Raw genomic sequence first — 54972 nt, 5'->3', positions numbered from 1 at the left:
TAAAATATCTTAAAAACTGAGTTGTTTTTCCTTTTACCCGTAGAATACATAGTACGATGCATGAAAGAATTTTGTAAAATATGTTTATTAGAGACATCCAGATTTCGACACATGGTATACCTTCTTTAAGTACTACACCGATCAGGCATACTTATTATGCAGTTATTCATTTTCTCAGTTGACATTTTTCTCTGTATAAAAGGTCGATATTTCAATTTAAATCACGCACACATCGTAAGAAATGCAATCTATATGTGTCCAAAAGCTTCGATATGTAAAAAAAGTATTTTAATGCCGAAATTCTAAACATCTATATTATGTAGTAAGTTGAACACATACAATAACCTGTATTCGAGTGTGTGAAAATCATAAAATAGCAAACCAGTGTAAAATGAAACATGACAATTTTGTCCGAGTCTAGAAAAGAATTTTCATCACAAAATTGAGCATAAAAATAAAAAGATGTGGAATGATTGCCAATGAGATCACTCTCCCCACGAGACCAAATGGTACTGAAATAAACAACTATAGGTCACCGTACGGCCTTCAACAATGGGTAAAACCCATACCGCAACGTCAGCTAAAAATAGCCCAAAATGACAAATGTAAAACAATTCAAACGAGAATATAAACGGCCTGATTTATGTACAACAAAACGAACGAATAAAAGATATGATATACAGCAACAAATGACAACCACTGAATTACAGGCTCCATAATTATATGAGAAAACATAATGCTTAGTTCTAAATGAAAAAGCGGTCTGCCATCCTCTTGCAATCAACTAATGGTAAATGTGGGTGTTTTGTTTTTGCGAGGTCCTCATGCATTCTCATTAAAAATGACTTGAAGATAATAAAGACAAAAATATATTCATCGGTATCATAGATATGCGACATACATTTAAAACACTATTTAATCCTTTCAGAACCGTTAGAGAGTTATAGTTTAAGTTTTAACATAATGAAAATGCATTGTCCCTTTTTTACAAAACCCCCACATTTTCCCTATGCTTGAACTGAATCGTTATCTTATCCAATAGTACATAATCAGTATGCTTTTTTGGCCCTTTACTTATATCAGCTTATTATAAAGTGATTGTAAGGCTACGTTATTTGGAATGTGTTTGTTTGTAGTTTAACCTTATAGTATGTAGTAAAGTAATATGCATAGTAAATTCCATTGGAGTTCAGTATTTTTGTTATTTTTCTTTTTACTGTAAATAGCTGTTAATCGTCTACTAGCAAACTGCTCAAAGAAAGAAATAAGCTAAACAAAACCATAAGGAGCCCTTGTTTGTCTTTGTGTTAAGTGTTATAGCCATAGCCAGAAACGTATTATCTGAATCATGAATTTTACCTTAAGAATTATAATTTGAAGCCGCTCAATTCCCTTGTCGGGCAGAAAAACTGCTTCACTGCAATGAGGATCAATGATGAGTCAATGATAAGCAGTTTTGAATCCGTGTTGACTAAAAGGTAAAATTTGGTTTAAACATTTAAATTTTTTTTAAATTATTAATAGTACTTTGTCTTCCAAACTCCTTGTAATTAAAATCGGTTACAGAGCTGGAAAAAGTATTAAATAAAAGTAACCCATAGTTTTCTTATTTACTTCTTATCAAAGATCTATCTTGCAGCGAATCCGTTTTTGTACCAATATACTTCCCATCGTGATAAATAACTTGTTTTTGATTGAAATTTTAAATCAAGTTTGGGCTTTCAGAAGTGGGTTTTTAAAAAGTCAAATATGCAGTAATACATCAACAAGAAAAGTTGTTAGTCTACAAATGAGGCTAATGATACAAAAGCGACATTTAAATGAATAAAATGACAACGCCATGACAATAACGAAAAACGCCGAAAGGAAAAACAAGTTAACAAACCCAAAACTCCTAAAATGAAATAAGGGATCATCAAATAACAGAATAATCATGTGAAATAATATTTAAATGTTCAAAAACGGAGAGCATCAAGAAAACATTGTAAACAAAATTGAGCTCTTTTATACTCAAATGGTGATTCAGTTAACATACAAAGTTTAAATATACAGGGGTATAAAGAAAACAATGTAACGAGAGTCTGTTTTTCACTGCTTCGTTGTCTTTTCGTTGTCTACCCAAAATCTGGGATATTGGTAAAAAAAGTAAAAACCAATTGATCAGAGAAACTGATTCCAAAAATATATGATCTCTATATACTTTTACTAAAAATAAGGCAGATAAGTAGGTATTTCCGGTTTACAAAATGTTAGTTCCTGTTTCATTTCATCATGGCTTCCCTCTTATTTCGAAAAAAAGTTCTAGTACTTCTTACATGAAAAAAATGCAAAATGGTTACTTCCAGTTAACAAAAGATCACTTTCTTTTGAACTTCTTTGTCTTATGGCTGCAACCCAATGTAAAAGGCCCTATGACTTTATCATTAACCATAAGAAGTTTCAACAAAGGTCAAAATCAAGAACGTCAAATAAAACTTTGACCTCGATTTGACTTTAAAGGTCATAAAGCAAGGACCTCAAACCAAAGACCCTACGTGTTTATTATATATGGTTTATGAGTTATATACGAAATTTAAAATATAAGAGGGTTGACAACTCCCATTAAATGTCAACGTACCCTTTCAACCAAAATTTATGTGTTACGACCTGTCGCACCTAATAATTAAGAAAAAATATTCTGTCGATATCTTATACAGTTTTTGAAAAGAGTGATAATAAGCCAAAATCAAAATTTAGAACATGACCCTGACCTTTGACCTTGATATTATTTTCTTTTTGGTGGTCCAAGGACCTTAAATCAAAAGGCCCCAGGTTTCTATTACTTATGGTTTACCAGTTACAATTGCATATCACTTATATCAAATGCATTAGGGAAAATAACTCTCATATGAGGTCTCCGGATCCCTTCGGTTAAAATTATTCTCCATATCTTGAGGATTTAACGAGCAATTTGGTAAAATACATTTGTCGTAATCTTTAAGGGGTTGCTAAAGAGTAGTGGACACAAGGAAAACAGTGATTGGGGACATACCTCTTACAAAGAAAAGTATTCGGTTAAGCAATGTCAGTTTCAAAAGCGCATAAACTGTTCGATATCATATACCAAACATCTAAGCGACATCTTGTGAAACAACAATACTGCGTAAGAAAAGAAAATTAGGCAGAAAAAAAAAAATAATAATCAGAAAAAAATCAAAGGTCTTTCCACGGAAAAGTGGAAAGACCTAATAACAAGTAATAAACCTTTATAGAAAATTTTCAAATAGTATTTTAAGTTAAAAAAGGGTTTTCTTAAAGATTAACATTTAATACTAAAAATATTATTACCATACAACAAAATGGAAAAGGAGCAGAAAAGAAAAGAACTTATTTGGTTAGATCGTTAAAAACTAATTGCTATCAGAATGTGTATTTTCTAAATTCTGCCTGTAAACAATTATCTATAGATTAATATTACGCTCATATTTAGCAAAAAACATATTACATGTTTATTTAGTCTTTATTATCCCCTCTCACGTTCCTCCATAGTTAGAGAAGCTATAACTAGTTGAGCAATAATGTTTTATATCTCACAACGTAACCTCTTGTATGTAACCTCGGCTATATTGAATAAAGTTAACATATGGTCAGCCGCAATATAATGCTGTTAAAAATTGTCTTGACAAAGGCACATTACAAAAATTTCATATCATCATAATCAACACCAGAAGCTTCGGTTAACTCTAGATAATCTCCAGATGATCTCTCCAAAATCTTGCACAAGTAAAGTTTGGAGGAATGTCTTTCTATATTATATAAATAAATCTGGCTAATCATGTTTTGAATTAAGTTCAATGTCTGCAGTTGTGTTTTATTATTTCTTACATTATGTGTTCTTTTAGAAAATCTCAGTTTAATGCACCTGGTATTTGTTGTCTTATTGAATCGTAATTGAATAAACATTCTTATTGATTTCTGAAAATAAATTAGGATTCCAATTGCAAATATATTGACATAAAATTCAAATCCTGAATGTTTATTGCTAAAGTAAACATCTTTTTTACCAATAATAATTTTAATAAGAAATAATAAGAGGCACAATTTTTTGGTAGAAACAAGAATAAAAATTTTGCACAAAAAAAGCAAGTTTAAAATTGTTGATTTTATTTATAGAGGAGTATAAATCTTTTAGTATACACAATTTTCTATTATTCTAGTCATCAAATACCTATATCAGTTATTCAATCATGAAGTTTTGGGTTTAATCTACTTGTTGAAACAATGTGTATGATATACCTTGTGAAGAGCTATTTTAATTATAGTGGTCTCAATAAAAGATAAAACGTAGTATATTTTTAAATCTGAAGTTTAAAATTTACACTTTAGATAATGGACATCTAATACAATGCTTGAATTAAAAAGAAAAAAAACTAACTTGGAATTTCTCAAAACGGTGTAAGTCTGTTGTCAGAGAATATTGTATTGATACAGACAATATAATGTCAAATCTCGATTGAAATAAATGAAATCCCGTCAATAGTGTTTCTGATCATTGGTGTTTACAGGATTGGCTGAAGCAATACACAAAACAGGATACAAAATATTAAAGATAATTATATATATGTGTCCTATAAGTAAGACGTTAACGCAGACTTATTAATATGGATATCATATATGTTTACAAATACTAATTCGTTGTAACAGATCTTTTAATGACACCAAGGTATTAGATCTTTTGTTAGCAATATAGTATGTATAGTAATATTTAAAAAATTCTGCCAAAAGATGACAATAATTTATTTCAACAAGGTAATTGGGGTGACTTTAATTTATAAACAATTTTTGTATTCATATGTTATTAGGACCTAACTGAAAGAAGAATTAAACAAAACGTAGTAACAATACTAACCAGGAAGTGTCAAGAAATATAAATCAGCCATTGGTAATATGTTTTTGACATGAAATGACTTCTAAATGTAAGTATCTGTTTGTGCTTGCTGTGTCAATGGGTTCCTGTCTAAAAGACCTACATCCAACATTTTCATTAATATATATATGGTTGTATATATATATAAGTGCCTAAGAATGTAACTTTAACACACTAATGAGTGTTATAAAATTAGTTGTTATATTTTATATTATTCACGCAATATTTCGCTAAAAGGTTGTTTAATATATATATATATAATTCAAATATCTAATTTTTTTTTAAATTAATGCTTTACGGGGAAAAAAAACGAAAACAACAATCTATAAATGTCATTCGTTCGAAGCTCTTTTCTCGATTTACATTGATCAGGAACGCTCACGCCAAATATTTGAAAGCCAAGGATATATAAGAACCGAAACAGTTGAAGAGCATTATGACCAAAAAGGAACTAAACTAATAGCCAAATCCATTGATGGTCAACTTTGCATGAGGGAGTTGAAACCATAATTTCTTTATAATTTCGAAATGTATAAACGGACGATTTTAGAAATTGATAACTGGAATTTCTCAACATAATGCAGAGTTAATAGACCACGCAAACCATCAACACCCTACTATCAATAGTTTTAAATATAAACATCAAAAAATTATTTCTATCTTTATCTAAAGTCTAAATTCAAATGAAAATACAATGCTTTGAATCTTAAAAAAAATGTATTCATGTTGGGATCTCTTTAATCGATTTAGATTGTGATTTTCGAGTTTTTGATTCTTGAAAGTTAAGATTGAAACATATGGAAAAAATATAATCGAAGTCACCTCCAAGTCACCAGTTCGGATACAAAAAAAAACGCACTGTCAGAATTTTTAGACAAAGAATAGGAACAGTTGGCAAATGGTAAATAGTGCCGAGATGGAAGACTGAATAGTATGACATAATTTTAATATAATTTCATTGGGGTCTTTGTAAAAATCTTTGAATTCAAATTCTAGAAAACATCATCATGATAATGCCAATAATAAGGGCATTCATATGGATGATGATACTGCAAAACCATCCATCGATAGGATTTCCACCAGATGCCTTAACCGGAAGTGCCTCATATACTAAACACCATGCAGAAATAACACGTGTTGCCATTCGGATTGCTGTTGGTAGATATATAAAGGATAACAACTTGACAGTGATAGATGATACAACCGATGTAATTGACGCAGTGAATACATTCTTCGGAAATGGTTAGTTCGTACGTGTATCATACATGGTTTATCTGTTTCTTCACAAGCGTATTTTGTACTCTGTTAAGGTTCCCCCTTATTTGGTAACATAATTGTATCGGTTGGGATATTTCATCAAAATGCCACACATCATTAAATCTGTTATTGAATATCCTTTTGATAAAGATTTAAACAAAAACAACCCAAAGAGGTTAATAGCTTGTCATATACATTATTTATAACACTGAAGTTTGTTAGATGAACATCTGTAAAGTCTTGGTCACTTCAAGATGACTTTAAATTGCAGTGTAATGTTTTCTCGCGACAAACACACTATACATTCTGCATTTGTTCAATTAGTCGTAAATATAAGATTAAATTAGCTTGCTTATTATATTGGAAAACGAGGACCGATTGTTTTCTGTTTTTTTTTTTTTTTTTTTTTTTTTGGCTTTATAAGATTGCGGGGTTTCATACTCACATGATTTTAAACAGCTCCATTCGCATTTTCTTATATAAAAAGAGACAGAATATACGAAGAGGACAATCAGAAATCACTAGTCGTAGAAAAACAAACAATACCATGGCCAAAGAAACAAAAACGAGGAAAAAACAAGAAACAGTCTACAAAACAAGGCACATACAATAAAAACTGAACAATTCATTTCTGGGGATATCTCTATTCTCTTATCAAATGTTGAACATGCATAACATACGCGGATGTTTTTAATGATTTTTTACATTGCATTTGATTTATACTTCAAACTGCTTTGATGCAGACTCCACTGATATGATGATTCTTATGTAGACAAAATCAAGTATGGCGTCACAAAATATAAGCCTAGTATCTTTGATGATTTTTTTACATACTTCATACAACATTATATCATACCTTATCTAATCTGGTCCTTAACGTTCATTTTCGCATTTCGAAATATTTTTTAAATACAAAATAGTCCAATTGTAGTAATAACTTGAAACTTTGAATTCTTTGATACAATATGATAGTTTTCATTTTTACTTTTTCGTAATCCTTTCATATGTTTATTTTTTGGATAAGTGCGTTTTCTGTAATGATTTTTATTGCATATAAAATAATGCTGTAGTATGATTACCAATCAGACAACTAGTCATCATCATAAAAAAAATGGATGCAGGCAAGTATAGGTAATCGTATGGCACTCAATAATGAGCCGTATTGTATATTTTCTTTTATTTTCGTTTTGTTAATCTGTTGATCAAAAATAAAAAGGAGGAGTGTAGAAATCTTACAAAACACTGTTCTAGCTAATTTATTTACCACATATCCATGTGCCTGTCACAGACAGATATATTGTTCGTGGTTGTCTTCTGTCATATTGTAATGTTTTCTGTTGTTTTTGATCAATTAATGGCAAATGTTTGTTTTGTTCTATCAAATTTGTACAGCTTTGATAGACTAAGATGATTAAGAGCTTGATATATATTGTGGAGACACAAGTCTATTTCAGATGAATGCATGTAGCCTTCAAGATAGCTGTTGGTCATTTTCGTCGTTTTGTTGCTGTTTCATTGAAGTATATCTATCTTTCATTATCATCCCATTACAAATTAAACACATAATTTCAGATTCAGATGGATATGAGAAATTCATTGAAAAGGAAACTGATATAATAGAAAATGTAAAGGATCAGGAAAAGTCGAAAGAAGCTCATATTCACTGCAATTCTGAACAGATTGAATTGGGTAAGACGGTTTATATTAACATGCCTATAGGTATAAAGCTTTTTGAGACATTCACATACAAAATATTTGTTGAATGTATCAAAGTATTAGACGAAATTACTCAATCAACTTCTGACCAAACCTATGTCCTATGATATTACATTGTGTAATTATCATGATGAGCTTGTAATGAATGCCCTAATTTAGTATGCGACTACTTTGAAGTCTTAATCAATTTGTTGGGCCAATATATTGATCATCTTTGATTAATTTTAAAACTATTTATATATGAATGCATTTTCCAATTGGTTATATATCGTCTATGGCATATTTAGTGTGAACAAGTATTTGAAATAAACATAATACTGTAGCATATAGTGTTAAAGAAATGTGTTTTCAGAGAGAGTTTCTTTAATACATCTATAAGCATATGGAATTAGTATACCAGTCAATCCTTAATATATTTCAAGGAGATTTATTCTTTAACCTCCAAAACTGATAAAATGCAGCTTAATGACTTTTCATGTTTAATGACAGTAGATAAATATCGTTTAATTATATCATATCATTATATATTATATGTACTTTTCAGCTCACAACCATGTTATAAAACTGAGAAAACAAATTGAGACGTTTGCACAAAGTACGGAACCAGATCTTTCTTTGATACGCAAAATGATTGGAAAGTGTATTTACACAATACAAGCTTTTTACAGCGGAACTAATTGGGTTGAAATGAATGGGGGGAATATTTACAAAGATTTCGGTAAGCTGCAGTATCAATTACAAAGTGCATTATGGACGCAATATTCCAAACGCCCTAAGTGTCTTCATAAAGTTGCTCAAAATATCTCTTTACAGTAACATTTAAAAAACGCCAAATGATTACGTGCATACGTTAACAAACATTTTTTTAAATTGAAAATGTTTGAGCAAATAAAAATCGAAAGGGTGATACACAGAACATGAGCAAAACCTATAGGTTATTGTGTCTGAGAAAACTGCAATTGCACATAACACTTAATAAAATCATGCACTGGAAGCCCTTGTCTGAATTTTCTGTCACATAGGACGCTTAAACCAAAGCATTCGAAAACTAATGATGTATAAATAAGACTAATGCACATGAAGAGCTACATGAACAAAATTGATTTTGAAAACAGCCATGCGCATGCGGTCAACTTTGGCGTAAAGAGTTGAAACCTTATTTTAATATTAAAAAGATGTTTTTAATATTTTATACGATAGGGTCGTGTGTTTTTGGAAAACTGAATTAAACCCACGAAATGTATAAAAATTCATATATGCATATCGTGATACTGCAGGTTTTTTTTTAACAGCGCATAACAGTTATACAAAGAAGCAAATAAAAGTAATCATTATTCATAAAACTTTATATGATGGCTAATACTAATGTCTTGTTAATATTTCTTTCTGTGTCACAGGTGTTCAAAATAAGGCTTTAATGACTGTTGCGGGCACATCGGTGGACACTTGCCAAGATTGTGACAATTCTGGGTAGGTAGAATGTGGAAGTACTTGTATAATATGCAGGTTGGAGTTAATACGCACTTTAATATCAAAATGATAATAATTCAATTATTGAAATGCATAAGCAATCTACCTGTTGTAACTAGATATAACAAGGAACATACTTGATCTCTGATCGACATACACTAACGTGTATATACTATTATATAGCGGGATTTATATGCATCAGAAATAATGCATGTATTGTAGAAATTGTTTTCCTTGTTCAATCACAAGGTAGCACTCAAGTGTGAGTTCATACGAGTTTGATTGTTTCCATTCCTATGATTGGTTGCAATATTTTAAACGTGCAATTTTATTTAAGAAAATTTGTCATAATTGTATAATTGAAATATACAAGGAAAAGAATTAAAAAGATTCTATAACAATACAATTTAAAATTAATAAAAAAATATGTTTTCCCAAATCTAATAGCAATTACAAAAAAATGAAATGAAATGATATCTACAAATGGCAATCATACTACATCATCTTTTAATATATTTGAAAATAGGAAAACCAACTGAAATAGGAGAAATATATGTCTCCAAAATAACAATCTTCCTCACTCAAATATTCATGAAATACAACTAGTATGTTAAAAACTAATTACATTTTATCTCATTATAAGTACCTTTCAACACGCAGCATAAGGTTACACACAGCTGCAAAACAAGGACGAATGATAGTTCCAGCCTCAGCATAATGCATTGTTAAATGTTAATCGCACGTCGTATTTGCATTGAAGATTAAAAGTAATAACAAAACATAAACTTAAAATGGCAAATACTGCCAATCTAAAAACAAAAAGCAACACAAACATATACACAATACTGCTACAAATACAGCTGTTTGTTTATTTATTTAGCTCACCGAGGCCCGAAGGGCCCCATGTAAGCTTATGCCATCACTTGGCGTCACTCGTCGTCCGTCGTCTGTCGTCGTCGTCGTCTGTCGTCGTCGTCGTCGTGTGTTGTCGTCTGTCGTCGTCTGTCGTCGTAAACTATTTCAAAAATCTTCTCCTCTGAAACTACTGGGCCAAATACCTTCAAACTTTAACTAAATGTTCCTTAGGGTATCTAGTTTATAAATTGTATCCGAAGTATTGATCCATCGACAAACATGGCCGCCATGGCTAAAAATAGAACATAAGGGTCAAATGCAGTTTTTGGCTTATATCTCAAAAACTAAATCTTTTAGAGCAAATGTGACATGGTGTAAAATTGTTTAATTGGTCAAGATCTATCGGCCCTGAAATTTTCAGACGAATCGAACAATCCATTGTTGGGTTGCTGCAACCAAATTGGTAGTTTTAACAAAATTTTGCAGTTTTTTGTTATTATTTTGAATATTATTATAGATATGTAAACTGTAAGCAGCAATAATGTTCAGCAAAGTAAGATCTACAAAAAAGTTAATATGACCAAAACTGTCAATTGACCCCTTAAGGAGTTATTGCCCTTTAAAGACAATTTTACACAATGTTTTCATCAAGTTTGCTAACATTTAAAAATCTTCTCCTCTGAAATACAGGTGAGCGATTCAGGCTCTTGAGAGCCTCTTGTTTAATACTCAGGCTTTCCCATCCATAAGTAAAGATGGACCTAGCCAGATTTGGCTGATTTTAAAAATTTGTGTCAATGAATTTGATCTGTTTATTTGGTTAAGCCTTCCTATTGTATTAATAATAGCGAAACTAACGATTCTTGTGTAGACGAAAATTACCTCCTGTTTACAAAAGTATAAGCCTGCTATCCTAGTAAGACATGTGGTGCAAGTAGTGCAAATAGATTTTTGATTAAAATAAAAACACCGATGAAGTTTTACACAGAAGAACATTTTTCAAAGTTACGCGATAACAAAAACAAAACAAATACAGGAGTGCGAACCTCAATATGCTCAAATACGTAGACATGTTGACAACATTTATATGTATTGAACATTAAACTTTGTCAATTAAATGAAAAAGGAAGAGATATATCAAAATCCCTAAACGCACCTCAAAAAAATTGGAATAGGAACAGGGAGCTTTTAATGATTGTTAAAACCCTTATTTTCTTTTTTAAGGACTAATGATAACTCCTGCGAAAACAATTTGTTGGTGACTGATCTGTTAACTAGTGGATACCAGACAGGACAGGATGTTCAACCTCCATATAGTATGTATATACTACAGACAAAATGAACCAACAACTGTTTTTGTTTACTCTATCACCTAATATATGTCAAAATACGAGTGATATACCAACAAGTGCATTGCATAGTTTTTTTTTCTGAATTCCATACTTTTCAATCGGACGGTGATTTAAAATGATGTTTTATGTCCAAACACAATGTTATATACATGAATGCAATTGCTCTGTTGACAACACAACATTAATAAGTCGGAATATTACAACATCACAAACAAATCAGTTGCGTAATTTAATGGTTTCAACATTTAATATAATTATAGAGTTGAATGCTTCGTTATAAGCCAATCTGCGCTTCATTTTAAATATGAATCAAATCTCGTATTTTTAATCCTATGAAACTACAATTAAAGAATTAATAAAATCAAAATTACAATCTATAATAGTGTATCAGATGTCTGGATTTAACTTCATATAGGACATTCACGCAAACCAATTTTTAATCCAAGAATGTATACACTCACCTATTTTTATCGACCGCGAGAGGGCTTACTAACCATTTAAGGACGTAAAATATACACCCACTAGACATATTGTGTATATTTCAATAATTTAATTATACAACGGAGTTATTAAAGCCAATCCCTGTTAAAACACTACTCTTGTCCAAACAAAAATTCATATGTTGCATTTAGTAAGAGCACGTACGAGTTACTATGAGAACGTTTTGTTATTCAACGGATTGCGATAAGCATAATGTAGAATGAAAAAAAGAATCTCTTTAGTTACTTCTCTCTTGTTCCAAACGATCAATGATGTCAAGTCAGAAACTAAATCAGTGGTTATCTTAAGAACTTTATTTTAGGTTGTTTTGTCCTTTAAGGATTTCGTGTTGATGGCATATACTTGCTTTCTGATTTGATTTCCTGAACATAGGATTCACAATCAGAGCGATTCATAGCTTGCCATATGGTAAAACCAGAGGTTTATTATAATAATCAGTAAAAACCTTGGTGTCTAATGTGGTTTGTATGTGTTATTGGGTGATTTACATACAAAACAGCTCGTTTAAACAAAACGAACTGATAAGAATAAAGACAAATTTTTGTATTGCTATTCATTCGATTAGATTCATTTTCAAATACAAGATGAAGACAATATGTATAGAACATATAGTCCATGTTATTGTAGAAACGAATGACAACTTTAATCAGGGAAAGTGTGGATTTGGAGGCAGTACTGACACAGAAAATGGTTATCGAACTGCAAAAGGTGGAATAAACAAAGATAGATTAGACCCTAAGTACTCACCTCATCACCATCTACATTATGAAGCATTTATTGCTGCACGAAAGGCAACAGAACAATTTCTAGTAGATCAAGGTATGATTTGTGTAACTTAAACATTAATTTATTTGACATTGTCATATTTATAGAACAAACATTGAAAATTAACTTATGCTATGGGCCATATTTACATACCAATTGATTAAGCAACATATATTTGAGCAAAGTCTTATTCAGTTTCTGTTTTAGACAATTTTCGACAAAATAGAATGTACATGTATGATGCATTAAATAACATATCTAATGATCTCATACACAAACAATTATTTTGTTACAGATATAGGTATCATAAACGAGTTGAATGTAGACACATTTGCACAGGTATTTGGTTTGGTTAAGCGATACCAGGCGTCATTTGGCTTTGTGATAGACGACACTGGCTCTATGGGGGACGAAATTGAAGAAGTTCGAAAGGCATGCATAGACATTATAACTAATGTTTATGGTACTCCAAATGCGCCATCCAATTACATTTTAGTTACGTTCAACGACCCAGGTAAGTGTTATAACAATTATGAGAAAAGAAACAATAAGAAATGAATACATGAATCCTGATACAACAGTTAAAGGTAACCTGAATAGTACTTCAGTTATTAGAAACCCAATTTCCAAGTGAACATTCAGTCTGCCGTATTTTTTTCACCTTTGTACACATTTGAATATCATACATTGTTGCAGAGTGAAATAATCATTTTGGTGTTGTTTTGGACAAGGTTATGTATATCAAGGTGTTACTAGTCATGATATCTATTTGCAACTCCCGACCACTAGCTTTCATGGAACGTTTCTAATAGGTGACTAATACAATCTCATGGATGAAGGCAATTAAAACATCGCCAGATAAAGCAGAATAAACCCACACAAACACAAAATACAAGAATACATTTCATTTTCTACAAACCATCTCAAGCGTATTCATTATTCTTTCAAAAGCTGAGGCGATTCAAAGGGGCAATGCAAAAATAGTGATCAGTGCAATAACACAAACAACAATTTGACTAGAAATTTAAAGGCAATTTGTGATAAAGAATACTCATCGGTATATAAAACACTTTTTTCTAAAAGCTAGTCTAAACGTATCTTGGATTGTTTTAGAGGTCGTTATGAACATATCATGGAAATAAGAAGATGTGGTATGAGTGCCAAGGAGACAACTCTCCATCCAAGTCACAATGTGTAAAAAGTAAACAATTATAGGTCAATGGGCTGCCTTAGATTTAGTGTGTGATCTAAAAAGACTTTATTGGTTTAAGTACTTTATTTGTGTTGCTAAATTTGAATTATTCGGTGTAATGTTTTGCGGGTTGATTTTTTCTATCCCTCCATCTTTTTAAAAGTCTTGGGGATGTCATCCTTCCTCGACATATGTTGTTGATGGCATCCTGAAAGTCATGTTCCGTCTGTTAAGAATCCTGTTTAGATCCCTCCATTCTTTAAGCATTTTGATTTAAGTATTATATTCTGGTAAACCAACACAGCACTTACAGTTGGCCTTTAATTGAATTCAATTGCAACTGTACCAATTGAACTAAACCAAAATCCCTTTTTGGCAATTTATTGATTCATAAAAGTTATAATGAGGCCAAACTATCTGAGAACCAAATGTGCATAGATATATTGAAGAGTTTATATTACCAAGAAGGACCAAACATGTTGTTTCAGCGCAAGAAGGAATTGCAACTGTTTTGTAAGTTTTACAACAACAAATTGCAATACAAATTATCTGCTTTAACCGATTTATTTGGCTGATGATACCTTAGAATACTGACTGTCCATCGTCAGAGGTTAGTACCAAGTAGAAGTCATCACATCTAATGTATTGTATAAAAGATATACGAAAAATACAAAAGGGATATGTAAACTCATAAGTTGAAAACAAGCTGACAACGCCATGACAAAAAAAAAAAAAAAAAGAAAAAAAGACCAAATGAAAATTAAAAAAAAAACAACACAAAACACAACAAAGAATATTAAAAATTGAGGATCATGAACCCCACCTAAAAATCGTGTGTGATTTCAGGTGCCCCGGAAAGGTAAACTGATCCTCTTCCACCTGCAATAATTTTAATTTAGTCCCTTTGTCCTTTTTTCTGATTAAATTCTAAATTTATTTTTAAACAATATTAGTATTATAAACGTTATTTCGAAAAGCTTGTTGATAATATTATTTGTTTTCAAATTATGGCATTTGCAGTGAAGCATATTCATCGCCTAACGACCAAAAACGGACTAGAAATGATAAGTGCACTTGGTAATCTGAGTGTAGTTGGAGGCGACGACTGTCCAGAGTATGCAATGAGTGGATTAGAGAAAGGTATAACATTTATATATAATATTTGGATATTGTTTCCATTTTAACATACATTTCGCAGCCATTTATTTTAATAGAATGGCACATTTCCCTCAATTGCATGATATAAAAACTGACATGTTCATAACGACCTCTTAAACATAAAAAAATACGTTCAGACAACATGGACAAGCTTCTGGAAAAAGTGTTATTTTAGGAAACGCTTTTGTTTATGTAAACATTGGTACATTTTATTGATTTCAATATACATGTATTCATTATAAGAAGACGCTTATAACAAAAAAAAATGTAGCTGTTTTGATTTTTAAAGCTATTGACTTATGCCAAGAACAATCCACTATATTCTTCTATACTGATGCTCCAGCAAAAGACGAAGCAGAGAATAAGACTGTTATAGATGCTGCAAAAGAGAAAAATGTTGATCTTCGACTTTTCTTGCAGAATGATATGTGTGATGCCCTTCGAAAGAAAAGAGCTACTGGTAAAACGATTTTATACTTATTTCAAAATAAAATTTTGCATAACCTGTAGAGGAAAAACTTTTTAATGGTCGTATTTTTTCCAATTTACTTATCCTAAACAATCTTACTTATGTAAATCTTAAACAAACAGTTTTTTCGATGGTTTCAATTTGATTCAAACAAATCTTTTGCCTTTTATTCACACCCCTTAAAATACTTTAAAAAAAAACCAAAAACACCTTTCTAGAGTTGATATGCTAATGAGGACAAAAAGGGCAAACTCTGCTAGTCAAGCTCATAGTTTATTTGGAAATATAAGTCATGTTTTTCTGGGATATCTAAAATTATTTAATTTGAAATTATTTACTCTATTCACTTAATAAAAAAATACACACCTACATACATCATGAAAGATGCAGCAAACAGTCATACACTCATACAAAAAATATTGAGTAATGTGGTCTCCTACTATGAATGTGGACTATTACGTGTCATTACAATTACATTTATTTCATTCAAGGTCGAACAAAGCGTGATGTGGGATCAGATGTATATTCTCTAGTGGCAGAAGGAACAGGAGGTGCAGTTTACAGATTTGATACAGCGGAACTGGGTGAAATGATGAAACAGATAAGTGAGGTATGAACAGTTGATGAGGGAAAGTGAGATTGTAATAATGTATTTTACATCTGTTTGCTTTCTTAAATAAAATATAAAAAGATGTGACAAGACTGCTAATGAGACAACTATTCATCCGAGACCAACTGACGTAGATGGTAGTAATTATAGGTCAACTTACGAGATAACCGAAACCTCACTGTAAGCTATAAACAATCCTGACATGTCAAAATTTTAAGCAATCCAAACAAGAAAAACAAACGGCCTTATTTTTTTTTATAAAATAACAAACGATATGCAGTAACAGATTACAACTACTGAATGATATGCTCCTGACTTGGAACAGGCACATACATAATTCTGCGAGGTTAAACATACAATGGTGTAACAGCACAACATAATAACAGACTTTAAAAATCAGTTGAAAAGAGCATGACTCATCAGATTGATATCTAAACATTGTTACACTTTATCACATATACCTTTGCAAAATGAAAATCTAGATAAATTACCTTTTGCTTATACATGTATTTATTTATTGTCTTATTGTGAAGTGTATGCCACCCAGGGGAACCAATCAGTTTAAACTAATTTGCAGTAAAGCAAACAAAGTTTGGAACTGTACATTTTTCTTCTTTTTCTGTTGTGAAAAAAATCTTAGTAGAATGAAGGCTAATTTGTCATCAAGATGTTGTACATCAATACACAAATATCATGGCCTGACATGCTGAATGTTTATTCAGAGAAGGCGATCCACATTGTTTGTACGTTTTATTACTTAAAGATGCAAAGGGAATATGAGGACAAGGACATACGACTTAGGGGAACGCTATTGTAATTCAATTTTGGGATGTACAAATTAAAGCATTCCTGTTTAATGCATTACCTTCAGGATGTCCAATCATACATAAAGATAAGAAATATTTAGGTCAATTTAAGCGAGAAAAATAACAAATAATTCATTAATTGATATTTAAAAAAATTATCATCCCACTTTCTGTTAACAATATAATATAAAAAAAACGTTCTTTTGTATTGAAAGTGATGCGTTGCCTTTAAAAGAACAACTTTCCTCATAACGCAAATTAGATATGCTCAATTACACTGTGTATAAGTAAGATGGATATGAGAACTTTTGTGAACACAAGTCCCATATATAGAGGGTAATAATGTTATTTTTATTGTTCCGCAATATGTAGTTTTCTGTGTAATGCAATGTTATTGTTTTTTGTCGCTCGTCGATAGTTTTTCCTTACCCCTTACGCTTATTCTTCTTTTTCAAGTCAATATACTGATTGTGTGACTAAAATTGTTCATACGAAACAAAAGCACAGAATATAGTGAAACATACTGAATGTCCAGGATATGGCGTAATATTGTGGTATACTCATTAGTAATTGTTGGATACAAGTTACTTTTGGATTTCCTGGGTTAAGATGAACCAGGAATTTAGATTTCAACGAAGTTCAAATTACTCGTTGGATTGTATGCAAACTTTTGCAAAACCTTGAAATCAAGTACATGAAGTATCAACACAAAAATAAATTTTCTTCTATCAACAAAATTGGTATCCACAGTATATATCTTTATTACGTTGAACAGTTCCAATGTTGTTACAGCAAATTGCATTTAATACATTAAAGTTAAATGAGTATATGTTTAAATGTGATAACAAAATCGCAAGAGACATCCATAGAAAAAAAAGCGGATATGTGTATATGTTTTAACACAAGCTGAACGTCTTCACTGTAACGTCAAACCGATATAAAAGTAAGAAGATGTGGTATGATTGCCATTGAGAGAATTATCCACATGAGTTCAAATGAAGTGGCTGTAAGCAATAATGGGCAATCCTACGGCCTTCAACAATCAGTAAAACCCATTACATGAAATTCAAACAATAAACTTTACATTCTGTTTTTTTCTTAATTAATTCTATTTTTTCATGTTTTAGGAGCTTTTTCCATCAGCAACTGCAATTGTGGACATGTTCGAGCTCAAGGAAGATGACGATAATTCTATTTCGTTTCCAGTCGATTCAATGTTAAATAATATTAAAATCACAGTGGTTGGTGCTACTTCTGCTGCTGATGTTGATGTTGAATCTCCATTTGGTAACTTTAACTTCAATGTTTAATATCTAAAAGACAATTTCCCTGAAATACAATTAAGATATCGTTAAATTGTCAACAAGGTAAAAGCCCAGAAAAACTTGCAACACAAACAAAAACAAAGTTGATAAAGGAAGTTGGTTCTCTTGTGTTGGTTTATAGTTGAATGCAGATAAACTTATTTAAGAAAGCTCTGAGTTTGGTGTGATTTATGTACATTGTTTGGTTTCAGGTTACTCCTATCATGAACTATAACCAGTACATGTAGTTGGCGGTTGCTGTGGTCGCTGTACTGGTCAATATATTTGGCAATACCCGTTATCTTTATCATGTATTATCAGTTTTCTGCCCAAAAAATAGTAAAATGATATAATGGGTTTTCCTTTTATTATTACATTATATTATTACATTATATTGACATACCAGGTGCCTTTCTGTACTACAGTGTCCGGACTATATTCTTCTGTATTTTTGGCAATGATTAGCATTATTTTGAAAGGCTTGAATACTTTACTTTATACAATCTCAGAGTCCGTAAAACGGTTCTTATCATAATCCCACATTTAAATTCTTAAAAAAAAAAAAAAAAAAAAAAATATTAATCTAAAATTGAAGATTTGTTTTCAACAAATGGAATACATTATTTTCTTTTTCCAGCTTATAGACTTATAGACTTAAACAATTGCATCAACAGATATTTAACCTAGTGTTTTATTTTATATCTTTAATGCTTTGTATGTTATCATGATTTTCTCTGAACAAAATAGTTCTTCGACTAGATAAGATATATCAGTTCATATAGGAGATTATTATGAAGAATGAAAAGAAGCTAGCATTATCCTTTTACTCGACTTTCCGCTATATGGATGATGTCCTTTCACTAAATAATTCAAATTTTGGTGACTATGAATAACGCACCTATCCCGTCGAACTTGAAATAAAGGATACAACAGATACAGTTAAGTCTGCCTTAGATCTTGACAATGAGGGTAGGTTGAAAACAAAACTGTACGACAAAAGAGATGATTTCAGCTTCCCAATTGTGAACTTTCAATTTCTATGTAGCAACATTCCAGTACATATGGAGTATATATCTCCAAGTTGATACGATATGCCCGGCCTTGCGTTTCCTATCATGATTTCCTTGATAGAGGGTTGCCGCTCACAAGGAAGCTATTAAACCAAAAGTTACATGTGCTGAAGTTAAAATCATCTTTTTTTTCGTACGCCATCACACGTTGGTCGACCGTTTTGGAATATCTGTTTCACAGATGACGACGGATATTTTCCAATAGTCGTTACAATAATCCCGTCCTCCTTTTCTCGAATATGACCTACCGAATAATACTTATCACTGGGTTTGTACTTACATGAGGAACAGGGGTTCCACATTGAGCAGGATCTGCTTACCCTTTTGGAACACCAGAGATCACCCCTAGTTTGTGGTGGGGTTCGTGTTTCTCAGTCTTTAGTTTTCTATGATGTGTTTTGTAATACTGTTGTTTGTCTTTTGGTCTATTTCTTTTATTGCCATGGAGTTATCAGTTCATTTTCGACTTATGAGTTGAAATGTCCCTTTGATATCTTTCGCCTCTCTTTGTCTGATAGTTTCAGTCGGTGAATAATAAAAATCAACGACATAACGTCGTTCGAATACTGCTTCCATTGACATTGATGAAATTCGTTATATAGATCTATAAAGGATCTATGATTCGGTCCTACCTACTAACTTTTTCTAGTCATTGTGGTATACTCAACATACATTTATATATTTTGTCAACGGTATAGGGTACAACACTAAACATGCTATATAAAAATGATGATTGATCGAAAAGAGTCGACTATGAGCTTCAGAAATACTTTTTGATTTTTAATATTTCGAGCAAAAGAATTTTTAAAAAAGTCCCTTTATTTTTCAACAATTCAATATACAATGATATATGCTCATCTGTATAGTTCCCTTTACTACTTTTCTAGGATCTGTACTGATAGATGATAGTACCAGTGTGTATTTTGAAAGCCCAGATGAAGTAGTTGTTACTGTTTCGGTAAATACATTATACATTCTATTATTAGCAAGATAGTTCATGTAAATCTAGTTTTTGTGTAAATTTGTACGTATGAATTAGTTTTCTCTTTAATTATCATTTATCATATTGTGATAGAAATTATAGTATTTAACCAAGCCCGGTCGATCCTTTGATGAATCCGAAATACCGTTATCGCAGGTGCCTGATCATTTACACACTATAACGGACCCAAAACATTCAGAAAATTGCTGTTTATTTATTATGGTGCTGATAGTCTGATACTATAAGTTACATAGTGTGCTAGTGACCTAATACGATATATATGGGTTCAGTAAATTCCATATGGGGTGAGGGCGAAGCTCGAATCCCCATATGGATTTACTGACCCCATATATATCGTATTAAGTCACTAGCAAACTGTAACGAATTTATCTTACCGACTATCTAAATACGTGGTATTTAGACTAGTGGCCTGTCTTCAATATTATGAACCTACTTCCATTGGTCTATATAAAAACAAATGCCAACAATAACAATTTGTTAACTTATAATGTGTTTTATGAATTTATTTTAATCGTTCATCATCAATTTCTTCGCCTGTTGAAACCTTTCAGATTTTTCCTCAACACCGTGTTGTTTTTACAAAGGGACGTAACACCACTACTAACCGTGTCTTGAAATATGCCACGCCTACTAACCCCATATGAAATATACACGGTCTCAACGCGGTTGCTTTTAACCAATCATATTCCTAGAAATGTATAGGAAGTAAGATAAACTATAATATGTTACTCGGAGTAAGCGCTCCGAATCATATATGTACTTCATCATCTAACATCGATTATTAGAAATTTCAAAAAATAAACCATAACTTTGGAACATTTGATTAATCCTGCAATCAAGCCAAAAGTTTGAATATACTACACTTGACCTGTTATCATTTGTGAAAAGACAATGCAAATATGACTTTATAAATCAATTTAGAATACAACTGATATACTAGTTCACATCAGTCATAATCTCAACTGATGAACGATTCAAAAATGTCATTTAAAGTAGCGTTGAGGTTATTACGACGTATTTCTTATACTACATTGAAAAGTCAGTCTATAATCTAGTACGCACAGTCAATCGTTTCATTTAAATTAGACTTATCAGAGGTGCTCGAATAAAAATTGTCATGCCGAATCAATAATGAATTTAAGGATAGGCGCAAATTTAGCATAATACATGTGAATATTATGAAAGTTTTATTTAAATCTTGTCATAGATTAAGTCCAATTGATGTAACGAAATGTATAGGTTCGCCACACTTAGCCAAACGAACAAATGAGTTGATCAGACGGTCGGTTTATACCACTAGTATAAGCAAAATACATTATAAATATATGATAGAAATCAAAATATTTAACAATGGTTTTTTTTTCAGAATCCAACTTCTGGTATATACAGGTTAATAAGAACAGGAAACAACTATTGGAGTGTTAATATAACAGCTCAAACTTCTGTAGATTTTCACTATCTTATAACAGAAGAAGCAGAAGATGGCTACTTATATAGAATATCGGGAAATCCAATCGTAGGTATGTATCGAATGATCAATACCAGTAAGAAGGTTTCACTCTTAGGCACTCATTCTTGTGATAAGATGTAACGAGTTTTTATTAATATAATGTATATGTCTGAAAAATTTTCCTCGTGATAATGAACTCAATGAAATATTTGTCACACATTGATTGACAATAAACATTCGTTAAAAATGTATTTCTTATTCAAGTATGGATCTTCAATGTTATCTTAAATGAAGACCCCCTCAGCATGAATTTGTCAATATTTAAAGATTTTAAAGAGCACTTTGGATATTTCTACGCTTTACTCTACACTTTCCAAAGGTTTCTACGATCGAGTACATTTAACTCTGATTAAATATTTTTTTCAAATAGTACATTTAACTGTTAGAATAAATTTTGAGACATCGCCGATATGTTTTATTTGAATTTATTGCAATAACAGAAATGCACTTCATTTTTGAACTGAATTAGTTGTGGTGTCGGGCCTAATATTACCATGTTGCAATGAAAACTACCACTTCATCGCGGGTAATACAGTAGTTGACCCCTGGAGACAGGCACAATGTCGAGAGTGTAGAAATATCGTATTGCAAAGAGAGTCTGTGGTATAATCGGTGTCTGTAATGGATGTAAGGCTTTTTTTTCTTTTTCAAAGCTTTAATCAGATTGTATACTTTCTAAATGATGTCATCAGGTATGGTCGCTTTTAAGTGACGTTACACTAGCATTATCGGTGGACAGCAAACAATTTTACCTCACAATTACATTTGTACCAATGAATAACTGAGATTAAACGATCCAGACGTTGATAAAAAATAAGGGTTCGGGAATGTAGAAATCGGCTAAAAATTAAAGAAATTTTGTTTAACGCATTGGCGGACTGCACATTGCTATGATGTAAAATGTGCACCATAAAGACATTGACCGTTTGTCTCAAGTATCGTTATTTCGTATATTTATTGTATCAGTTAATTTTTGCTAGATATGGATATGCATATCTATATGAAATAACTTGTACCTTTGTATTGTCATTATCATTTTAAACAAAAAAGTACCCTATCGTTTTATAGTCATTTTACAGCTACCTTTATAAACAAAATTTGCATAATTATTACATATCATAGTATCTGTTGTATTTATAATATTATCACACTCACTTTGAACTTTGGTTCTCCGTAAGTGCATAAATATCGTGTCGATGTAAATAGATAAAAGTGAACATATTTATATTCTTCCAAAACACTCGAGATAACCCCTGGTACTTGGTGGGGTTCGTGTTGCTCAGTCTTTAGTTTTTAATGTTTTGTTTTGTAAAATGATGTTTGTCTTTTCGTCGTTGTTTTTACTTTTTTGGGCCATGGTAATGTCTTGTTGTCTTCAACTTGTGAGTTTGAATATCGCTTTGGTATCTTCTGCGTCTCTTTCAAATAAAAAAATAGTTTAAACCTAGTTTTTTGCTTACGTGATATCAGCTTTGACCTTTAAACCGGTGAAATGATTACAAGAAAAAAAAAACATTGATATATATTCTTTTATGTAAAAGGATACATATATAAGAAAAAAGTAAAATCACAAAAATACTGAACTCCGAGGAAAATTAAAAAGAAAATCCCTAATCAAATGGCAAAATCAAAAAAGCTCAAACACATCAAACAAATTGATAACAACTGTTATATTCCTGACTTGGTACAGGCATTTTCTTATGTAGAAAATGGTGGATTGAACCTGGTTTTATAGCTAGCTAAACCTCTCACTTGTATGACAGTCGCATCAAATTCTATTATATTGACAACGATGCGTGAACAAAACAAACAGACACAATAGGTAAAAGTGTCAAAAATAGGGGTACAGCAGTCAACATTGTGTTATCATCTTAATCACTATAAAAACAAACAAATGTAACAAAGAAGCACAAAAAGGCATACATCAAATTTAACATCCTCATTTTGCTTTATTATTAAACAATTTTATTTATCTATGTAAAATCCACCCATAAAGAATGGAAGGTTTTAAGAACTGGCTAAAAATCGATCATTTGAAATTCGCACAGGTAGACATAAAATTATTTTGTCGTTCAAAGTATGACGGGATACATAAGTAGAGAGTCACGTAAAATGGATATCACAAAAACAGACTTAACAGTAAAAGTAATATTAATAAATAAAATAATTTTGTCGTTCAAAGTATGACGGGATACATAAGTATAGAGTCACGTCAAATGGATATCTGAATAAACAGGCTTAACAGTAAAAGTAATATTAATAAAGACAAATAAAAGAATGCTACAACACGTTATTAAGATGATAAACAACGTCAGTACGCAGAATCTATACTTCAAGACCATGGTGTATTATTTTTGAAGTTGGTACGGAATATTTATCAACAAGGTCTTGGTACCTTCCGATGAACTTTTTTAGAAAAAGGACGAGACGTTCTTTGACATACCCCTGGTTCATCAACTTTCTGCTCAGACACTGGTGACGTTTTACAAAGTTTGAGTAGGAGCTGCAAGCTCTTGAATACCGAATAAGTTGCGAGATGTATATCCCATATGCAGGTGAAGTTGGTATATTGCTACTAAGGTGGGGGAAATTGATAATTTCAAAATTAAAATCGTCTCGTTTGTCATAGATTCTGGTACTGAGATGACTGTGTATGTCAAATTCGAGATATAAGTCTAAAAATGAGGTGGAAGAAGCCGTGTCTGTTGTTTCCTTAATTTCTAGTTCTGGTGGATATATTAATGGAACCCAATCAGAAAAGTTCGGATTGATAATAAAGTAGAAGGTTCAAGGTGTGTAGAATATTAATTGGAGACAAATACGGGTTCCTAGGGAGAATGTTATATGCAGGGAGCATGGTTTCACCCTTTTATAATTTTCCTTGAAAATTGTTTTATTTTATGTATACAAACAAAATGAGGGACACTAGGTCAGCTGCCCTAGACTGCTTCTGGTTTATGTATTCCATATGATTTAAATCAAATGATCTTGTTCGTGTAAACCTAAAAATGGAATAAAAAAATAAAATGAACTTTTAAACGTTTTTCAGGCGAAAGATATACATTATATTTTAATGTTTACAACCTACCTGTTGGTATGGACGCATCAGCCGTGCGTTTGACAACGAATGATTTAGCAACAAGCTATTTAAATCTAACACAGATGGCTGGGGATTTTGGAACCACATATTTCGTTTCAACGACTCTGTCTTCAGATGTAATTATGTACTTTTATGTATATAAAATATTAACTTTTAAATCATGTAGTACAATTATCTATACAAAACATATGATAGAGGATAGAACCTCATAGTATATATAACATAATCTACAGGTAGAGGTCTCGAATGTTTTAATAAACAAGATCAGTGTCCTACAATAAATTAATGCAGAGTTTTTTAAAATTAAACTTGTTTGGATTTGGTAAGAAATACTTTTAAGATTGAATTGATACCGGTTTTTTTTCGAAATTAAGGAAAATGAAAAATAAGAAAAAAATACTTTCCGCTATTTGGGATAAGGCAGATAATTGTTGTTTTATTTGTTGTCACAATCATTTTTTTTCGTCTATTGCATCAAAAGAAGATATAAAAAGGAACTATTAAAATCAAATAAAAACAATTGACCACAAAGTTTGGATTGGTAACTGCGAAAATATTGATATAGTTATCCATTCAAACATAATATCGGTAAGCTATTTTCCAGCTTTACGAGATAAGTATTTATGGAACAGAAAACAGTGGAAATACATGGATGAGGACCTCACCTCATTTGATATCTCCGACCACCGTTAGACTCAAGTTGATTTCAACACCAGGTTTGTATAAGTTTTGAAACAGACAGTGCGCTGCATCAATATATGCAGTACAAATTATGAAAAATAAAAAAAACCTGGTGTAATGCAGTTAGCAATGTATTTACAAATACTTTGATTTCCAAGTTACTGATATTTTGCCGTTCCAGATCAAAATTGATTTGAGATATCTAATTAAGAATGATCAAGTTCATCTTGTTGTCTCCTTTGATACAACGCGCGTCTTTGCATACTCAATTTTAATCCTGGTATATATATCATGAGTTTATTGATAAAACCGATTGGTTGTTGTTTGTTTATCGTCCAGTAACAAATTGTTAATGCAAATTCGTAATAAGCAAAGTTGTTGCAAGGGTTTCATGATGTGCACTGAGCACGGGACGTTCCTGCAAATATACAATATAGAATTTGAATAGCAAAAACTATTTTTGTAAATATACTGATCTAGTATATTTAAGGCAGTGTGAGAACTACTTAAAAATTAAAGGAGGTGTGACATATACATGATTAAACAATATCTTAGTTAAAGTTATAGAAAATATTTTGTTTAAACTACTTTGTACGTTTCAGAAAATATGAGTTTTTATGTTTTTTTTTCATTTAACATGTTTAAGGAATATTACATTATTACAAATTATGTGTACCCGAGTTCTTAACAGCTGTGCAGACATTTCAAAGTATCGTTTACTGCAGTACACTGTTATTTGGGTCTATTGATATGTTGTTTTATTGCATTTATTAGTGTTTCTGTGGTGTTTATAACATATCTTTGACATTGATTGGTTCTTTGTATGGCATTTTTTAGATCTATATGTGAACACTGTTGGTACCGTATCCTACACTGTAGAAAACAAAGGATCAGAGAATGAAACCTTTGTTATGGATGTATCAGATGACAGAGGATTACTGACCGGCCAGACAAGTTTTACACAATTAATAAGTAGCAACGGTTCTACAGAAATAATATTTCAAATACAGGGATCTAGCCTATATAATACAGTGTAAGATTTCTTTTTCTAACTTCTGAGACGAAATTGACCAAGTCCCATTAGTAGCCACTTCCAATTATTCAAAACGAAAGGATACAACTATCTACGAAAATTTCACCTCAGAAGATTTTTCTAGTAGCCTTCGTTTTATTTTTTTTTAAATTTTAATCCTCTAACACGTTTTGTATATTGTTTTTTTTCTAATTATCTTGATTTTGAATGTACCTTATAGATGTTGCTATAGAAACATAAGAGCATGAAATGGGCACTATATTTGTTTTCAAACGTTATTTTAGATATACACTCCTGTTGAGGTTAAATATTGCTGAACCATAACGTTTATACTATTTATAAAGGTGGTTGATTCCCTTAACAAATAGGATAAACCATTTACCAGTTGTATACGGCATACTTACAGTTTTAAAGGGGGAATACAGTATTGTATCTTTTATTCAGAGAAAAAGATGGATCTCGACTAGCGGAGTTGACAAGATCCGGGCTTCTTTTTTCTACCTCCATTTCAAATAAAAAGTCTTTTTGTAACAGAAATATGCGTTAAACCTCCCAAGTTAAATAATTAATTGAATAAATGATGTAAGAATCAATTAATATCGACTAAACATCTTGCTGGGGTTTCCTTGGAATAATTTATTTTGCACAAACCAACTACTTATTCTAATATGACGTTCTTCTTTCGCTTCGGAAACAAAGCCATGTTCTAATTGCAATAGAACATGGGTTGCACGTGGTTGACGTCACAATTGAAAATGCAACGTCAGTTGTATTTTGAACATCGCCGGAGATCAAAATGAAACTTTGCGTTAGTATTGCTCGCTGGGAAATAAAATATCATCATTCTAAAAGTAAGTATACATGTATCTGTTCATTATTTATCGTGAAACATTTGATTTTCTATATTTTGGCTCCATAAAATCAAAAAATCTGCCAATCGAATATGTACTTTAGGTCCGCTTCGAAGCACAAAAGTGCTACATTTTTCCTATAAGAATCGAAATAATTCAATCATACCATGCTCTATGCTCATTTTAACATGGTTAGGCTAACGCTCGGTATAAAGATATTGACAAATACAATGCCTACCCATGTTAAAATGAGCATACAGCATGGCACAAAAGAAATATTTTTCAAGTACGTATTACGAATACATAAAACATAAAAACATGGCTGCAACCATGTACATCCCGCACAGACAAGGCTTTTACTACCGGTCGGACCTAAGTAAAGTTTCTATTCCCCACTCTTTAGGGAAGGAAATCAAAATAGGAATGCTTTTGAAATTACAGGTGAAGATGAATCGGCCATTTCCTTTTTATTGTATTTTTCTATATTCAGATTTAAATACTGACATTGTTTTATTAAAATCTCATTTTCAGGACGTACTCTACTACAGTTCGTAAACACGGATCAGCTAGTATTATTTTGAGGGAAAGTCAAACACTATATGTACGTACTTACCTAATTAGATGATATTGTTGTTGAATCGATTTATTTTTTCAGTTTGCCATCCTCTTGTTGGAGAATATTTGAACTACCTCATGTATCGACGAGATAAAAAATATGTTCCTAATATTCATTACAACAGAGATCTGCTTTATAGTTGTGGTTGACTTTACTACATAGATTCAATTTTAAATTGATCTTTATTCAGAGGAAAAGTAATCTATAAGGTTATCTATTATGACGAACACCACTAAGAATTACTTAGGTATACATCGAACTTGTCTTTTGTTTAGGTTCTTTTTGTTCATATAGCTCTTCACGTGTTTAGGACTTATACATCATCCCGGTGAAGGTAAATCCCCAAAAGCGCTTTGGACGCATACAAATATTAGATTGTAATTTTTAATGTAAGGTGTAGAGGGAAAATAAACAATGTCCAATGATTTACATGAATAGACTAGACTGCAAAAAGAAGTATGCAGTTATTCATAACAATCGTTAAAATCATACAGCAGTTGCTAATAACAATTAAAGATACATTTACATTAATTTTGTATTTTCTGTTTTTGTAAAAGTACATAATTTCGGTGTCATCTTTGGCTGTACGCACATAACCCTAATAATTAAAAGATATTATTAAAACGTTCACATGGTTCATGTTCTAATAAGTTATACTCAAGAATTTTAAATTGTCTATTATATGTCTTCCTAGATTAGTCAAGATATTCCACCATCCTGTTCGGTTCAAGCATTGGTCGAAATATGTGATGACTTGGGTAACACTTCGTGTTCAGCAGTTACATGGGATGCACAGGCAACAATAACATTTGCATCTGAGCTGTCATCTATTGCTGGATCAAAAGGATTGATTTTTGTTACTAGCAGTGTAAATTTATCCCCGATAAATATAAATGTCAGGTAGTAAATTTAGGAAATAAATTATTTTTTGAAACATATTGTACCTCATATGTTTAAACGAATGACGATCCCTATTGTACGATCATTGGATAATGATAAATAATAAATTTCCAAAATAATGAAGTACCCTTTTGATGCGGCCAATACATATTTTTATCAACCCAATGAAAGTTTTTTGACTGAAGACATAGTTGCTATATTTTCATCGGGTCTATAAAACATTATTGACAATATAAATAGCTTCTATTGTTTTGTTTTACATGTAGCATCATATAAGACGAAACAACCTAAACTAACATTTCAATGATGATCACCCAGCATAATAAAGTTTATTTTCATTTGTATTATATTTTGCTGCTTGTTTACATATTGGCTACCCACCAATCCCCTAAGAATGTACACAAACACAGTGATCAAAAATGTGAAATTAAAAAAAACCCAATAGAAACAATTTTGTGTACATTCTTAGTTGCAAGTTGTACCACCGTTTTTTGCACATTTACTATTTAAAATCGAAATACTGCAAACCCTTGCATCCAAAGTGTTGCGCAATTTCAAATTAAGCTCAAACTATTGGTTAGTAAAATATGCTCCAACTAAGGTACAATGACTCTTTCAGTCGGATTATAATATGTTCCTTCATTTACATTATCCCTTTTTATTGAACTGAACAGAAAGCTCGGCTGATATTTTTATTAATGCTTAGTCAAATACAAAGTGATATTGCTTTATAAAGACAGATAAATCACGTTTTATGTACAATTATTTTACAAAACTATGAACCTAAATTCGGAAGTGTAAAATGTAAAAACTAGTTTACCGACGAAATGAAATCATATTCTGTAGTATGGATGGCAATATCATTGAAATATAGGAAACTTGATATTTCTCTTTCACTTTTATCCTACTGCATACTATGATTTTATTCCTATAATCTACTTGTTTTACGTGACACCATTCTATAAATATTCTTACAGTGGAGATTGCTGCACTCCATCAGCATACCTTACAGTAATTGATAAAAGTAGCAACTTTGCCAGATGCCATTTTTATCTCGGTGACATTAAATATGTAGAGAAATCGGAACCAGTGTTGTCAACAGCGGTAAGTGAATGTGTCCTGTAATGTTAACTAGAATTGCACAAATTCTGAGATAAACGTGTATCTTTATAAAAATTTCTTGCTTTATCTAATTTAACTCCCATTCAAACGTAGGGTAAGTATTGCATTTACCATGTTGGTCTGTAAAAAAACCAATGACAAACTACATTTTACAAAACACAACACAGAAAACTAAAGACTGAGCAACAAGAACCTTATTAAAACAAGTTGTGATCTCAGATACTCCTGAAGGGTAGAAAGATCCGGGGGATCCTGCGCCACATGTGGCACCCAATGTGTTGATCATGTAAGTGCAAACCGGTGTTAAGTTTAACTTTGTAGGGCACATTGTTGGAAAAGAGGACGGCAGGCGCTGCTGAATTGTTCTTTCATAAAAATGGAAATTTCACAACAGGGAAGCTAACACTATCTCTTTGTCTTCAAACTTTGTACTAAACCGACCATCATTGTCAATTTCTCGATTTAAGTCAAAATATCGGGCAGAATTAATTGTATCTGTTGTATCCTTTATTTCAAGTCCGATGGGATGAATGCTTTCAAAATAGTTACCAAACTTTGAATTATTCATTGAGAAGACATTATCTTTATAGCGAAAAATGAAGTTAAAGGATAAATCTGGCTTCTTTTTGTGCATCAGAAGAAGCTCTTACATGGAGTCAGCCTCATATGAATAAAAGAACAAGTCGGCAAGGGAACGGCACAGTTAGTTCCCAAGGGAATACCTAATGATTTTTGAAGAATACATTTCCTCAAAACGTAACAAATATGTTACTGTTCTAAGACAAGATTTTTCTATCTACGTTGGCCATTCCTAAATATGAAACAAGGCAGGTCCAATTCTTTCAATTTGTCTTTTAATTTGTGTCGTGTGAACACTTTTACCTGTTGGACGCTATAGTCCTGTTTACCGCCGGTACTCTTAATTTTTTCAAATGTTAAAAGAAAACAAAAATATTCGTCACTCTTTTCTCATAGACTACTGTATAGAATGACTTCAGTTTTTATCAGCAGCTTGATGGTTATGAGTTTTGTGCACTAATTTGGATATGTCTCCTACTTTCTGTTTTCCTAAACTCTGAAATTACGAGTAGGATATGCTTAGCACGACATTGCTCGCATAGGTGCTAGGACAGTATAAATGCAGGTATAATCTTTGACGGCTACATATTTGCATCATTGATATTTGCTCAGTAATAAACATGTAAAAGGATCAATTCTAGTTAGACACTTTTTAATTTCGATAACGCACACGTTTTTTTGAACCCGTATTCAAATCTTTCATTTGTCATATTCACATCATATATAATTTGTATTACAGGAGCAGATTGCTATAGGTGTTATTGCCGGTATTGTTGCAAGTTGTTTATTTGCATTGTTGATAATTGGAATAATTGTATATCGAAAAGCAATTAAACCTACATTAGAGGACAGTAAAATCAACCCGATTAAAGCAAAGGGTAATTCATATCCAGAGAAACAGATGCAAGATGTTTTTGATGATTTTTGCGATGTGTCAAACAGACCGCCAATTGCAACAACATTACAACAACCTTTAGAACTTGAGGATCTCGATCTAGAATAGACTTGGAAAGATTTTACTTTATATCAATTTTGGTTATGACATCTTTGTTTTCATTAAACAAGTTTTTTTTTACTTTAAAATCATACTTTTTCATGTTTTTGGAATTAATCAGTTTGAAAAAAACAAGATATACATTGGTATTTTTTTTGTTTATATAAATTGTGTGACTATCGTGACTTTGAAGAATATATTTTGTTGTTCTTTTTAAGATGAATATTCAAGAATAAACACCTGACATTGTTTTTTTAATTAGATTTAGGTCTATTTTATAATTATTGGAATAACGTATTAATGTAAAGACGAGAGTTAGCTTAAAGTACATATGGTTCGATATTTACTGCCCAGCCCTTATGAGTGACGTAGAAAAGCATCCATGTGACATAAGAATTCCATAAAAAAAACAAATTGTTGTAATGATCCAGACATAAAAGCTCTGGTTAGATCAAAAGCCAAACCATGGTTAAAATTAGTTAATCAAAACAAAATTGTAGTCATGTCTATTTCGATTTATTATTCGCCAAGTATCGAAGAGGTATACTGTAATGTCAATGTCAGTCTTTGTCTGTTGTTACCATTTCACAGTTTATGTATGAAGAACTGGACATTTGGCTCGAACTTTATAATAATCAGTTAAACCCTGTTAACGACTCTCAAGGGCAATCAAATCCTGCTTCATGATACTTTAAATTTCTTTTTTTGTAGGTAAATATATCTTCACTTCAATATAATGGAATGAATAGATATGCGTAATTTAATCATGTAAACTATTTTATATTTTGTTTGCTCGACACCGTGTGCATTTCTTTTTACACCGCTGTATAAATTAGTGAATTAGAAATACATGTCAGTTCTTTAAAAGTGTGCGAATAAAATCGAAAGTCACTCAAAAGTGACCAAAATAATAATCAAATCAAAATTAAAATATAAGTTTGTTTGATGAATCATTTATACCTGTTTACGTACAGCAAAATTTGGAAACATGATAGTTGTTTCTTTAATGATATCTTTCTGGTTATTGGATATGCTATGTTGAAATAAAGTTTGTAAATATAAGTAGAAACATTAAAGTACGTAGAAGAAATAGCAACCCGCTAGAAAACACAAAAACATGACACATAAAAGAAAAAAAAACCATAAAAGCAAAATATATTCTCTCGATGCAAGCAATAAATAAATAAAACGTGACAATATTCATTTGATGTATTTTGGAGCCTCTTTCATTGTAGATAACAAATCACTAATTTAAAAAATAATAAACCTAACGATCATGCTATATGTAAGTGAATCGTCAACAATAGATAAGTGTCAATGAGTTAGCTGCTCTTTTCTGTGTTTCCCATGACATATTAAATATACTGTTAAGTAACGTTAAGTTCCTCTGCAAAAGTTGAAGCACTATAAACTGAAAGTTGTTGAGATATGATTTTATAATTTTGTGTCGATTAGTTGACAATGACAGACCCCTGCTAAACCTCAACTGTTTGTGCTTGAATCGATATAGTAAGTTGTAAAGACGATGTGGTAGTCGATCCTCATCTTCTTTGCCGTATTCATGTTATTTACTCTTGTGGTGAGTCCATATCTATATCAGCTTGTGACAGTGGATTGGTGCAAATGAGTATGCTGTTCAACATATAAAAATAGATGTTTCATTATCAAATAAAATATCCGTTAATGTGCAAATGTCTATAATTAATGTGTAGATCATATGTAGAAGGACACAACGGCATTTTTATCCTAATTTTATGTACATTTTAAACATTTATAGACTTATTTCATTGTATCTTTGAAAGTAAAAATTCTAAACATATAAATCATTAAATATTCAGAGGTTGTTCACGGTGTTCTAAACTATTCAACATAACGTCAAGTTTAGGTATATAAGTCTAAGTAGGACTTTAGAATATGAAAATTGTTTTATGCTAAATTTACTTTTATGTAATATAATCAACTTTAATGATTATACTTTTGTTTTTATCTCAATTCTTACATCATCAACTTTCGTTTCTAATCAATTTTAATATTATTGTTTTGAACCTTTTCGTCAGTTTCAGTTTCATGATTGCCAATAGTTCATTTTCGTAATTTTGAAAGGCTTTCTTAATATAGAAATATTAGTAAATAGCATAAGTATAAATTATAAACATACCCTTTAAAAGACTTCAGTGTTAGGTTCTGAACAGGTATATAATTTTTGCACATGATGTTGATTTGGAAAGAAATACAGATAATATTTTGTCACAATATGGTGTTTTGTACTGAAAACATATTTATCAAAATTTTGGGTCCTCAGTGAAATGACTTCATACTTTATTTCGCCTATTTTACTCTTCAGATTAGAGCGTCAATGATAAGTCTTTTGTACAGGAAAGGAGCATCTGGCCCTTACAATTTTAATCCTCGTATGTATGATGAGTTTCTTATTGGACACTGATAATGGTAAATTTCCAAAATGTGTTTTGGACCAATTAAATTCATGTGTACTTTGTATTTTATTAAGTTGTTAGAATATAATGCACATTGTTTACATTGCACATTATACGACGGCTGCAACATCTGGAGCAGGATCTGCCTTCCCTCACGGAACAACTGCGTCCATCCCGGTTTTTGGTGGGATTAGTGTTGCTCAGTCTTTAGTTTTTTATGTGTACTGTTGCAAGTCTTTTTTTTTTGCCATGGCGTTGTCAGTTTATTTTCGACTTATGAGTTTGAATGTCCCGTTGGTATATTTCGCCTCTCTCCTAGTCTAAATATGTTATAAAATAGCTTTGAAACAACTAACATAACATACATTGTATTACTCTTCCTATGACATTCAACCCTCCTATTTTCTGTTGAGAAAATAACTAAAACAATTAGATGATTTTTTATTTTTTTTTTAAAACGAACAAAATATCAAAGTCAACATTCTAAATCTATTACTCGACTATGTTGAATTGATATCGGATGATTTATAATTTTGACGTCGTCACAGTATTAATTTAAAATAGCCTTTCAAGACCGTCATAATCATGATAATTATTTGGACTAGTATTGTGAAAATCAATTTTAATGTTCCTTTTTTGAACTATTCGTCAGTTTCAGATTCACAATTGTCAATAGTTCATTTTCGTCATTTTTAAAGGATTTCTTAGTATAGAAATATTAGTAAATGGCATAGGTATTAATTAAAAACTTACTCTTTAAAAGACTTCAGTGTTGGGTACTGAACAGGTATTTGTACCTTAGTTTATTTATTTTGTATTTACATTGAATCATAGGTCAAATTTATTTATTCAGTGTATGTTCACTTGTGTTAATATGTCCTTTGATTGAGTTAAGCTATTTCAGTTGATATTTTATAGTGTGTCTTTCTATGTTGGGATGTTACACTATTGTTTCAGAAAAAGGGTGAAAGTTTGGTACCATTAAAACGTTTAAACCCGCTGCATTTGTTTGCACCTGTCCTAAGCTGGGAATATGATGTTCAGTAGTTGTCGTTTGTTGATGTGGTTCATAAGTGTTTTTCGTTTCTCGTTTTTTATATAGATTAGACTGTTGGTTTTCCCGTTTGAATTGTTTTACACTAGTAATTTTTGGGGCCCTTTATAGTTTACTGTTCGGTGTGAGACAAGGCTTCATGTTGAAGACCGTGCTTTGACCTATAATGGTTTACTTTTATTAATTTTGACTTGAATGTAGAGTTGTCTCATTGGCACTCATACCACATCTTCTTATATCTATATAATTTTCACATATGCTATTGATCTGAAAAGAAATAAAGATAATCTTCTGTCACAGTATGGTGTTTTGTACTGAAAACATATTTATCGAAATTTTGGGTCCTAAGTGCTCTATAACTTCATACTTTATTTCGCCTATTTTACTCATCAGGTTAGAGCGTTATTGATAAGTCTTTTGTACACGAAACTAGCGTCTGGCCCATACATTTTTAATCCTCGTATCTATGATGAGTTTATTATCAGACACTGATAAAGGTTAACTTTTCAAAATGTGTTTTGAACCAATTAAATTCATGTGTATTTTGTATTATATTAAAATGTAAGAAAACAATGCACGATGGTATACATTGTACATTATACGACGACTGTCACATGTGGCGCAGGATCTCCCGGAACACCTGTGATCATCCCCGGTTTATGATGGGATTCGTGTTGCTCATTTTTTAGTTTTCTATGTTGTGTTTATATGTGTACTGTTGTTTGTCTTTTTGTCTTTTTTGGTTTTTTTCCACGGCGTTCTAAGTTTATTTTTGACTTATTAGTTTGAATATATTTCGCCTCTTTTCAAGTCTACATATGTTTTTAAGTAGCGTTGAAACATAATATACCTTGCATTACTCTTCCTATATCATTCAAACCTTCTATTTTCTGTTTAGTAATAACTAAAAGAAATGAGATGATCTTTTATTTTTTCCAAAACGAACAGAATATCAAAGTCAACATTTTAAATCTATTATTTGACTATGTTGTATTGATTTGGGATAATTTATACAATGTCAATTACACATAATAAAGAGCATCCAAAGCAATTTCCTGGGTTTCATGAGGAACGCTCGAATCTAAACATATGAAAGTCAGCAATGTATAAATATATAATTATTTTCATTTACCTGTGTATAATATGACACAGGTTTCTTCAAAAGTGATGATTTTCTATAAATTGTTTGAAATGTCACAGTGATATTATACTTTAACTTTGTTTAAACCTGTTTATTTATTTTTGACTTTAATTATTTATCCCTTGTAATTTTTTATTAACTGTGTATTTGCATTCAGGTGTCACAGGTCAAATTTATTCGTTCATTGTGTGTTAATTTACGTTTTTTGATTGAGTTAAGCCTTTCAATTGATATTTTATAGTATGTTTTTCTATGTTGTGATTTTATAATATTGTTTCAGAAAAGGGAGAAGGTTTGGTACCATTAAAACGTTTAATCCCGCTGCAAATGTTTGCACCTGTCCTAAGTCAGGAATCTGATTATAGTAGTTGTCGTCTGTTTATGTAGTTCATACGTGTTTCTCGTTTCTCGTTTGTATATAGATTAGACCGCTGGTTTGTCCGTTTGAATGGTTTTACACTAGTAATTTTTGGGGCCCTTTATAGCTTGCTGTTCGGTATGAGCAAATGCTCCGTGTTGAAGGCCGTACCTTGACCTATTATGGTTTACTTTTATAAATTGTAACTTGGATGGAGAGTTGTCTTATTGGCACTCATACCACATTTTCCTATATCTATGAACGTAACGAGCTATATACAATTGATTATTCAGACCGTTGTTGGACATATTAAAGCATTTACTCCTGGTAACCTATTTTTAAATAAAAAGATCATCAGTTACGAAGCCTGTGCAGCAACACTAGATTCAGTCATTAATTGTAAGTTAGAATATTGGAATGATTACGTACGTATTTTGACGTATTCAATTTTAACTTATGGCACTAGAGCAACATTTGAGATTATGGACCGGAAAATACTATCTGAAAACGTTCTCTGTTCATATTCATAACGTCATAGTACAGTTTATTCATCGGACCACTGTCTTTGTCTAATATACGGTAAAGGGAGCGGCTTGATTTTAATAGATAAATAGGAACAACATCGAAACTAATTAGAATATTTATAGATATTTTTACATTTCAAATACAAAAGACTATATATTAAGACTCACCTGGTTAAACTTCTCAAAAATGGAGCATACAATGAAGAATATATGCATTGAAAAGTTAACATGGAAAAGTTATAAGAGCTTCAAACATTTACGTTCGTAATAATTTAAATGAAAAGAAGAATTCTGATAGAAGTGAAAAATATTATACACTGAAACGAGAAAACTGATGTGTATTTGAAAAAGCATATGAAAAAAAAATATTATGATAAACATTATCTACTAATTGGTTATAAAAAAAACTTTGTTGAATCAATGCATGTAGAATTGTAAGCAAACAAAGCTCTGCTGGTACTGGAAATACAAAAAAGTAGCGACTAAAATAATTTATGAATAAAATGCTATATGTTTTGCTTGTTGTGTCTGGTAAATAAACAAGAAAGAAGAAAATAGGTTCACAACGCTGTTTTTTTGCACGTATAAAGCTTTGACGAAGTGACGCAACATATATGAGTTGATTTGTTTTGTGATAAACAAATGATGCAAATGCAAGTAACTCATCTCAACTCATACTCGACATGTTTTCACTGTCTCTGATCTTTTAATCCAAGAAGATTCGTCTGATCTGTAAATTTACTGTGTCCTATTCCCGACTGTGACATATTTACTTAACGTTGATTTGCTTAGCGGGTGATGCATGTATTACAGAAGACGCTTACTTTGTCGACACAACAGGCCTTGCGGTCATAAAACTTTCGAGCATGATTATAGTACTCAGACTCAGAAATCAACCAATCAAAATACTGGATTTGGTGTTTCAAGCACAAATTTTGTACTCCGAGTACCGAGTGAAGTTTTATGACCGAGGGCCCGGTCTCACTCCTATTATAGTTCATGTGATTTCCTCGGTTTTTGTTTGTTTTGTACTTGGATTTGTATCGCCTTGGTATATAAATGAGATATGAACATCGATAAAGTACTGTTGCATTGGAAGGTATAAGACATTACTCAACTGAATTATCATCCTTTTGCAAGAACTAACGCAGTAAATTAAGTCAATTAGAATGTATTTAGCTAAGTTAGTTAGATTTGTTATTTATTTAGTTAAGCTAGTAAGTTTTGGTATTTATAACGTTAAGCATATAAAACATAATGTATTAAATTGTATATACATTGTAATAAAAGAAAATAATATTTCAGTAATATGAACCATTACATTAATATCTAACGTTCAATGTATATGTCTATTATATATGTCCATTATATATGTCCATTATATATGTCTATTATATATGTCTATTATAATCAGCAACATTTTTACATTGTTATGTAAACAACGGATTATGTTGATTATTACAAATAAAGATAAGATGTGAAATTAAATTTATTTTAGTTTTAGCTTTTGATTTCAAAAAGTCAAACATTGTAAATATTATTGTTGCAATGATACAGATTTCAAACTTATTTATAAAAGAAGTCGTAAAACTTGTTAACTTTCTGTAATATGTTAAAATGACTATTAAATTCAAAGGTCTCTTAAACGTAAGCTAGTTTAGAGCTTGGTATTTAGTTTAAACAATGGCATTGTGTAAAAGATGATGTTTTGGTTTTCGTATGTCTTTTATAAATCTATGATGTTATATGAAGACAGTGTCGATTGTGGAATCGCATGGCTCGTGATGTATGCATAGTGAACCCTGTCGACGCACTTGGTGTCGCTCCTATTGGAGTTTTAAGACTCCCTCAGTTTTTGATTGTTGCCTTGATTTGTATCTTCTTTATCGATTTATGAGACTTGCCCATCAGTAAATATATGTTGCCTTAATTCGGGATATTAACCATAAAATCTACAATTATTTGCAAATGATAATGAAGAATATCTATCCTTTACTAAATACCTCGCTGCATAAGATTTTATTCGTTTTGATTTTGATGTTTTCGTTTTTGTTTTGTTGTATTTGTTTTTGACGATATGTTACATGATTTAACAATACAATCCTTTAATCAATTTCATATTTGATTATAACATGTATTACTTGTACCTGTTAAAGCATATACACTATCAATACGCTCAGTGCCGTTATAAAGTAGAGTCGGGCTAGATCTTAGTCTTTTATTTATCACCAGTAATCTTCCGTGATTGGAAAAATAGATGTCGTCACCAAGGACTCCAATGGCAACATTCTTTTTAATGGAATTTGTTGTAATGAGTGTTGTTACATCAGATCTATTTACTCGAACAGATTTCAGCTCCCCGTTGTCATTGACCACCCAGTACAATTTTTGCTCATTCATTTCTGAAATATTAAGAAAGATATGGACTCAAAATTCTGTAACACATGATTATACATTCTTATCATAATACACCAAATGAATTTTATCTTTATCTTCCGAATGTCCTTTTGCACGGACTTCATTACGTTATGCATTGTCAGAACTGCATATGTTAAAGATGTATTTTAATTTTCCGTGTTAGTCAATTTCTAATTCTATTTTGCATTTTAATTACACATGATTAAGAATGTAGCAATATATACGTATGCACATCTGAATCATTGTGTATTTAGTCTACATTCATAACTATTAAACTTTGTCATATGAGGAATATTAATATGCTTTTCAACCTCATAATGGCCTATACTGATAGATAGTCAGATACATTAAGTTAAAGGCATAAAAATGATAAAACTATGATATAGTACATGATTTTAATTAGGTACGGAACACTACTTCTGCTCATTTGTTTGAATAACATCAACGGTTCCAATTTTACTGCACCAGATTCGAATTTCGACAATAAATGTCTCTTCAGTGATGCCGGAGGCAAAAATATTTGAAAATCTTAAAAACGAAAAAAGTATGTAAATTGAATATACAACGAAAACCACCATTTTTTTCATTTGGGCCTCTATCTTTAAGTTATCAGAATTGTCAGAAACATAAAGTTGTCAGATTTATTAAGCTTATCATAACAATTAGATCGTGAATGTTCACCTACGATTTTATTATATAATTTGGTACAAAAAAATGTAAAATACGTGGAAAATATATTAATGTATTACAAGCAAGAACAAATCTACCATCCTCTGTTAAACTAAGAACTTGCAAGGTCATTAAGTGAAATGGTTTAAACTAAAAAAATATGAATTGAAACGTTTGAAGAAGAAAAATCTTTTCAGTATTGTAGAAATGGGACGCACATTTAAATACCTAAACCGAATCATAACGATTCACGCTTATAAGCAAAATAAAATGGTTTAAATCAGATTGGTAGCTACTGAGTACAGAATTTTAAAGTTGGTGTCTTTTGCGTGTACATTGGACGAGCGTTGTTTAAAAGTTTTATAAATTTCCGTGTGCTGTGATATTTTTTTCATATTCAGGCAAAACAAAGATATATATGATAGCCATAGATAAAGGCAACAGTAGTATACCGCTGTTCGAAACTCATAAATCGATAGAGATAAAAACAAATCCGGGTTACAAACAAAAACTGAGGTAACGCATCAAATATAAGAGGAGAACAACGCCACAACAAAAACACAACATTAAAATGTAACACACACAGAAACTATCTATAATATAACAATGGCCATTTTCCTGACTTGGTACAGGACATTTTAAGAAAAAAATGGTGGGTTGAACCTGGTTTTGTGGCATGCCAAACCTCCCGCTGTTATGGCAATGTTAAATATAACATTAAAATGACAACATTTCATGACAGGATTACAATACAAATAAATGGGAGAACATATAGGACAAAGAAACACACGAATAATAGCTAACAAAAGGCACCAGGTTTAAAATCCAATACGCCAGACGTGCGTCTCGTCCACACAAGACTATCCAGTGACGCTCAGATGAAGTTCCATGAAACTAGATTTGTAGAATTCAATTAACTATATAAGTGTAAATAGTTATCAAAGGTACAAAAATGTACCATATTCCAGAATTTTCCAAATTGTTCAAATAACAAGTAATTTGCTTGACTACATCATGTTCATGTTTCATATAGCAATAGCAAATACAATAATCTATGTATTTTTCCAGTTTTCAAAAAACAACACGTCGTCTTTGTAAGGGGAAATAACTGGAATCGTGAACATCTAGGTGTAATGAAATCGTCAATACAATAATTTGACAAACAAATAGTCTGTATTAATTTCCAACGACAATAGTGGTGGTCGATTCATTACCTACCTAAATCCATACAGACAACATCTAAACTTATGGTTACAAGCACTTGTTTTTCAGTTAAATCAAATCTCGACTTATATATTTTCGAAAAGCGTTCAACAGTGTAGCCCATGCTGCCTCACGTTATATATTGTTAAAAAAAACAATCGGGCTAATCATAAATACAGCCTTCAAACATATGTAGGTGTCAATAAAATATAAAATTGAGAATGGAAATGGGGAATGTATCAAAGAGACAACAACCCGACCAAAGAGCAGAAAACAGCCCAAAGCCACCAATGGGTCTTCAACACAGCGAGAAAATCCCGCACCCGGAGGCTGGCTTCAGCTGGCCCCTAAACAATGTTCACCTAGTTATAATACATTGTGTATACGAGACATTTTATTAAAACTATACCATAAAAAAAAACGACTTCTCTAAATCTCAAAATACATTTAGTTCAAATATTCGTTTAGAAAGTATACTATTTCTGTTATACTTGCTTTTAAGAAATTTGTTTTTAATTATATTCTTGTCTTTTGGCGTTTTTCATTATAGTAATATGTCATTATCATCCGTCACTATTTATGTAAATATAAGACTGTTTGTTAGTTTTTTTATTGTATCAGAACTATCCAAACTGACTTTTAGTTCCTGTGTTCCTTTTTTCCTCAATTGTTGATTAACGAATGAGACTTATCATAACTTTTGTGAGCAACACGACATTACCAATTGTGGAAACTATGCTGCTTACACTTCGAGAGCACATGAGTTCACGCCACTTCATTTTGATCAATCTTTAGTCTCTGTGTAATGTTTTGCTAATAAATAATTGTCTTTTTGACGAATTCATTTGGACTGATTGTTTTTTATTGCTCCTTGGTGTCTCCTGTCTTGTTTACCATGTGAGACGTCAATGCTGAAAGGAATTTAATACACTGCAATTTATAGCGCATTATCAAATTGCGTTTAAATCTTAAATGAAATTGTAAAGACAGGCAAAAAGAGATACCAAAGCTATAGTCACACTCTTTATTTGGCCTTTTTAACATTTTTGATTCGAGCGCCACTTATGAGTCTTTTGAAAACGAAACGCGCGTCTGGCGTACGAAATTCTGGTATCAAGGATGAGTTTATCCATAAGTTGAAAACGAACTGACTGTACCATGACAAATAAAGAAAAACGACAGAAACACACACAACTGTATTTAAAACACAATATAGAAAACTAAAGACTAAGCAACTCGAACGCCATAAAAAATCAGCCGATCTCATGTGTTCCGAATTATATATTGCAAAAGTATTTCATTTAAAAAATTTTCCATATCAATGTCATACCTGTTTTGAACACCCAGTTGTATGACGAAAGGGTAACTCAGACCTAAGTCTATGACCGTCACATCTGATCCGTTTAAATTACACCTTAGAATCCTACCATTGCCATTATTAATTTCAGCCCAATAAACATGGTCATGCAGAGAATCAATTGCTAAGCATGCTGGATTTATGCCTGTCGATACTACAGTTTCGAAATATATTGACTCTGCGGGATAACTGAATCTAGAAAAAAGTTTGTTGAAATTTAAAAACCGCTAAATACATATTAAACAATTTTTCACATGAATTGTAAAAAAGACACTTATCCCAGTGGTATCGTTAATCTCAAGTTCACTTGGATATATCAGATGTAAGCGCACATTGAAATATGGTTTGTTAAGTGACACAATATCATCAATATGTCTGATTGATTAATTGTTGGTTACCTGACGTCCAGTGGGAAATATTTCATGAATGTTCAGAACACGTGTAGGCCTTGTAACAGAGGCCGTCTGGAATGAAGGTTGGCTACATTTTGACTGCCACCGGATAAAGAGGATATATTGAATAGGAACCGAAATTATGCCTTGCAACAGGCCACTACGGACCATCAAAGAGCTGTTGCAAGGTTTCTTCACGTGCATAGAGCTAGACACTCTCTTTACACTAGACTTTGGATTTAACGTCCACATTTTTACCGGACGTGGCTGCGTACTTGTACATCCCCTAGAGCCCAACCGACGCCCCACTTCGGCAAGTGTTTTACTGCCAATCGGAAAGAGACCACAGTGACCTTATTTATATTTCCCAATCACTTTTGGGGGTCAATATATCTGAATGTTAAGTTCTTTAAAAAAAATTGTAAAAGGCTTTTCTTTGAGATTCTGTATGAATTCTTCTTCATATTAATACAAAAAGAAGTCGGCCAGTGGTCACAAAGTACGATTTTTAATGACTCTGCAATATAGAATTTGTATCTACATTTCCCATTTTTGTAGAAAAAGCTCTGTTTAATGAGACTTGTAGTCGATTTTTAAATGGAGACACGAGAAACAGTAGTGTAACGCGTGGAATATCACGGTTTTGATATAACTACAAAATTGTAAAACTGTGATTAAAGATTTAGGTATTGATCTGTGTTTTAAGAATCCACATCTAAAAAATACATCTTATGTTTCTTCATTACATCGACTCCGGATGACATGTCGTGCAAATTCAAATCGGTAAGATACATTTACAATATATCTTATATAAAACCAGTTTAAATCCACCATTTTCTACATGAGGAAATGCCTGTACCAAGTCAGGAATATGACAGTTGTTTTCCATTCATTTGATGTGTTTGAGCTTTTGATTTTGCCATTTGATTTCCAATAATTTGCCGATACTTCCCCGTATGCAGTAACCTTAAATACTGAACCTCTCTTTAGAACATCAGCCTCCGCACAGTGCGAGTGCGAGGGAAACGCCGTGATGAAAGAATGAAAACAAACGTGCACTGGAAAGTTATTATAAATAACTGATTCTTAAAGAACAAATTAGATACACCAAATCATGTACAACTGTTAAGGAAAAGTTTGATTAACAAATGGGAACGTATAGAAAATATAAAAAATATCATTCATATATGGCCCAATCAATTCACTCATTTTTTACGTGCTCTGTACTGATTGTTTATCAATGTCACGATCCGGTACACTTCGGCAACCTACTCAAAAGTTAATTAGCTTGCTATCAACAATGACGGTATGCAATATTATTTGTCGATAATACTTCATAGATTTGTAAAAAATGTTAAAAAACGTGGATACAGGACTTAGTATATATATAATACTCTCAAACGTGTCCATCCCCTATAACGTGTCCTATTCCCTAAAACGTGTCCATTTTGCCCAAACGTGTCCTAAAAATTCCAAATCGCCCAAACGTGTCCGATTTCACATCCCCCAAACGTGGCCAATAATTGTTTTAAACGCCTGAACGTCTCAAAACTTTTAGCGCTCTGATGTCCTCTGAAACGATAATAACGTTTACGGCATATAAATAATAGGGGACACGATTGAAGATGTCGGGTTTCGGTTAGATTCTAAAAAAATATTAATGTCGCTATCAAAGGACATACATATTGAAGTATTTTGGGCACATTACCGGAAATTAAAAAAATAACAGAGTTGAAAGATGAAAATCAAAACGTGTTTATAGCATTAGTATGTTCAACGCCGGTTGTTTATATAAATCATATATTTCATGCACATTTAGAGCGAACATAAAAATTTCAATTGCATGGTTTTCTACAGTCAAATTTATAGTCAACTAAGTGAATTCTTTTGTAATAATATATTCCGATGATGTTTAAATACATGTTTATTAATGATGTATGAGGATAAATCACGGATTTTTTTATCAGCTCTTTAAAGTATGTACTGGTATTAAGTTTTTAGTTTAAAATATTTTTGGTTCGAGCATCACTAAAGAGACATAAACAAAAGGAATAAATTTACATGTATCATTAGCATCCAACCCCAAGGGTGACTGGGGAATAGAAGTATGGTCACCATTGGTCTTCCTCTGACCGGCAGTAAAACCCTTGCTATAGTGGGGCGTTCGTTTGGCTGTGCGGGATGTACAAATTTGCAGCCACGTCCGGTCAGAATGGGGACGTTAAATCCGATACCTCGAGTAAAGAGAGTTCCACGCTCTTTGCATGTTAAGAACCCTTGCAACAACTCTTTGAGGGGTCCGTAGGTGACCTGTTGCAAGGCTAAATTTCTGTCCCTATCCAATATACCCTCATTTCCCGTGGCAGTCTAACTTCCTCCGACCTTAATCCCGGAAGCCCCTCAAACAGAACCAACTTACTGTATTTATTGTTAATTTGTTCTCGTTCTGAATATGCATGATATATTTGCCACTGGACGTTGAGCAACCAACAATCAATCAATCAATCAATCATTAGCATCCCTAATATCAACCTTATAATTCATAATCGTTTATTACCTAAAGGTATCATTAAAGTACGTTAAAAACCGTATGCGTAAATTCCGTAAAATGCGTAAAAAAGATGTGAATGCAAGTCATTTTAAATGCGCATCATCTTTTTAACTGTCAATTGTGAAAGAGGTAACAATCGATTGTTGCTTGCTTAATGTTTTGTGGATATTATTTCATGCTTTTTTAAGACAATAAATTGATTGATTGTTGGTTGGTTAACGTCCAGTGGCAAATATTTCAAACATATTCAGGACGAGAACATATTAACAATAAATACAATAGGTAGGTCTATAACAAAGGCACTCTCAATTCACGAGGTTTTGGATTTAACATCCCCATAGGATGATAGGTAGGACAATAGATGAAAGAGTAAAAGGAGTATACGTAAATGAAAGAGCAATAACCAAATTCGTTGTTTAACAAAATTATATATTCAAGGTTGGTGGACATGTTATTGTTATTTGAAGGGGGAAATTAACTTAATTGATTAAATAAGCATTAAAAAATATGGACAAGATTTCATAAAAGGGAGACGTTTAGGCTTTATATGGACACGTGCAGGGAAATGTTCACGTTTAGGCGTTCTAACAAAAGACACGTTTCGGCGCCGTTTAGCGCCTAAACAAGTTTTTGCAATTCAGTGACGTAATATGGACATGTTTGGGGGGATGGACACGTTTATGAGTGTTACATATATATAGAAATAAGAAAATGTGGTATGACTGACAATGAGACGACTCTCCACAAGAGAATAAATGACATAGCAGTTAACAACTATAGGTCACCGTACGGCCTTCAACAATGAGCCAACCCATACCGCAGAGGCCCCGAAATGAAAAATGTGAAACAATTCAAACGAGAAAACTAACGTCCTGATTTATGAGCAAAATAATGAACGAAAAACAAATACGATAAACAGCAACAAACGACAACCACTGAATTGCAGACTCCTGACTTGGGACAGGCACATACAGAATGTAGCAGGGTTAAACTAGTTTGAAGGCGCCAACCCTTCCCCTAACCTAGGACAGTGATGTAACAGTACACCATAAGTACAAACTATAAAAATCAGTTGAAAAGGGCCTAACTCATCATATCGATACAAAGCAGAAGGACATAAAACAAGAATGCGAACCGGACGCGGCAGGGTATCTATACATCCCAACAACAAAAAAGACACCAAGTACATATCTGAGTGTACTCGCAGTTACTGACAGCTAGTTCAAAGCCAATAACAACTAATAAAAAATCATGCATATAAGACTAAAATAGCAATCAGTACACACCCAACATCCAAATGTTTTAGTGTAAAGACGTCATTACAAGTCGGAGAAAAACATGACATTGTTCTATGCAAAAGATACAGGTACATGTATCGACAGATTCTAGATCCACGAATGTGCATACTAGTATGTATATAAAAATAATATTTAGTTTGATATTAATTTACTGATAACAAAAATCAATATCAATGCCAATAAAACATCATTCAAAGATCTAATTACAGTGTTGAATTGGTAACCTTTTAGAATGAGTTTCTTCAAAGGATCGATAGGTTTGCATTGGTTCAATAATTTTGACAACATTATAAATACATGAAACTCGTTTCATATGACTTAAAAAAAAAACCAATTCTTTGTGAAAGATTTTTTAATCAAACGGAGAAGAATAAATCGACCCGAACATAATTTCCGTTTTAGATTGAAGATAATACTGTGTACAAAAAAAAAATCAATGGCCGTTTCAGTTTCTAATGCGATGAAATGAAACAACAAAGAGGACATACTAGTTATAAAATCTTCAAACTAAAGGGCTATAATTAACCATAACAAATCTAAGATGTAATTTCAACATAAACTAATTAATTTTGAATAATTTAGGAAACTAAGGTTCCATCTTCCTCAGGAAGAATTTACCTTAGATGAATTTGGCTCTCGTGTTTAGGTCCTATGTGGTCATATAGCTCATAGCTTCTAACGTAGTAGGTGTCGTTGCAGTTTATGTTAGGTTTCTAATTAAATTGTCAATACAGAATTAACTTTCAGTGTATCAAACTTTGTAAAACGTCAACAGTGTCTGAGTAGAAAGTTGATGAGCCAGGGTTATGTCAAAGAACGTCTCGTCCCTTTTCTAAATAAGTTCATCGGCAGATACCAAGACCTTCTTGATAAATATTCCGTATCACTTCACAAATAATACATGATGGTCTTGAAGTATAGATTCTAGGTACTGACGTTGTTTATCATTTTAATTACGTGTTATAGTGTTCTTTTATTAACTTATTAACCTTACTGTTTAGTCAATTTTTGGTAATATCCTTTTCGAGTGGCTCGGTACTAATGCATCCCGCCAATGTCTTGTGCTGTGGTCAGTTTTTGTATTCTATTCTTTCTGTTTTGCTTATGTCCTTGTCTATATGTCATTTAAAAAAAAAAAAAATTTGGGGGGGATATATTTGTTTGTTTTTATCGTGATTAAGATTATAACACAATGTTGACTGCTGTACACTTATTTTTGACATTTTTACCTATTATGTCTCTTTGTTTTGTTCACACATTGTTGTCAATATAATGGAATTTTATGCGACTGTCATACAAGTGAGAGCTAGTTTAAGCTAGCAATAAAACCATGTTTAATCCATCATTTTCTACATAAGGAAATGCCTGTACCAAGTCAGGAATATGACCGTTGTTTTCCATTCGTTTGAGGTGTTTGAGCTTTTGATTTTGCCATTTAATAAGAGACTTTCCGATTTGAATTTTTCTTGGAGTTCGTCATTTTTGTAATATTACTTTTTTCAAGTAGTTCCTGAGCCGACTATACAGTGTGGTTTTGTCATTGTTGAAGGCCGTACGGTTTCCTATAATTGCTTTCATCCACTTCATTTGAACTTTGGTGGATAGTTGTCTAATTGTCAATCATACCACATCTCCTTATTTTTACACAATTAAATCCGGAGGACATACTAGTTATAAAGTCTTCAAACTAAAGGGCTATAATTAGGGTAACCATTACAAAACTAAGAAGTAATTTCAACAATAAACTAATTAAAATTGAATAAGTTAGGAAACTAAGGTTCCATCTCCCTCAGAAAGGATTGACCTTAGATAAATTTGGCTCTCCTGTTTAGGTCCTTGTTGGTCATATAGCTCTTAACGTTTCATCGTATTTAGGCAACTCAGGCATTCAAATGTTTAGGTTGGACCAAAGAATTATCCGGAAACGCGCTTGGGACGCATGCAATTCATCAAATGTTTTTTTTCACTTACATGTATAAAAAGAAAATTAATTAATTCGTTTTCAAGGATAACCTTTACTTCTGTTACAAATTGAGTCATTTTTTTTATTGTCAGCTAGTTTAACAAAATAGATATAAGTCCAATTATAACCATAGTCCGACCCTTAGTTTTAAACGACACTTAAATAAATAGGTCGCTTAATGGAAATATATGCAATATTGTCTCTTAAATTGAATGTTTATTTTTTTAGTTCCGGTTCGGCTCTAATGTGTAAGTAAAGTAGAACTTAGTAGAACCAACGTGAGGTTAATTAAATAATATTTTGATATCGAGTAGCGCGAAGGAAGCTGAAGCTGAAGCTCGATATTGTTGAATGATTTGCAAATAAATGTAAAAAAGACCTATCATTGTCAATGATTTAAGCTTTATAGATGTCGTATCAGTTTATGTTAGGTTTCCAGGTAAATTAACACTACCAAAGTCACTTTCAATGTATCAAGTAGTTTTTTTTAGTCATATTTTGCATTTCGGAGCCTTTTATAGCCTACACTATAGTAAGGGCTTTCTCATTGTTAAAGGCCGAACGGTTGCCAATACTAGTTATTGCTTACATCCACTTCACATTTGAACTTTTGTAGATAGTTGTCTCATTGGCAATCATACCACATCTCTTTATTTTTACATATATTGTAAATTCCATATACAAACTATATCGCTTGGGTATTGTTCTGTCTGAAAACCACAAAATCGATCATGTAGGTAAGAATGTTTCCCTACAAGATATATGTTGCATGTTTATATATAGAGCCGTTTACAAGTCTTTTTAATTTGATCTGTCAATAAAGATCTGACAGATTTACCTCACTATTCATTATAGTATCGTTGTCTTTTTAGTTTCGTCTTGTCCATGGTCATTGTGTGTCAAAATCCTCGACAAAATCCATGACAATTTTATAGTTATGTTTCTCCTTAATGTTTATTTTAAAAAAAAAAAAAACAACATCTTATCAGACATTTACTCAATAGATGCTAGATTCTTCTATTTTATCAAACGTCTCGATATGTCGTGCGATTTTTTCGAACCTTAATGAAAAAGATCGATTGCCTATGTGTAATAATTAGAACTCTATCAAATTGGTATATAATGGAACACATACCTCTTATATTTTTCATGTGAATTTTTTCCTAGTAAATGGACCGAATAAAGTCTTTTTTAACATAACAAAAATTGAAAATGATTTGCATTGCAACTGATGGCTTACTTACCCTTCAAATATCTAATCCTAGATTTTTAAAATATGCATATTGCGTTGCATTCCCTCAAGACTAAGATTGCACTTTAATGTTGCCGTGCATAAAGAACGTCGCAGTGTATTTCTTCAAACAAATTAGTCAGGCAGACGCCTTTTCAGTAAGTTGCCAAGTGTAGGAATAAAATACACTTAATTTCTATATGCCAGTTACCAAGAAAGTTAAAAAAAAGGCCTAATTTTACCGAAAGGTTTCAATGTTGTATAATTTTATCTGTTTGATAACACACATACCGCATTATGTCGTTCTTTCCATATCTTGGAAAGTAGACATCTTTATGTTCGTAGTCATAATCCATGGCATATGCAGTGGCTTCTAAATTAGTCAATACAGCCAAACGGCCGGTATCAACATCAAGGTCCAAAATGGATTGATAAGTGGAAAGCAAAATTTTCTGTTTGGAACCTGGAAAAAAATAATTCAATTTTGAAACACATATCAATAACTTATTCGAAAAAGCATATGAAGTAAAATGAAGCCCATATAATAAAAAAAACTAATGTTCTATCATCAAATTTGTTCTATAGGCACGAAATGCTATATTATTTTATACGCAGGGATTTGGACAAATGACTGTAAGAACTAAACTCACACATGAATCTAAAAAAAAGTATATACGACCGTTAGCATTGATACATAGGTAACGTGTATATGATCCTAACTTTCCATTCTCTTTAAAAAAAAAAACATCTTCGACATTTTGGTTTCTTGTGGAGAATTGTCTCATTGGCAATCATACCACGTCTTATTTACTTATATCAATCCCTTCGAAAAGTTAACCTTTTTTCATCCAAATCAGGTTCCATACTAAAATTACGACACACATTATTCTTTTCCGTTTCCTTATATTTTTTAAAGATGCATTTTACAGAGCCTTACAATTTAGTTACGATGCATATAATATTAGTGATCCTTGGAATACACTTATTTTCAAAGAATTTTTTTGACACCATAACAGATCTTTGAAGATTCTCTTCGTCGGTTGTATGATTACTTTTGTTTTTTTATGATTTAAAACAAGATAAAAACAAGATATGTACCGATATGAACACTTATATTTTCACAATGCAAAAAAGCATTGATTTTTCTTAGACTGTTTATGGCGACTTTACACTATATTCACTGGATGTGCATTAGTTGAAATTATATCTAGGTAAAAGATGGTTTATTTAATAGTTTGAATTGGCTTTTAACTAGCTCATGCGCTCATAGATTGGTATCTTGTGTTTTTGTCTTTTTGTTAGGACCTTTTGTGTGCATAGTGCCGATTAGATGAGTTAATGATTTCCTAATTGATATTTGTATTTTGTTCTAATGTTGTGCTTCGTGACGTGAGGGTTGAGCACTAACTTACATGTTTGACCCCAACAATTGCAGTGTGTACCTTTCCAACGTCACAAGCCTGTAATGCACTGGTTGACATTGAGTGCTTCCCGCTTAATTCTTATGCGTTTATTGTTTTGACTTGTTTCACATTTTAGCATGCCTAGCCTTTATAACGGTATTGGGTTTTGCTCATAGTTGACAGGTCCTACAGATTACAATCTCGTCCTTTGGTTCTCAAGTGGTGACAGGTAGTTGTCTTATTGGCAAGCAAACCGCATTTTAGTAGTTGTATATACTAAGCGTTAACATGTACAAGGCCTCAATTAATAACAACATTGTTGCGTTATTATCTATGTCATTTGTTATGCCACTGATGGAGATCCTTTCAGTGGTCACAAATTTGAAATAAGATCCTCACTCTAAAGTAAAGAATGTAAATGCAAGGTGGTTCAAAGTGATTTCTAAAGGTCTGTTAGCAAAGATTCGGAGAAATAGGAGTACACCTTACTTAAGAAACATGGTCACATGTATACGTTTTGTGTAATGAAAAATCATAGTTTTTGTTTTTAACAACAGACATGTTCTCAAAGTTTCAATATTATATGCGATCGTTATTTGATATATAAATTTTCCTTTATATTGTAAAGTTAAATGTAATACAATACTTACATGTTAAAGTAGAGATAAAATGAATTATCAAATTTACGTAAATATAACATTGAACGTCCATATTTATGTCAAATGTCCATATTAAAGGTAAAATTGGTCACCAGTGAAGAGTAAAATAACGATGTTAGTTCAAGTCATCTTTACAAAGAATTTTAAATTGACATATAATAGAACAACAATACTACGTGACTGTGTATGAATTCGATGTTTTGTTGCTTAGATAAAAAGAATGAAATCTTCCTTGTGTACAAATCTAAACTGAAAACGGAAAAATATGTTAAAGGTTTAACAAAGCCTGAATTTCTCACCTGGTATAGTATTATAAGTGTTAAGGATTACCCTCGTATTCAAGAAATAGGAATTGATTAGAGAATGTATGTGGAGGCAAGACTTGGTGGAAAATAATTCGAACAACAAAAACTATAATAACTAGAGGTATTTCGAGTAAACCTCGCAAAAATATTATCCCGCCACTTACAAAGTCTATGCTTTGATGAGGGAACTCCAAATTTAATGGAAGTCAAAAACTTTATAAAAGATGCACTATTGCATTATATGGTTAAGATTTTGAAAACATTTCAAATTCTGATTAGGGTTTAGGAGTGGGGAAAATAAAATGCGTTCTCTTGCATGCGCATGATTTGCTAAAGAAATCCTCGAAAACGATTATGATAAATTTTTCAATAAATTGTCATACAGGGTGTAGGAAAAGTTGCAGATGCAAAATATAATTCATTGATTTATGATTGATCTACTCAACATCAGAATGTCGAACAAATGGACTGACAGGCGGACTCCCCCCACATTTTATACATGTACCACCCTCTTCAGAAGACGAGAGTATAAAAGCAGTAACATCTCTCTAGAGTAGCTTTATAATCTTTAATATTTTAATTCTAAAATCGATTATGATAGAACTATACTCCTTAAACACAACTAAAAGAACACACCAAACATTAAATAAATCTACGCTAAATGTAGTCTTGAACAAGTTCAGTATATAAAAAAGAAATTTCCTTTACATAGTAATATTAGGATAACATATGAACTCATGGTGAAAAGTTTCCATGTAAGAAGCAAATTATTCTTTAATAGAAGATAATTTGTTGTCTAACTACTCATTTAATACAATTTACTGCAAAAAAAAAGCATGCAATCCACAGATTAGCCTCATACACTTATAAAAACTATCATTTCAATACAAGTTTCAAGAGGAAACAAGTTTGAATAAATATATTTATCTTTAAATCTGTTAAAATATATGGTATAAGACAGGACTCTTGTAATATATCTTTAGATAAAAAGTATCGTTGTAGCTTTTTTTTAAGAATAAAGTGCAGTTACATTGAAAAACTGTCGAAAAAGAACACCATTTTTTATTGAAATTAATTTATAATGAACTTTAAACACATTAAAAAAAACTAGCCATTTGCAAGAAATCGCATCAATTCCGGTAGACGCTCATAAAATATTGTGATGAAATCTGAGTATATCGTATCACATTCTAACTTGAGGAGACCATATAAGACATTGAAACGCATTAAAGGGTTTCAAAAGTAAATTTAAATCAATAGGTATAAACGACTTTCAGTGATTTTTAAACATTCAGGTCAATTAATAATAAAGAAAAATTGTAGTGTAAAACAGAAATCAAAGGTATACAACTTAAGTCGATAGGTTCAATTTTCCTAAATTTGCATGTGCAAAGCTAAATCCTGTTTCATATAAACGGATGCTACCAATTCAAGTATGTACTTTTTCCTATAACAGTGTTTATCTGATATAATTAACTAAATCATAATATCACACGATTAGCATAAATACATGTAATATGAGTCAAAATATGAGATACAAGTCGACTACCAAATACTGCAGTCATTAGTTCTAGTCTTGGTGTTGTTATCTGTTTTAACGGTGCTACTCGATTTCTTGTAATTAGGAGTGAAGTTTCTCCTTCCGAATCGAGGTATGCACAAGCTCCGTAAGCTTTCATGCTGCATGGCATCCATACATACATGTATTACATTGTCTCTGTTGGAATCCGAGCAATTATTGAAGTAATGACGATGTATAACGGTGTTTGTTGCTTCATTAATATCTCGTCTGATGTCAATCGAATCTGTTCTCATATGATATGGCAATAGATCGTCCCTTTCATCTTTTCGCCCCAATATGTTTGCATAAATATTTTATCGTGCGATAACTGGACTGATGATCCCGAGTGGATCATAAATCTTGGACACTTCTCTCAGTACTTTTCCGTGTCTAGCATATTTCTAGCATACATTAGTGTATCGTGATCTGTATTCAAACGCAAGCCTACGATTTTGCCTACTTGTGCTGTGTAAATAACTTTTTTCAGATTCTGCAAAAAGTAATATTAATAACAAATATACCGAATTCCGTGGAAAATTCTAAACGGAAAGTCCCTAAGCAAATGGCAAAATCAAAAGCTCAAACAAATCAAACGAATGGATAACTGTCATATTCCTGACTTGGTACAGG

The 54972-nt window shown here is 31.9% G+C and overlaps 1 protein-coding gene across 1 annotated transcript; it reads left to right on the top strand.

The window, feature by feature from the left end:
• Positions 1–4823: 4823 nt before the first annotated feature.
• LOC127722161 (von Willebrand factor A domain-containing protein 7-like) lies at positions 4824–32083 on the top strand. The gene is made up of 21 exons (XM_052229030.1): positions 4824–4955; positions 5903–6148; positions 7736–7852; positions 8424–8597; positions 9277–9349; positions 11429–11520; positions 12685–12876; positions 13118–13336; positions 15035–15154; positions 15462–15632; positions 16133–16251; positions 18185–18344; positions 20319–20389; positions 21801–21954; positions 24994–25160; positions 25649–25760; positions 26563–26758; positions 28141–28210; positions 28920–29125; positions 30103–30229; positions 31566–32083. The coding sequence occupies exons 2-21, from the start codon at positions 5914–5916 to the stop codon at positions 31827–31829; spliced, it is 3039 nt and encodes a 1012-aa protein (XP_052084990.1). The 5' UTR covers positions 4824–4955; positions 5903–5913; the 3' UTR covers positions 31830–32083.
• Positions 32084–54972: the final 22889 nt, after the last annotated feature.

This window comes from Mytilus californianus, unplaced genomic scaffold, assembly GCF_021869535.1.
Source record: "Mytilus californianus isolate M0D057914Y unplaced genomic scaffold, xbMytCali1.0.p SCAF_12, whole genome shotgun sequence".
NCBI lineage: Eukaryota > Metazoa > Mollusca > Bivalvia > Mytilida > Mytilidae > Mytilus > Mytilus californianus.
Note: the sequence above shows the minus strand (reverse complement) of the source record. Positions and strands in the feature narration are given on the sequence as shown.

Coding starts and splice junctions, on each gene's coding strand:
- LOC127722161 (XM_052229030.1), top strand. CDS start 5,914: ATGATAATGCCAATAATAAGGGCATTCATATGGATGATGATACTGCAA. Junction 9,350..11,428: donor CAAGATTGTGACAATTCTGG/GTAGGTAGAATG, acceptor TTCTTTTTTAAG/GACTAATGATAACTCCTGCG. Junction 20,390..21,800: donor AAGTAGTTGTTACTGTTTCG/GTAAATACATTA, acceptor TTTTTTTTTCAG/AATCCAACTTCTGGTATATA.